Raw genomic sequence first — 72,089 nt, 5'->3', positions numbered from 1 at the left:
CACGTGTTCATGTCCTGCTGATCAGAGGGTGAGGTGTGCTCTGAACCTTTTGAGGCTCGGGGCGAAGGATTGGTGGAGGTTGACCACGGGATCGTATTCTGATGCGCAGCGAGCTGCGGTTTCTTGGGAGCAGTTCAGGGAGATGTTTAGTACTCGCTATGTTCCGTGAGTTAAGAGGGAGAGGATGGCTCAGGAGTTCCTGAAGCTGAAGCAGGATTCAGATTCGGTGACGGAGATCACCAGGATGTTCATAGAGAGGGCGATGTTTTGCCTGGAGTTTGCTTCGGAGCAGGCTCAAATGTCCCGATATATGAGTATGCTCAAGAGGGATATCAGGCAGTTTGTGTCTACTCAGAGGTGCGAGACCTTGCTGGAGTTGCAGGAGGCCGCTCGGCGGCGTGAGTTGGAGATTAAGTTACAGTTGAGAGAACAGAGGCAGGCCCCAACACAGTCTCAGCCGGCGCCGAAACGATCCAAGACCATTGATTCAAGGCTGGGAGATCAGAGCAGCCGCACTTGTGGGAAGTTCGGGAAGGGTCACATTGGAGTTTGTAGGTCCGGTGGGGCATGCCGCAAGTGCGGAAAGGAAGGGCACTATGCGAGGGATTGTCGGCAGACAGCCCCAGTTCTAGATTTGAGGATTTGCTATCATTGCCATTAGGTGGGGCACATGAGGGTCAACTGTCCACAGCTTACTGCAGGTCCGGTGTAGGCTCTAGCACCGGCCACTTTGAGGATTACGGGTAGAGGTCAGGGTGGAGCGGAGCCCCCGAGGGCTCAGAGTCGTGCTTTTCAGCTTATGGCAGAGGAGGTCAGGGCAGTGCCGGATGCAGCTGCGGGTATGTTTCCTTCTTGATATTTTGTTATCTTGTGATTATTATGGAGTATTGTATATCTGCTAGTCTCGTTGGGTGATTTGGGTAATGTATTCATTTTTTCCTTGAGGGTTATGGTTCGGATAAGGGTTTTGGTATTGGGAGTTTCGTTGGTTATCATCCATGGGGATTATTAGTGGGAAATCAGGCTTTTGGCCTAAATGTCGGGTAGCATCAGCAGTCTGAGGAGTGGTTAGCTGAAGGTCGGGCTTCTTCCGAGTCCGAGATGATCAGTGTTAATATTTGATTTGGTGAAGGGTGCTCGTTCTAGTGTGAATCAGTTCGCGTGTAAGGGAATGTGTTGTGAAGGGTTGTTAAAGGAGGTCGGTTATGGCGACCGGTGGTGGATAGTCAGTGCTCTAAGTGAGGAGAATTGGAAAATTCTCAGGAGGATCGATAAGCGTTAGAGTTCGATTAACTGTTTGGGATCCAACAGTGTTTCAGTCAGCCAAGAGTGTGGGCTGGTATGAGTAAGTGTCAGATTGATGGGGCGGAATGTAGACCAAGGATTTCGGATAGGGTGATTAGTGGTTGTAATGCCTAGGATCATGCCGGGGTCTGAGTATATGGAATGGAGTTAGAGTTCGGAACCCCTAGAGGGCTAGAATAGTATGTATGGGCAGAATTTCCAGGAGGAATAGTACGGGATGATGCATGATAGATTGAGTGGTCCAGGGAGACTAAAGGCCGGAAGGCGTACCAGTCAGGCCGAAGGCTCGGAGGACGGTCCAGATAGGCTGAAGGCCCTGGAGGGCGGTCCAGACATGCTGAAGGTTCTGAGAGTGGTCCAGATTGGCTGAAGGCCTGGTAAGGCGGTCCAGTCGTGCTGAAGACTCTGCATGTGTTGATAGATCTGTGTGAGGAGATGGAATGAGTATGTTGCAATGTGATAGCATCAGAAGGTCTGGCCCCAGGTTTTGGTCATGATTAGTGGAAGGTAGTGCATGGACTCGAGAGTCCTTACGAGCAAATTCAGAGCATGTGTGGTGCATGGGATAGCGGTTATGCTATAAGGGAATTGTGTAGACTGGAGTGTGTACACCATGACACTTGTTGTAGTGACAAGGCGGACAAGTAGATTTCCTTGGATAAGGAAAGGGAAAGATATGTAGTTCCGAGAGGGAGCGTAAGTTCACGGAAGTGAAAGCAGTAGCGTGGGGATATGATTCAGGTGTTCCAATTATGCTTTTGAGCAAGAGTGTTTGCGCCGGTAGCATGGAGCACATCCGGGTTGGATGTCTGCTGAGGTCACGGAAGGAATTCCGAGGCTGTAAAGCCAAAGAGGCTCGGAAGGGATGCAAGGATGGAGCCTTGGATTCCCAATTTGATGTGAACACGAGATTATGTATGTAGTGGTAATTCATCCTGGGGGATGTTTGGAGGTGTCGTCAAGGTGTCAGGTTTTCCCAACCCGAGGATGCTAGAGCCAGTTCAGCATGTGTATGTAATTGTAGAGGAGAGCTCAGGAGAGTTGCTCAGGAGCTGAAGGATGGGTCATCCTGTCAGCACGAAAGGAAAAGAGTTGGATTTGGATTGAAAGTGGGATGAGTCCCAAAAGTGAATTCGATAGAAGTTATGCTAGTCAAGGAAACGGATAGCAGTTTGGTACCGGGTCAGGACCCGGAGGTCTGGGGGATGTCTAGTTGTGTAAGAGTTAAGCGATCGTTGTGATTTGAGGCGAGTGAAGTATCTTGGAATGGTACTCGGTTGATAAGTGTGGTTATCAGAGGATGAGGTGGTGGTCAGGACACCGCAGTGGAAGAGTTAGGTTTTGGGTTCTTCTGATTGTGTTTTGAGGAACCTGGTCTGGTTAATGCCAGGTGGTGCATTGCGAGAGTAGTTTCTGGAGATGTGTTGCCGCAGGCTTCGAGGACGAAGCCTAATTTAAGTGGGGGAGAATTGTAACATCCCGAGTTCAGGAGTGCAAGTTCAGGGTTCAAAGTGAAATTATGAATGGTCAACTTGGCGAGTCCATGGGCGGACTCGGTGAATAGGGTCGCAATTCGGGTCGCGTGTTAAGTGGCTAACTCGGCGAGTCGGCGGGTGGACTCGGTTTTTGGGTGTGGGCGGGGCCTGTTTTGTGATAAGTCATGTATGGTATGTGGTATCTTGGGTAACAAACTAAGCTTTGTATTTACGGTTTTCATTTTATGTTTCAGGTACTTTAGTTTTCAAATGGAAATGCTCGAGATGGATGCAGGGCACACACCACATGTTTCCGCCTTCTGTGATTTACTCTGATTCGATAATGTTTTAGTAAATCTTGATAAACATGGTTTTATGGAACGATATGTGTTAACGACTTATTAATTTAAAAACGAAATTTTATGTCATTATTTTTGGGACGTTACATTTAGACTTCAAGCATGAGTCTTGATCTCATTTTCCCTCTTATTGACCTAATTGGTGCTCAAGTCATGCATTGGACATGCATGACTATAAAGCTTTGATTTTTATGGTCCTTAGGGTTGGGAGAGACCCTCTGGAAATTCTTAAGGAATGGCTTAATAGATTAAGAGCTTAATGCTTAGAGCTGGCCAAAGCAGATCTCACAACATGAGAAATAGACTATCACGTCCTAAGATGCGGTGTTCGTGGCTATTTTGTCCTTTTCCAGTCACGACGTGACCATTGGCTGATGTTGACTTTTTTACCATGGTTGATTTTTGGTCAAACTTAGGGTTTTGGATTTTAGACAAAGAGGGTACTCTTTATTGCTATTAGGTGCCATGTAGGATCAGTATTTGCTGAGTAAGAGCTATGGAATTTAGTTGCTACTTGCGAGGTGAGTTCTCTTACTATACTTGCCTTTGTGGTAGTATATTTTACCAATTGGGTCTTATTTATTGATTATTGTTGCATGTGAATTGAGTTGTTGGTAAATCCTAGACTGTTGTAAGTCCACATGACTGTTGATAGTCCCTAGGGTTTCTAAACCCCTAACATGTGTTGTTAATCCACAAAGGTTGCTAATAGCCACTGGGATTGCTGATAGTCCCAAGGGTTGCTAAAAACACATAGCTATTATATTGCATGATATATGTGATATTTGGAATTTCTAATAGTTCCAATGTTGTTGTTATATGTTGTCTTGTATGAGATATTTGGGGAACTCACTAAGCTTTGTGCTTACAATTGTTGATTAATATTTTAGCAGGTACTCATTTGGTTTGCGAAGGCGGGACTGTACACACACATTAGCAACTTTATGATTCGAGATTTTGTGTTGTCTTCATTATAACTTTGATTTCTAAATAATGGTTTTTGAACAAGTGATTTATTTGAATGTATCATTATTAAAAATGAATTTTGGCCTGGGTTTTCTGGATGTTGCAATTTTCTTATGTATCTAATGGCTTTTTGGACATAACCTTCGTAATAGTTGTAACGTTTAAGCTTATCCTTGACAATAAGGTTAAGGATATGGGTCATGAATCTAATGTGAATAAGTTTTCCACTATCATACAAGTTAGGTTGTAACAGCAAGTTCTAGATATAATTACTTTTGTGGTTTTGGGCATTTAAGAATAAAAATATAAGGTTTTGGTGGGCACGACGTGGTGGTGATAACACCACGATGTGGCGACAACCGATGGAAAGACGTCATCATTTAGGATGCCACGACGTGGGAAGGTATTGGCCACAATGTGGTGGTTGCCCGCATGCAAAACCCTAACATTTCAGGTTGTAATCCCTATTTATAGGATATGATGGCTAGGGTTTGCACACCCTCAACCTTCAGCACCTCCTTTTCTTAGTCTAGAGAAACCTTAGCCTTCATTGTTGACATTAGCTTTTGGTGGTGTTTTTGGTGTCTTGAAGAAGAAGAAGGTGTCCTTAGTGCATAGATCCAACAAGCAAATCTCCCAAACATCTTCTCGCACACATTTTGGAATCTTGTAGGTCCTTTAGATCTAATATTTATGTGTCGTGCTTCTAGATCTAGGCTTGTATGGACTTTTCTCTTTGTTTGTGAGAGTTTGAGTGAATGGATTCCATAAAGTTGGCAACTTCATGGATTCTTGGGGCCCCTTTATATCTCTTTGTTCCAGATCTGAAGTATTATTGAGTTTTGAGTGCATGCATGAGGTTTTGACCTTATTCTCATAATTTCTGACCTAACTAGAGTTCAAGACATTCATTGGACATGCATGTCCATAAAGCAATGATTTTTATCACTCGTGGTGTGTAAGAAAGTCTTCTGTAAAGTATGAATGAGTAGCTTGAATGATTAAGAGCTTAATGTATTAAGTTAGCCAGAACCGGTTCCACGACATGGTGGGTTAGCCACCACGACGTCACGATCGACAATCTACGTGACTGTTTTTTCGTGAGGTCACCATGACGTAGAAAATGCTATGCGGCGATGTGGTGTCTGGTTGATGGACTTTTGACCGTTAACTTTTTAACCAAGTTGACTTTTGGCCAACTTGAGGGTTTTGGGGCTCTAGATTAAGGATTGGTCCATGTTTGTTGTATAGGTGACTCATAGTACCAGTTCTTGGATTCATGTGAGTTGTATTATTTATAGGCTAGACTGCGATGTGATTTTTCTCATTATACTCTGCACTGCAGTATGTATCCTTATGTGTAGGATGTTGGTATGTTGTAGTGATCTGTTAGATTGATATATCTATTATGATTACCTGTGTTTGTTGGTTATTGCTTATCTGTTTTCATATGTCTACATATTGTGGTTGGGGTGAGGCGGTCCTACTTTGTGCTATAGATCAAGATACCCTGGTGGTCTAGGTATACTGTAGGCCTTGCGAGGCGGTCCAGTTAGAGTGTAGGCCCAAGGAAAGCAGTCCAGGTGTATTGTGGGCCTTGTGAGGCTATCTAGTCAAAATGTAATCCCATGAGTGTATGCATTGTATGTGTACTGTTGTGTGGGGTATTTTAGGGAAGTCACTAAGATTTGACTTACAGTTGTGGATTTGAATGTTTCAGGTATTTTAGAGAATCAAGGAAAGCAAAGGTGTAATTTTACACATCATCATGTTGATTTATGTTTTAGAGATGTTATTGATACTCTGATTATTATGGTTTTATTTTGAAACAATGAATTGGATACCTTATGATTTTATGGAAATGTATTTTGAAAAAGAAAAATTTTTATTATGGTTTTTGGGAAGTTACAAAAGCAATTTTTTAATCAAAAAATCTATGGTCTTATCACTTGAAGTTGCATTGTAAACAATCATGCTCATAACTTTATTTATGTCCTACTCATGTATACACTCCAATAACAGACGACATACATCTCCTCTTTGTGACTATGTGTGAGCCTAAAATTTAGGATTCTTTTATGCATAACCCAGTTTTCCTCAATAAATTAAGTAACTTGTTACAACGATATACTTGACTCTTTGACATGAGGACATCCAAGTGTCCATTGGTGTTATTTGGATCACTCAAGTACACAAGCAATTTTTTTCTTTCTTCGGTATTATATGTGCTTTCCGCCATCCCGATGAAGTTTAAGCCTAGATGGAAAAAATAAACCTCCGATTATATGCATTTTTATACTTAATAAAAGCTTTGTTTTCAACATATTTAAAGTGTAGTTTGTGTAAAACAAAGAGATTTAATAAATCTTTTATAATCTTAAGGTCACCAGGCCTCCAAGTTTTGATACTAACATCCCCACAAGGTTCTTTCTTACATGGCAAAGTATTTTGGTTTTCCATGTTTTCTAGATTCTTTTAGCATCTAGCCACATGTTTAAGTAAACTGGAGGTGTCGTTGTAAGACGTATCAACTTTAATAATGGTTGAGAGAAACGTATATTTAACATTCTTCTTTTTCTATCAATCATCATCTTCTACCAAAACGACCTCAAAATTTTTCCAAAAACTTAGCCCAATCTCTTTTTGCCTACTTTTGGTTCCCATTTTCTTTTGTTAGACTTTGGCACCTTTTTTTTATCAGGATCAACATCAACATTAACATGGAGGCAACAAATACATACTCATCCTAAATTTTTAAAAAAAATGCAGTTACATGAATAACATTAAAATTAATATTACGATAGCAAATTACAAGACTTAATTAAATTGCTTGAAATCATGAGTAGAATAATTGACTTATGGTGTGTATGACAAAAGTAGTTGTTAGCTGGAAGGGGGTAGCTGGTAGCGGGAAGCTGTAACTTTTATTTGTTATATGAGTGTTTGGTAAAAGTAGCTGGAAGCTTTTGAAATGTACAAAATTACATAAAAGGACAATTGATTAAAAATAAATAAATATATGAATATTTTTAAGGGTAATTATGGAAATTGATTTCAAAAGCTCGGTAGCGTTTTGTTAAACGCTATATGAAGTAACTTTTAGATTTGGAACGTTTTGTTTAAACTAAAAGCTAAACGCTAGTACTACCAAACGAAACTTTTTGTTTAAACTAGAGCGTTTTGTCAAAAGCTAAAAGATAGAAGCTCCCAAACACTTATAAAAGCTCCATGTCAAACACGCCCTTAAAGAAACAAATAAAACATTACAACATCCATAACACATGAAAGAGGGAACCCAATGTTTCATCAATAACATTGAATGGATTGTAGAGACTTGAAAAAATTTGATCTTTTCTACAATTCTTTATTGATTTTAGAGATTATCAAACAAATTTTGGGGTTTGGATTGGTGTTTGGAATGTTGAACAAAAGGGGTGGCAGGGTGTTTCAAGATTTATTTTTAAAAATTTTTAAATTAGAGGATCACAAATCTTGATTTAAAATTTAAGTGCCTTTTGAAATTTTTGTTCGGTTCAAGGTAAAAATCGAACATGGTGGAGCCGATACCTGAAAGGACAAATATAGAACCGAGAAACGACCCTAATATGAATAATTCCATCTAGTTCGGTATTGGTATAGGTTTAGGTTTGGATCTAGGTCCGTTTGGTCCATATTGTTGCTCATTCTTAGCATTAGGGGCGACACTCACACATCCAATCGGATGTCGCCCCCTAATACCCATGTCACCGCTATTGCTCAAATATTTTGTAGTTTCCTATTGCTCAAATTTCTTGTAGCTTGTTGACTCGATTTGGATTATACCTCCTCGCCCTTTCACGTTTTTTTTTTTTTTTTTTTTTTTTTTGGGGGGGGGGGGGAGGGGGGGGTTGCTATTTGCCATCCTTTTGTGATTATCCGTAATTATGACATAGATATGTTGGTTATTAAACTAATGTTTGTACGTATCATTCCTTAGGTGAATAGAATCAACGGCTTCGCAGCCCAAGCCACTTTCAGTTCTTGTTATCCAGTCAAATTGTTCATCATATAGGAATCGTAACAGACCGGCCGGGTCCGTAGCTAAATCAGTGACAGATACTTAAAATTCTAATAGTGACTGGATGCCCTACCATACAATCCCTACAGTATTCTAATAGCGACAGGACGATCCATACAATTGTTTCACAAGCCTGTTTGTTCGAGAAACCACTTGATAAAGACTTAGATAAAGATTTTGGATTCCTCTCGGTCCAAAACTTTCCCTCCCCCACACATTAACACGTGGGTAGGTGATGCCTAAACACAAAGGGTGTATCCCTCACCCCATTATGGGTCCAAAGTCCAAACGCACCTTCGTAGAGATCAGATATGCATATACGCGTATGTACATGTACATGTTCTCAACCTAGTCAGCTAGAAACCCTTATATAAACCTCCACTCCCTTCTTGAAACATTTATAGTTGTGTTCTCTGAACATCATATAATTAACCTCAATCTTGAAACCCTAGATAGGTAGCTAATCAAGAATTAAAGCTATGTCTGGTGTTTGGGTGTTCAAGAATGGTGTGGTTCGACTGGTGGACAGCACCGGAAGTGATTCCTGTCAGGGTTCTGGTCGACGTAAGGTGCTGGTTCATGTGGCTACGAACGAAGTGGTGACTTCGTATGAGGTGCTGGAAAGAATCTTATTGTCATTCGGATGGGAGAGGTACTACGATGATCCTGATCTTTTTCAGTTTCATAAAAGGTCAAATGTGCACCTAATTTCTCTCCCTAAAGACTTCAACAAGCTCAAGTCCATGCATATGTACGATATAGTCGTCAAGAATCGTAATGTGTTTGAAGTGAGAGATATATAATATCCTATATATAGCTAACGAACCAGCCATATTGCTGAGCAGTGGCAGGCTAGTTAGCTCGCTTTATTAGTTAGTATCAGTATGTGTTCTTGGTGAATTACGATCTTATCTTCAAGTTTCTTGGTTTGGTTGTTTGTTTCCGGTGATGGGTATGAGTGAAAGTACTCTGAAGACCAAGTAATTAAGCCGAAGTTTGGTTCTGGATCTCCTCGAGAATGTTGGAGTACATGATGCAGTTGAAGTTTGATTTTTATTTTTGTTTTTTGGTTTTAAGAAAGTAATTGCGTACAGTTGATGGGTTGCATGTGTCTATGTATCTTTAAATTTAATTTCTATAATGGAAAACCAAGTTTCTGTGTGACTATGTGTACATATATCCTTCTTCTTCTTTCGATCTTTTCTACTTGTATATATAGATCAGATGTCGATATATAACACAAAGGCTCTTATATTTCGTGTAAATTAGCTGCGGAAGCAAGTCTATTGATGCAACATTTTCCTTGTATTCATGCAAATAATTTTATAGTACGGACTTGAACCCGGTAATTAATAATAATTTTCTTCCATATGTATGATATATAGAAGATACGTACACAGACCTCGTTTTCGTGGTCCCAGCTTAATTATGCATAGGGTATCTTTTATTATTTAATCGTATATTTAATTAAACTATATAAAGCTCAATAAAACTTATTTAAAAATATTTAAAAAATTGTTTGTTCCATTGAATGCCTATATAGTATTGTTGGGTTAATACATTGAAAGTCAACAAGATATTTTAATTCATTCAACCATTCCATTCAACCATATATTATAGATGCTGTCAGATGATATAAATTCATTTTTAATACTAATAACCTAAGATTCTCAGTTTGACATTCATATAATAATAGGTTATCGTGCTTCAAACATTTGGGCAACAAACACAAATTTTATCCGGATTCTTGAAACTAATTAATTAATATTTTTCTTGAACAGCTTAACCAACGTAATCAAATAGTTATATATTAAAGACTCATCAAAGTGTTTTTAACTTAAGGCTATCAAAATGTGTTCTTTCTAAAGGATTGAGGGTTCAATGTCATTCTGTGTGACTCATGCCTATCAATTTGCTAGTTAATTAGGAGTTTAGGATGTCATTGGAACAGTAGGCATGCAAAATATATTATAACATAAAATATCTTATTTACATGGTCTTATCCATGAAAAAGAATTTAAAAGCCTCAAATATACAATTGATCAAGATTCAAGCACGTCAACCTAAACAACCAAAATATCAATTCCGAACCCAAAATATCAATATATACATATATTTTTTTTTGAACAGCAGGCAGCTATATTAAAAAAAAAAAACAAGCCAGAGACTAGAACAAGTTTTGGAATTCCATTTTTATTTAGTTGTAAGAAGACTGAAAAAACTACGAATAACTTTTTTCTTTAATGCAACCCATCAATGCATCATTGATAGTTTAGGATCTATAAAAGTATCCCATATATACAATACATTAAAGTTTCCGAATCCCGATATAAGCACCCATACCGTTGCAATTTAGTCCAAAATGCATGAGGTCGAGTAAAATACATAGGCCATAGCTGTCCTATTCGTCCTTATAGCACTGCAAAAATTTCATCGTCAAAACTGGCTCCTGCAGATAAGGAGCAGTCATTCATTCAAATTGGCATAGAGTTCTCTCGTTTTCAATGCCAGTGCCACCCATTACTGTTATGGGCTGCATGCATGCTACTCAGATATATTGGTACACAAAAGCAAAACCGAAATCATTGGAAGCCATATCCTATCATTGGTCCAATGTCTATCCATTCAGGATGAGGGAAAAAGATGATATTATCACCACTGGCCATTGCTTTTGAATCTGATATATATTTATATAAAAGAAAAAAGTTATTCGGGTTTTTGGTATTCTTAGATAGCATGTTCAGCAAGCCTTAGGAGCCGAAATCCGTTTCTATTTGTCAACCCATAATATTCTATATACATTTGGGCAACAAGATAGATAGGTAGATAAAGTTTGGTGACTTTCGTTGAGTTTCCATAATGTGTTATATATACTTTTATGATATTAAATAGTAAAGATGTTTGTATTTATTTTACAACACAAAAGTTAACTATTATTATTATTATTATTATTATTATTATTATTATTATTATTATTATTATTATTATTTGGGCTGCTATTAGAAAGTGAGCATCATAATTCAAAAGAGATATATCAACTCTCAAGTTCAAGGATGTGTGTTATTATTACTTTTCTTGCTTTTTGGACGTTGTAGTTCTTGTTGTGGACCGGACAAGTAGAGATGGCGTATACCTCTAGTTATTCGTCCTTACTTTTTGAACGCCGAAAGATTTTATTAGAAAAACGTTAGAATGACTAATGAAAAAGAAATAATTTACAAGGGAATTGATACAATTGGGTTTTGCAACAATAACAACCAACTAACTGTGAGTTTTCAATTCCTATTACAAACCAATATTGAAAAAATCTCGGACTAAATCCTGCAACAAGTTCCTTCTGATATTTTTAGTGCCAAAGGCTTAGATTGATCCTATACTTCCAAATCACCCACCATTAGGTAGCCACCCAACTAATAACTCCGTCCTTGGTGATAAAAGTTGGAATGGTCAAATCACACTAAATATTTGGATTTGATAATTTCAATTTTTATCATCAAAGGGTTTTTAGTCAAGCGGTATCATGTGTTGTTCTTTCTCTTTGAAGTTGAGGATTCAAATTTCATTAGGAACATAAGTGACTTTAAGAAAATAGTTTATAGGAATAGAATAATTTTTTCATTTAAAAAACAAATAAATAAATAAATAAAACTAAGATAAATGAAAGGAAAAACATTTGAGCTACAACTAATAAGCTATGCTAACTCATTAATTGTGGCCAAAGAAACCCCAATACCATATAACTTAACTTGGAAGCTAGGTAAAAAACCCAAAGAAGAGAAATAGTCCTTTATTATTATTATTATTATTATTATTATTATTATTATTTTGAAACAACAAATATATTAAATCAAGACCCCAACCTAGCAAGAAGCTAGATGGTACGAATAAAGATTACAAATTACAAAACAATTAAATAAATTAAAGAGAGAGAAAGGGGTAGTGCAGCCACTCTTTCCACTTACAGTTTCCCAATTTACCCTTGTGTTTTAACCAAAAGAATACTATTGATTTGACATATTCCGCCCCTTTAGCTGGATTAGTAAACACATGTTTGAACAACCTTTCATTTCTATACTTCCATCCACTCCAAAGAAGACCGTAGCATATTGCTGTGAACCTCTTACTCATCTTCAGACTTCCACCCCATGTAGCTGCAAATCTTATAAGGTCTTCCACATTGTTGAGGGATGTTTGTTGCACTCCACACCAAGTGAAAATTTGATCTCTGATCATGCACGCATACAGACAACCGACTCGTAAATAATCAGTGCATTCAATACTATCAATGCAGGAACTGCACAAAATTGTATCAATCACAACTCCTCTCCTCCTTAAAGCTACCACAGATGGGATTTTCTTATGCATAGATCTCTATATGAAGCATAAAACTTTTGACGGAATTTGCTTACACCAATTCACCTATGTGGATTCGAGGTTTGTTGGGGGATGGAGATATATCAATTTCCATAAGGAATTAACCATGTAGCATCCATTGGAATCTAATTTACATTTCCAAATATCCGACCCCGAAGCTAGTTGCACACTATCAAGTTCACGTTGTATGTTTATTATGTCATGAGTCAAGTCATTTGTGTTGGGACACCTCACCCTCCACAATTTGTTGTTGCTGCTACACCACCAGTTGACACAGACTCGGTTGGAAACATGCCACCATCTACATTGGATCCCAAGGTTTTTGAGAGTTTCAGACAGTATTTGCAGTCTAATCCCACTTCCATGTCTGCATCTATGTCTCATTCTGGTCCTACTTCATTCGGTACATCAGGTATTCCCTCATCTTTGTGGATTTCAGATTCTAGTGCAACTCATCACATGACTCCTCATTTCCTATCATTTACTTCTTTGTCACATGTGTCATCTATTTATGTTATGTCTACTAGTGATACAACTATGCTAGTCGAGGGTGTTAGGTCTGTCTCTATTTCTCATATCACTCTCCCTGATGTTGATTACATTCCCAAACTTACTTTGAATCTTGCCTCAGTCAATCAGTTGTGCAAGTCTCGTAATTGGATGTTTTTTTTATTTTGTCTGTGTTATACAGGATCAACACACCCAGAATGTGATTGGGATCGTGTAACGCCCGCAGATTCGGGCTAGTCAATTTATAGACAATAAGCGTTAAAAAACAACTTTTGATAGAATGTTATTTAGAATAAATAATCTTAACTAATTTATAGTATATTTTACAAGAATTTCATACATATAAAGAACGATGAAATCCAAGTTATAACGAAGTAGTTATGACCCGTCGGAGTTTTATGGCTAATCCGGCACGACACCGCGTAACGTAAAAAGTAATTTTTTGATAAATCACTTTTTAGCCTTAGAGATCTATATGAAATTCGTAGTATATGTTAAACCTAGAACGTACGTAAAAAGAACGTCCAAATCTGACTTCGTATGAGGAAGTTATGTTTTTTCTAAGATTTAGCATAGCAGTGCACAACCCGGAAACCGAATTTTAGATCAATCGATTTTTAGCCAAACAAACGTAAATGAGAATTGAATATCTCATTAATAGGAGCTTAACGATATAAAGACAGACGAAAACGGACGTCGGATGACAAAGTTATGAAATTTTAACGGACTTTATTTGTCTAAGCCTGTTAAAATATAACTTTAAAAATATATTCAAAATTAGGCGAAGTAATCTAAAAGAAAGTAGTAGATCACGTCGCTACCTACGCATATATATAAAGAACGTCGAAAAGGGAGCTCGTATGTGAAAGTTACAGAATTTAGAAGTTTATTAATTTATGATAGGATGTGAAGGTGACACGTGGCCGAATCCTTGCATTCACTTTCCCTCCACGGCTTCGCATAAGATTCAGACACCCGGCCCTAGTACGCGCAACATAGAGCCTCATACACGCAACATACTGAGTATGAACAACGTAATCCGAGGTTACGCCCAACATAGTCCGAGGAGGCAGGCTATAAATAGATGCGAGGAGCACCCCAAAAACTCACACATTTCCCATTCTTTCTCTCTCAAACATCCTTCTTAACCCCTCACATTCCCTAGTACATCCCAAATACTAGAGGCGAGTCCCGGAGCGCCAGAAGGCTCCGAGAAGAAGAGCTTTCGGCTCAGAAGTTCTGTCCGCGCAGAGCCCGGTTCTTCGCTAAACTCCATTGTAAGTGAGTTATGATTACCCTTCTTTAAGTATAACTTATATTTAAGTTCACTATCGTTCTTATGAACCTATAAAAAATATATGAGCTAAGTATTATAAATTATACAAATGTTATAATAATACCATTTAACTGCTCACAGTACGGAGAATTTAGTTTGAATGGCCGCATAGGGTTGTTGGATTTCAGAACAACTTAAATGCCAAAATGGTCCTGCCCTTCGGTGTTTCATTTCTGGCCCCTGTTTGTACATAGTAGTTGAAAACTATTGTTTAACACTTATAAAACAATATCTCTCAGAGATCTTGAGTTAATTAGTCGCAATAAATATTTGACTAAAATGTAGCAATAATAATGCTAGGTTTCGTCGATGGAAAAGACGATTGTTAGAAGCGAAACGTTGTACGCACTTCGAGTCATCACTTTAATAAGTGAGTGTATAGTTACTTTCATCTTACACATAGATATGAAATATTTAATATAAATTACGTGTATGTGTGCATATTATTTGTGTTCTTGATATTTATGTTGGATGAACAAAATATACACGTTTTACTTGATTATATATATATATATATATATATATATATATATATATATATATATATATATATATATATATATATATATATATATATATATATGTATGTATGTATGTATGTATGTATGTATGTATGTATGTATTTTATACCTATAATTATGATAGGTAAAGATGGATAGATGAATGATGAGAGATGAATTGTAACATCCCCCTCCGACACGTATCACAATATTCTCCGCTTTGGGCCACTCGACACGAGGACTTCCCAGGGGGTCACCCATCTCGATACTACTCTTGCCCGAGCAGGCTTAATTGCAGGGTTCTTATGGGATCTATTACCCTCACGGCTTTAAAACGCGTTGTGACAAGGAAGGTATCTACACCCCTTATAAGGAAATGCTTCGTTCTCTTACCAAGTCGATGTGGGAGCGGGTGCAGGTACCACCCACCTTAAACTATATATGTATTTTATACCTATAATTATGATGGGTAAAGATGGATAGATAAACGATGAGATGAATTGTAATACCCCCCTCAGGCACGTATCACAATATTGTCCACTTTGGGCCACTCGACATGAGGACTTTCCAGGGGGTCACCCATCCCGGTACTACTCTCTCCCGAGTACGCTTAACTAGATAGTTCTTATGGGATCTGCTGCCCTCACGAATTTAAAACGCGTTGTGAAAAAGAAAGTTATCCACACCCCATATAAGGAAATGTTTCGTTCTCCTTCCAAGCTGATGTGGGATTTGGTGCAGGTACCACCCACCTTCACACCCCCCCCCCCATTATACGGTTCGACGTCCCTGTCGAACACATCGACCCATGTCCCAGCTCTGATATCATTTGTAACATCCCCCCTCCGACACATATCACAATATTGTCCGCTTTGGGCCACTCGACACAAGGACTTCCCAGGGGGTCACCCATCCCAGTACTACTCTCACCTAGGCACGCTTAACTGCAGAGTTCTTATGGGATCTGTTGCTCTTACGGCTTTGAAACATGTTGTGACAAGGAAGGTATGCACACCCCATATAAGGAAATGTTTTGTTCTCTTTCCAAGCCGATATGGGATCAAGTACAGGTACCACCCACCTTCACCCCCCATTATAGGGTTCGACGTCCCTGTCGAACACATTGACCCGTGCCCCAGCTCATATATCATTTGTAACATCCCTATTCGGCACGTATCACAATATTTTCCACTTTAGGCCACTCAACACGAGGACTTCCCAAGGGGTCACCCATCCCGGTACCACTCACGCCCGAGCACGCTTAACTGCAAAGTTCTTATGGGATCTACTGCTCTCACGGCTTTAAAATGCATTGTGACAAGGAAGGTATCACAAACCCTTTATAAGGAAATGCTTCGTTCTCTTTCCAAGTTGATGTGGGATCTGGTGCAGGTACCACCCACCTTCACCCCCCATTATAGGGTTCGACGTCCCTGTTGAAGACATTGACCCGTGCCCCAGTTCTGATATCATTTGTAACATCCCCTTCCCGCATGTATCACAATATTGTCCGCTTTGGGCCACTCGGCCCAAGGACTTCCCAAGGACTCACCCATCTCGGTACTATTATCTCCCGAACATGCTTAACTGCAAAGTTCTTATGATCTGCTGCCCTCACTACATTAAAACATGTTGTGACAATGAAGGTATCCACACTGCTTATAAGGAAATGTTTCGTTCTCCTTCCAAGCTGATGTGGGATTGGAAAGAAGTGGGGGAGAGTTATAACACCCTAGTTTTCAAGTAATTTCAAATTCATCCCTTGGGTTTTAATTATGTCATTTTTGGTCCTTGGATTAGAAAGAAGTAGCCATTGGGAAGCCCTAGTGGCTAAATGGTAATTTTGGGAGCATAAGTAGTATGTTGGGCGTACGTGTGTCCGGGTGAAAACCCTATTTTTTAGGGTTTGTGGAGTATTTAAGCATCTTTATGGACCATTTACTCCCATCTCTCCAGCCTCCAAGTCCTTGAGTTGTTTTTGGCAAACCCTAACTCCATAACTGTTTGTTTTGAGCTAAGAGTGTGTTCCTTGTGGGTTTGAAAGAGAAGGAGTTGCATCAAGGTTATTAGAGATTGGAGCAGGCTAGTAGATCTTGGATCATCACTTCATTAAGAAGCTCCAGAAGGTAAAAAGTTTCCACCTTTATGCTTGGTTTGTTTAGATCTCATCTTGGTAGCTTTATGGTGTTATTTCGTCCCAAAAGTCCCATTCTTATGCATGCTTCGTTTTGGATGTTTTGGGTTGTCATTCCAGACCCTAGGATGGTTCTAAGACATAAAAATGAGGTCCCTTTAGCTAGTTTGGCTCCATGTTCCTTGTGGGAGGTCATAATGGGTTAAGACCATGTATTAAGGACTTTTTGGATGTCTAAAGTCTTAAACTTTGAGACTTTATGATTTGGGAATACTTTGAACCATGGATTTGAAGTTTGGGCTTAAGTGCTTAAGCCATTAAGCACCTAGCAAGGTTTTGGGCTCTACGAGGGTACGCCCCGCGTACTTGGTCAACGTCCCCGTATGCAGTCAATGCGAGGCTCGCGTATGTCCTGCGTACCTTCGGGGTATGCCCAACTTACGCCCTCTGTTGGTTTTTCACATTTGGGTTTCGTGTACTATCTAAGTAGGTATGTTTTAGGCTGATTAGATTACTGGACCTAAGGATAAGGCCCAATAAGGAGTTTGGGCCCAATTTGGAAAATTGTGCCAATTATGGAACTTGAGGTAATGTGGGCCTTTTGGATCAAGAATTGGGCTTGGGTTGTAACATCCCGACTCTTAGGTATAATATTTATGCATTTATTTATGAGTTTTCTGAGTTAACTCGACGAGCTGTGTGCCCAACTCGTCGAGTAGGGTCGAATTGGCCACGTGGGTTTAATGACCAACTCGACAAGTCAGAGAGACGACTCACCGAGTTGGCGCTATGTGAGGAAACTCTAAATTCTCGGGTTTGTGTCCTATTTAAAGGGCCTTAAGCCCTCATTTCTGCCTCACCAGCCACCCAACTCCCCTATGTGAAACCCTAATCTCCTAGGGTGAGCTAAGATAGAAAAGAGAGTTAATCTTGGGCATTTTGTGATCTTTTGGAGGATAAGTGGAGAGCATCAAGCTTGGATCAAAATGAGGCTTTTGGATCCATAGATTTGCTTTAGTTGGAGGTAAAAAGATGCTAACTTGATCATTTCCTTATGAGATCTTGGTTTAGGGAGTTTTTAGGGTTTTCTCCCATCCATCTTGTGTCATTAAGTCATTTGAGCGTGGCTTGAGGTTGAAACCTCATATCTGGACTGTAGGGAGCCTTGTGAGTCCAAATACCCGATCTTTATTGAGCTGGAGGCAAGCTCTTGTGTATCTAGCCCTTGTTGGAGCTTGTATTGGCATTATAAGCCTAATATGTCATGCATGCACGTAAAGCTTGCAGCTTTATGTGATATTCGATCCTTACGAAGATAGATCTGGAGTATGGGGTATCAGTTCTACCTTAAAACTTCTGAATAAGAATTCAACTTAAGATACTCGACGAGTCAATGAGCTAACTCGACGAGTCGGTTAAAGTTTGTCCCGATGATTCTGAACACACTGTAACTTGGCGAGTTGACGGGTTAACTCGGCGAGTTGAGTTGGACCTTCATGAGGGTTCTGAGGAACCGAAGGGACTCGACGAGTTGGGTCAACATGGACTGTTGACTCGAATGTTGACTTCTGTTGATTTTAGGGTTTGGTCAAACTTGAGGGATGGATGTCATGGAGGGGTAAAATGGTCTTTTAACCATCCTAAGAGTTAAAGAGGGACTAACGTGAGTTTATTTAGAGTTGTGATCTTTAAATGTTAATTAGAGATGTTTATTACATGTACGCAGGGTTTAGACTGTTCGAGGGGTATTCAGTTCCTTGCTTGCTTACGAGGTGCGTCTTCTCACTATACTTACCTGTAGTGGTAACCTTTGTGTGACCGGAGGGTCTTATGTTTTTATATTGAGTATTGTGATATCCTGCATAATGTCTTTGTGATTTATGTTGTGTATTATTCCGAGCTTACCGAGTTAGGACCGGAGGGTCCACCCAAGTTGTGGAACCGGAGGGTTCCACTGAGACATATTTACCGGAGGGTCTTATTCAAGTATAGCCATGGGAGGCTAATGAGATGTGTGTGGTATTTTGGGGAACTCACTAAGCTTCGTGCTTACCGTGTTATGTGTTATGTGTTTTAGGTACTTCTCAGGATCACAGGAAGGCACCGGCTTGATTGTATACACACGAGTTGGAGATATGTTTTGGAGGATCCTAGATTGTGTTTTAAACAATTTATAAACATGTGTTTTTGATAACTCGATATTTGGGAGTTTTATGGTTGTGATTAATGAAATTAATGTGATTTTAAAATGAAAAGTTTGTTTGGAAATTTACGATGTTACAAGTTGGTATCAGAGCCTTGGTTTGAGGGATTCGGATATACCTTCGTGTGTGTCTGGACTCAAACTGAGGATTTGAGAAAAAAAATTCAAAAGAAATGATTTTTATAAAATGAGAAAGATTTTAAGAGAAAAACGAGTTGGAGCAGTGTGTACAATCAGCCAGACCCCGAACGGTGATTTCCCAAAATACCTTTACTTATAAGTGTTATGAGATATTTATGGGATATTAGGGATGCATGCTAGAGGATAGGCTAGGTATTTCCTATTTAGGGCTAGAGTTTCCTGATTTGTGATGCCTTAGCCTAGGAGTTGCTGCTATCTGTTGTTGCCTTGAGTATGTGTTGAGTAGGAGTATCTAGCAGAAATCACTTAGAAAGGGTTCTAAGTCGAGGGATAATCTGGGAGTGGTACCTAGATGAGCATATGAGGGGTCTACTGAGAGAGTAGTCTAATATTCCTGAGTAATAGAATACTTGTGAATTGAAATCCCATAGGATGACTTGGGGTGACTACAGGTTGGTATGAAAGGTAGTATTGGGCCCGTACTACTAAAAGCACCGGATTTATATGCTTCCCAAGTAAGAATCCTTATGGTACTAAGGAGCATGTAGGGGCGGGAATCGAGTGTGAGTATGCTCGAGCGAGTCTCTTATGATTTTGTGTTGTGTTTCAAATAAATCATGGTGGGTACATGCCACAACCCTGAGAGCAGTAGTGCTGGTGACGAGGAGATCTGCAGGATCATCCATGAGGAGGTGGCCGAGGTCATTCAAGAGGCGATACCGGATATGTTTGGGTCTATTAAGACCACCCTGATCGAGATATTTGATGAGTGGTACGCCACTGTTACTGAGGCCACTGTTGTTGTAATTACCGCAATTGTTGCCGCTACTAGACCACAGGGATGTGACTCGTTGTTGTACCGGGAATTCTGTTGGGTTTTGGTCATAAGAACATCCTATGTGCTCATACAAACCCTAATGCTTGGATCTAGGTTTCTCTATTGTACATGCAAGTTATCCAAGACTATAAACCCTAATTCTAGCATACAAGTAATCATATTAACATAAGAATGGGTTTAAGATATTACCTTGATTGTTATGTAGCAATAACAATCCCAATTCCTCCTTGTATTGACTTTAGAAAGCTTAGAGTCACAAATTTCACTCCTCTAATGGTTCACAAACACCAAGAGCAAGAGGATGAAGAGCAGAGAGGATGGAGGCTGCCCTAAAACGTGTGAAACCCTAGAAGGAGTCATGTCATCGTTTTTGATGCATAAGGACTCTATATATAGTGAGGCTATTAGGGTTATCTAACAAGGAAACCCTAATTTGGATGCTTAAGCCCTAAGCAACCCATGGACTCCTTTCCTTAAAGGCCTTGGACGATTTCTAATGGGTTTCCCATAGAATTCATCCACTCCTTAATATAAGGCAATCCATAGCCCAAATTGCAATTATCTTATAATTACAATTCCAGTCCCTTAAGTTTAATTAATCTCTTTTAGTCACAAAACTAATTACTAATTAATTATTGACTAATATTAATTAAACAATATGATTTCTCCTTTAATATATTATTCTTATAATATATTAATAAATCATATTTAATTCTTTTCTCTCCATAATTCATCCTATCAAGTTGCTTTGGTGAAGGCAACCCAAAAGGACCATGCACCATCGGGTCAAGTACATACCAAAATAGTTATGGACTTAGACACTAATCCAACAGTCTCCCACTTGGATAAGTCTAATAACTATTCTGCGTATGACTTCAGATCCTGATCTGCAATCGTAGCTTTCCAAAGCCGCTGTCAACTCTGATCTTATCAGATACGCGTGTCCTATAGATAAGGGATCATATATTCCTCCATTCTAGATATCTTATGAGACATGATTTCTAATCATTCTAGATAAGGGATCATATATTCCTGATCTGCAATCGTAACTTGCAATACGTGCCTTAATAATCATACAATCATAACATTTATGCTCTCACTATCATGATGATTATTATAAAACATAACACTTATGCTCCCACTAGCTTTGACATGTATTCATAAACATCTTAACTTTCAGAAAAACAATACTTATTGAATTTCTTAAGTTCATGTTTCTAGTACTTAGTGCTTTGATAATCTTTTATCAAGGATTCTTATACACTTTTGCCATAGATAGTTCATATGTGTGTCTAAACAATTAAGACTAATTGCCAAACCTCACAATTCAAATTATGGAAAGGAATACCGTAACCATAATCGAATTCGAGAATGCAGTTTTACAATCACTATCTTTTTAAAATCTTTCTTAGTGAAAGAATTTCCTCACAATCATTTTCATGAAGGAGGAAATCTTATGACACTTATATTTAAACGGTGTATGTGTTCCTATCCATGTGAATTTTTTAAAACCAAAGTTTACGACAAATTCAAACTCATATGGACCGAACTTTCTTAATCTTGATTTCTTGCCTTATGGTAGCACAACTGCCCACCATGTCTTCCAAGTAGTTAAGTAGCTCACCCTTTCCTATCAATGTACCTTTCATTGATTAAGGTGCCTTGCCTTTTATGCGTTCAAAATGAGAACTCATAGAACTCACATGCATAATTAACTCAATTGGAACCGCACAGAAACAAAATAACGTCAACACGATAGGTTGTAAACCTCAACTCGTGTGCTAGTGATGATTGATAAGGTTTATTTGATTTGTTCTTGAAACCTTTCAAGGCCATTAAGACTCCCACTGACTCCTTGACATATAAGATTCTCTTGTCAATAACCATTTCTTGACAAACAAATATTCAAGAGTTAGTGTAGTTTTTATCAAAACACTTCATAAATTGGTCCTAGTTGGTCTTTGTCTCATCCAAGACATCACAACTTTCCACATTTGATGAATTTTATAAACCTTCTTAATACTTATCACTCAATTTCACAATCTTAACTCTAAGACTTGTTTTTGGAACGAAGTATGATTGACTTCTTGATTTAACCATTTCTTCAATTCTTGATTCCTCTTCTTAGACATACAATTGTACTAAGACTCACTTAGAGGATCAATTGAGATATGGCTCTTAATCATTAAGACTTATCATAAAGCATAAAAGGTATTCTTCTTATTCGTTCTGCTGTTGATTTAAACATTTTCAATCAATTCAGAATTGCACTTAATCTTATAAGTATAATCATATTTACTAAACCTTTAGTAAATCATGATGAATATCTTGGTTACTCTAATGGTGGACTTGATTAATATGCAACTTTGTGTACTTGATCTCCTAGTCCTTCACTTGACACTTTGTCAATGAATTAGTCTAATTTCCAAATATGAAATTTCTCATTCATCGTGCAACCAAGTTGCAGGATTCCAAGTTTCTGTCCAACTGAAACTTGGGCGATGAGAAACTCTCCCTATTTGGTAAATTCTCGACATTTCCACAAACAACATAATTAAGAATCAAATCCATTATTGCTAATATTAGAAACCTTCAAACATCAACTTTCGTGCATGCCATTGCAAGGATAAATAAATAATATAAAATCAAAATTTTTTTTATTGTGGAAAATTTTGTCCTTACAATGCAATTCATTGAAAAACTATGCTAATACATCTTTCTTAGCAATCCAATTCTAACTCTTAGTAGTAGCTCAAGAATCTAATCTTCAAGTAATGCGATCGAAATCCATTCCTTCACGGTTAGATTTTGCTCACTTCTTCCCTTAAGCTTCCTTTCTTTTATTCGATCCTACAAAACATCAATTGTAATCTTATCACATTATGTATTAAGAATCTAGAATAGGAGCTTAAAAGAGCTAGTCAATGGATTTTACCTAAAGCAAAGCCATACGTTTTGACTCTCCCATCTCTTAGATCTCTTAGGTAAATAGGGCAGCTTCGTCTCCAATGCCCCTTCTCTTGGCAATAAAAGCAAATCGACTCTTTTGGAACAGCACATGGAACTACTTCAGATATTGCCTTTCTCTTATGATCAAACTCTTCGATCATGGCATGTCTTTCGTTGCCATTGCCTATATCCATAGAGGTCTTGAAGGAAGATTCACCAATCAACTTTTCATTTCTATTGCGCCAAACCATTGTTGATTTAGCAGCAATAAGCATATAGGTGAGATCTATAAGGGTCACGTCGCAGTTCATCATATAGTACTCTCTTACGAACTCACTATATGAGTTAGGAAGTGACTGAAGAACCCAATCAACAGCCATCTCCTCACAGACAAGGGATCCCAACATTCTTAACCTATCAATGTGTGACTTCATCCCTAGGACGTGTGCACACACTGACTTTCCTTCTTTATGTTTACTTTCCAAAAGGGCTTGAGTGAGCTTGAACTTTTCAAGCCTTCAAACTTGTGGGTTAGGGAGAATGATTGGAGGAGGTGGAGGAAGTGAAGCATGATCTCTTGTTCCTCGATCGAATCGTGGAATATCATCTTCATGTGGAATGCTTGTTCCATAGGATTTGGGAAGACCATAGTTGTCGAACTTTGACATCTACAAAACGGGAGAAAACGAATTCAAGTTAGTTGATGAATTGAGTCCTTAGTAAATCACTCAAATGAGATACTAAGGATAGGACCCAACACAATACGCTACAACCTAGAAAAGGGATGCCGTAATCTAGTTGCAGAATTTTTGAAGGTAAGTGAATGACGATTCACTAATTTCCACCATGAAAAACGAAAAAGAAATTTAAGTTTTAAATCTATGAAAACTCCTAGATTCTTTGAGATTCATTGAACATTTCAATGGCATGTTTAAATTCGATATGCCCCTCTAGTTTGTGACTGGGATGCCGAGGATCACAAAGCGGGTGTGAATAACCATGCAAACTTACATGGTGCCCTCACATGTTACAGTCACCTATTCGATGTGCCCGTAAACCACACACGCTCCACTGAACTATGACAAACATTGAGTCACCCTTTGCTACCTTTGCTTAGAACCATTTAGTGTGCCGGTAAACCACACATGCTCCACTAACGTCTTTGCAAGGGTACAAAGTGTAATTTCATGGAATTGCATCAATTCACTTTTGCCTAAGTAACTAAGATTGGGAATTTGTAAAACATTTAGTTACTTTTGTATATCATTATACTTATAATGGAAGGTTTTTCTCCTATCCTACCCATTCGGCTAACGACCCTCCATTAGTCAAGAGTGCGGTGGGTAAGAGTGCATACCCATTCAATCGTCATTTTATAGGCAATTTCCTTAAACACCCCTTATAGACCAGCTTCGTGAATGAGGCCTACTAACGGTAAGACTGACTTTTACTCATACATATATATAATGTTAGACTTTTAATGTTATATATAATATAGGGTGTATTTTAGACTTTTAAAATACTAGGTGGTCTAATTTAACAATTATACTTTTAATTCAATTAAATTGTAAACCAAAACTTTTATGGATTTATTAAACCTCTTTTAATTATACACCTTAATTAATTAATAAAACCATAAGGGTGTGATTTGAACTTTTCAAAACATTACTATGGTTTTAGAATTTAACATTCCTAATTAAACCTTTAATCAACTTTTAAATTCCAAAACTTGAGGGCAAGTTTTGAAACATTTCAAAACATTTGGGTTTAGAATTTAAATATACATGAAAATTAAACTTTTAATCAAAATTTAAATTCCAAAACTTGAGGGCAAGTTTTGAAACCTTTTTCAAAACATTGGGGTTTTAACTATTTAAATTTCAAAACAACAAAACTTTTGGGTTCAAATTTAAACTATAAAACCTAAAGGGGAATATATGAAAACTTTTCAAAGCACAAGAATCAAATAACAAATAATATAAATTAACATTTAATCACATAATTATCCATATTTGATTTATTTAATGATTTCTTGCAAAACAATTTACCAATTTAATCAAAATAATTAATCAATTATCACATAAGGAAACAAATATTTTATTAATTGATAAATATCTTCAATTAGATAAAGAATATAGTCAAATATATCATAAAATCGGATTTATATTGATCTAATATGATAAGGCAACTATCCTTAAGCAAAAACAACAAGAAATCCCGGTTTTCCCTCCGTCTGACCTGCCGACTCGCCGAGTCAGGAATGGACTCGTCGAGTCAGCATGGACTCGGCGAGTTCATTTATGGACTCGGCGAGTTCATCTATGGACTCGGCGAGTCCAACCTCCAGAAACACAAAAATCAAAATTTTCAATCATACAATGCATCAATACAATAGAAACCAGTCTAGGCTCTGATACGACTGATGGGTTTTGGTCATAAGAACATCCTATGTGCTCATACAAACCCTAATGCTTGGATCTAGGTTTCTCTATTGTACATGCAAGTTATCCAAGACTATAAACCCTAATTCTAGCATACAAGTAATCATATTAACATAAGAATGGGTTTAAGATATTAACTTGATTGTTATGTAGCAATAACAATCACAATTCCTCCTTGTATTGACTTTAGAAAGCTTAGAGTCACAAATGTCACTCCTCTAATGGTTCACAAACACCAAGAGCAAGAGGATAAAGAGGAGACAGGATGGAGGCTGCCCTAAAACGTGTGAAAACCTAGAAGGAGTCATGTCATCATTTTTGAGGCATAAGGACTCTATATATAGTGAGGCTATTAGGGTTATCTAACAAGGAAACCCTAATTTGGATGCTTAAGCCCTAAGCAACCCATGGACTCCTTTCCTTAAAGGCCTTGGACGATTTCTAATGGGTTTCCCATAGAATTCGTCCACTCCTTAATATAAGGCAATCCATAGCCCAAATTCCAATTATCTTTAAATTACAATTCCAGTCCCTTAAGTTTAATTAATCTCTTTTAGTCACACAACTAATTACTAATTAATTATTGACTAATATTAATTAAACAATATGATTTCTCCTTTAATATATTATTCTTATAATATATTAATAAATCATATTTAATCTTTTCTCTCCATAATTCACCCTATCAAGTTGCTTTGGTGAAGGCAACCCAAAAGGACCATGCACCATCGGGTCAAGTACATACCAAAATAGTTATGGACTTAGACACTAATCCAACAAATTCAGCAACACAAAACCACCAAAGTTTGACGGGTGTCAGGATCCGATTGTTGCTATGTGATGGATCTCCTACATCGAGGGATGTTTTTACATGTGTTCATGCTTAGAGCATTTGAGAGTTCGGTTTGCATTGAACCAGCTTCGCTTAGGAGCGAAGGACTGGTGGAAGTTTGTGACAGCCAGCTTTACCCCTGCAGATCATGCTATAGTGACATGGGAGAGGTTTACGCAGTTGTTCTGAGACGAGTATGTTCCCCAGGTGGAGAGAGAATGGTTGGCCTAGGAGTTTTGTCTCTCAAGCAGAAGACAAAAATTGTGGCTGAGATTTCGAGGATGTTCCATGAGAGGGCGCTATTTTGCCCTGAGCACGTGTTTACCGAGCAGGCACATGTGAGCCGATATCTGATCATACTGAGGAGCGATATACGGGAGTTTGTGGCGAACTTGTCATACCGGACATTGCTTGAGCTTCAGACCAATGCCAGGCGGAGGGAGATCAAGCTTGAGTTGCAGGCCAGGGATTGGGGAGAGTCCTCGGGGAGGGACCAGAGACCAGTTCAGTCGCAGTCAGCGACGAAGCGGGCTAAGCCCATTGATTCGAGATTTGGGGGCCAGAAGGGCCGCACTTGTGGTAAGTGCGGCAAGAGTCACAAGGGATCATGTTGAGCAGGGGTTTGCTACAAATGTGGCAAAGAGGGGCACATGGCGAAGGATTGCCCCAAGGGGTTTGCAGTTTGCTTTCACTGCATCCAGACCAGCCATGGGAAGGTCGGGTTCCTTCAGTTTGTTCAGGGATCAGCCCAAGGTTCCACTCCTGCTTCTTTGCGTGCTACTGATTGTCAGCCGGTGAAGGCGGAGGCTCTGAGGGCTCGTGGTAGAGCTTTTCAGCTGATAGCGGAAGAGGTCCGCACAACACTTGATGCCGTGGCCAGTACATATTTCCTTACTTATTCTATTTTGAGATTTATTGTGCTTATTCTGTGCTGTATTTAGGTACTTTTCTTGTGAGTTTTGTATCTGATTTGGTGTTATTTGACTTGGGTGCGAGTCGATCCTTCGTGTCTTTGGCTTTTAGTCATCACATCAGTACCCGACGTGAGGCATTGAGTCGACCTCTGAGGGTTTCTATAGCCGACGAGCATGCGGTGTTCGCTACTGATGTATTTCGAGGATGTGTACTAGAGATTTTTGGTGTCAAGTTCCCGATAGACCTAGTACCTATCGCAATAGGTGATGTCTGTGTCATAGTGGGCATTGACTGGTTGAGTTGGTTTGGAGCTATCATCGACTGTGAGCGTCAGATGGTAACTATCTGAGACCCTAATGGGGGAGTGCTTACGGTGTATGGCAAGGGTACTAGATTTGGATCAGCTTTCTGCTCTGCTACCAGAGCGAGATAGAGTCTACAGTAGGGTTGTATGGGCTTTTTGGCGTATGTGATGGATACGCGGGTTGCTACAGGGAGACCGAGTTCTATCTCCGAGGTTCCGAGAGTATGCGAGTTTTCGGATGTTTTTCCCGAGGAGTTGTCGAGAGTGCCTCCCGAGAGGCAGGTGGAGTTCCGGATTGATTTGGTTCCGGGTGCGGTGCCTACTGCCAAGGTACCTTATCGCCTCGCGCCACCAGAGATGCAGGAGTTATCCTCACAGCTCAAGGAGCTGCTGGAGAAGGGGTTCATCAGACCGAGTAGCTCACCGTGGGGAGCTCCGATCCTTTTTGTCAAGAAAAAGGATGGTTCACACCGGATGTGCATTGATTACTGGGATTTGAACAAGCTAACGGTTAAGAACCGTTATCCACTTCTGAGGATTGACGATTTATTCGATCAGTTGCAGGGGGCATCTTGGTTCTCCAAGATTGATTTGAGATCGGGATATCATCAGATGAGAGTTTGCAAGGAGGATATTCAGAAGACAGAATTTAGGACTCGTTATGGGCACTACGAGTTTGTGGTGATGCCTTTCGGGCTCACCAATACAACGACAACATTCATGGACCTCATGAACCGGGTGTGCATGCCTATGTTTGATCGCTTGGTGATCATGTTCATCGACGATATTTTGGTGTATTCGAGAACCATAAAGCTTCATGAGGAGCACCTTAGAGAGATTCTTGGAGTATTGAGGTCGGAGAGGCTTTATGCGAAATTCTCCAAGTGTGATTTCCAGTTACGAGAGGTCCAATTCCTGGGGCATCTCCTTAATCAGAATGGGATATTGTTCCGATCCGGCCAAGATTGATGCAGTTATGAGATGGGAGGTGTCGAGATCCCCGTCCGAGATCAAGAGTTTTTTGGATTTGGCCAACTACTATCGGAGATTTATTAGAGATTTCTCCAAGATTGCTATTCCTCTTACCAGATTGACCCGGAAGGGTGTTACTTTTGCCTGGGGGCCCGAGCAGCAGGCCTCATTTGAGACTCTTCACCAGAGATTGTGCGAAGTCCCAGTGTTACCCCTTCCCGAGGGAGTGGAGGACTTTGTAGTCTACTGTAATGCATCAATATCATGATTGCATGTGGTGTTGATGCAGAGGGGGTATGTGATAGCTTATGCATCGAGCAATTTGAAGCCTCATGAGACGAGGTATCCCACCCACGATTGCAGCTAGGGGCGATGGTGGTCGCCCTCAAGATCTGGTGCCACTATCTGTATGGAGTCCGGTGCACCATATACACGGACCATAAGAGTCTGAAGTACCTCATGGATCAGACCAACCTGAATATGAGACAGAGGAGTTGATTGGATGTAGTGAAGGTCTACAGCTGCGAGATCTTATATCACCTAGGCAAGGCTAATGTGATAGCTGATGACTTGATCCATAGATAATATAGTGCACCGATCCGAGACATGTGTATGAGGATGACGGTGATGAATCTAGTCCTATATACCATTCGAGAGGCTCAGGTGGAGGCTGTGAGGCCAGAAAACCTCAAGAGTGAGCGGGTGATCGGACATGTTACCGAGTTTGAGACGGATAAATGGAGGCTTATGACTTTCCGTGTGCGGATTTGGATGCCCTATATAGGAGGAGCTCGGCGTATACTGATGGAGGAGGCACATAGATCGAGATTCTCAATCCATCCATGAGCCACTAAGATATATCTGGATCTGAAGAGAGACTATTGGTGTCCCTGTATAAAGAGGGATGTGGTATGGGTAGTTGAGAAGTGCTTGACATGTCGTCAGGTTAAAGTGGAGCACCAGCGTCCACATGGCAGACGAACAGAGTGAGCGAACGATTCAAACGATGGAAGACATGTTACATGCTTGTGTTATGGACTTCGGAGGAATTTGGGATACTTATTTTCCCTTGGCTGAGTTTTCGTAGAACAACAACCATCATTCCAGTATTGGCATGCCTCCCTTTGAGATTTTATATGGGAGGAGGTGTCGGACTCCCATCTATTGGGGAGAGGTAGGGCAGAGGGTGATCAGTAGCACTGAGATTGTGCTCAACACGACTGAGCAGATTTAGCAGGTCAGACAGAGGTTATTGACAGCCTAGAGTCGCCAGAAGAGTTACGTAGACCGGCGACGATCCGAGCTAGAGTTATAGGTTGGAGATTTTGTCTTCCAAAAGGTATCCCCGTGGAAAGGGGTGATCCGATTCAGGAAGCGGGGCAAGTTGGTCCCCAGATATATCGGTCCTTTCAGAGTGTCTGCCAGAGTGAGGAAGGTAGCTTACCGGTTGGAGCTACCTGCAGAGTTGAGCCAGATTCATAACACCTTCCATGTTTATCAGTTGAGGAAGTGTGTAGTCGATGAGATGGTAGTGGTACCCTTATAGGACATTCATGTATATGCTATCTTGAATTACATTGAGAAACCGAAAGCAATTTTGGACATGAAGGTTAAGACCCTAAGGAACAAAGAGGTGCGACTAGTTAAGGTGGAGTGCGAGCACTGTAGGGGATTCGGTTGGACATGGGAGCCGGAATCCAAGATGTGCGAGTAGTACCTAGAGTTATTTCCGGAGCAGGACTTCGAGGGCGAAGTCTAATTCTAGTGGGGGAGAATTGTAACATCCCGACTCCCAGGTATAATATTTATGCATTTATTTATGAGTTGTCTGAGTTAACTCGACGAGTCAAAGAGTCGACTCACCGAGTTGGCGTTGTGAGAGAAACCCTAAATCCTCGGGTATGTGTCCTATTTAAAGGGCCTTAAGCCCTCATTTCCACCTCACCAGCCACCCAGCTCCCCTATGTGAAGCCCTAATTGCCTAGAGTGTAACACTGTAATTTTTCAAACAAAATTTTCATTTAAAATCACATAAGTCTCATAACACATTTCACAAAATCTCATTTATTTAATTTACAAATCGCAACTCCATAATTTTTTGCTTAAAATCCAAGATCCTCAAAACATAACTCTTTCACTGGTTTGTACAATCAAGCCGGTGCCTTCCCATGATCCTGAGAAAAAACCTGAAACACATAAAACATAACACGATAAGCACGAAGCTTAGTGAGTTCTCCAAAATACCACACACAGCTCATTAGCCACTCGAGGCTATAACACAGTACGACCCTCCGGTAGGGGTGACAATTGTTGACACGACACGACAAAAATACACGACACGAAACGAAATTGGGACAAAACAGAAATTTGAATTCATGTTCATGTCGTGTTCGTGTTAATTGTAAAAAACGTGATGTCGTGTCGTGTCGTGTTCGTGTTTAAAATTTGACACGAAACTGACACGATTTAGCATTCATTTGTCGTGTTTTTTGTGTTACGTATGATTAAATATTAATTAAATAAACTAATTATTTTATATGTTATCTTTGTCGTGTCGTGTCGTGTTTGTCGTTTTTTAATTGGTTCGTTTTTGTGTTAGATAAAAAAACACGACATCAGGCCGGCGCCTTCCTGCGATCCTCACTAGTACCTGAAACAAATAACACCAAACACTGTAAGCAAAAAGCTTAGTGAGTTCCCCAAAATACCACACATAGCACATATTAGCCACTCGAGGCTATAAATCTGTGGGTCCATGGACCCTACTCTGTGAACCCTCTGGTTCTAACTGTGTGAACCTTCAGGTTCCAACTCTATAATCATGCACAGTATAAATCACATAGAAATAATGCAGTACAACACCTAACATACATATAGCATACAAATACTCTGTCACATAACTCTGATTACCTACTCAAGGTAAAGTATAGTGAGAAGACTCACCTCGCGTATCTCAATAACTCGTAAATCCCTGAAATCACTAGTGCTCGATCTCCCGAGCTATAGTCATCCTATAACACAATACATCTCTAATTAACACTTTCCCAACTAAGGTTGACTAACCCTATCAAGTCAACACCGGTCGACTCTGGTCAATGGTCAACAGTCAACTCAACTCGCCGAGTCTGGCGTGGACTTGCCGAGTCTCTACGGGGACCCGATTCCTCTGAGTCCCTTCTGACTCACCGAGTCACTCACCCGACTCGGTTACTCAACCCCTGGTTCGAAATCACTGAACAACCCGCACCAACTCGTCGAGTCTGGCAATGGACTCGGCGAGTGCATTCCATGCACAACCCCAAACGACCTTATGAGGTCAGATCTGTTCCACTAACTCATAGATCCAGTCCTTCCAAGCTTATTTATCATGTAAAGTTCATGTCTTGGCGCTCATAACACACCTAATGACTCATAAATGGTGTTTTGACCTCAAGCACAAAGATCCCAAACCAAAACTTCCATGGATTCATAAAAAGCTTGGACAAAGGGACACTCTAGACCTCGAAGGGTCCAGATCCAGAACCTAACTCGCTTAAGGGACCAAGGAAGCACTAGATCTAGCCACAAAAGGGCTCAATAAGCCCTAAATCAACATGAACATCACCTTAACAGAAAATGTTTCGAAAATAATACCTCAAACGTGATGTTCTGGACCTCAGATATTCAGGAAGTTGATCCTCTTGTTTCCCCTTGGCTATAGCTTCCTTTCCCTTGCTAGATAACACCTCCAAGGTCAACAATGGCTCCTTCTCTCACTCCAAACGCTCAAGCTCACTAGGGTTTCGCTCTGGGGACTGGTGAGCACAAATGATGGCCATAAGGCCCTTTAAATAGGCCCCAAACCCGAGAAATTAGGGTTTCATTAAACAGCACAGACTCGCCGAGTCCACCAATGCGACTCGTCGAGTCCGGTCATTAATCCGGGTGAGAAATCACGTCTCTACTCGGCGAGTCTACGCACCAACTCGCTGAGTTCTTCCACAAAACTCAAAATAAAAAGAATAAATATAATACCTGAAATTCCGGATGTTACAATGGGCGAGGTCCCATATCTCATCACTAGCTGAGTATGGATGGGGTTCCATAACTCAATATTAGCAGAGTAGGGGTGACGCCTGTGATAGGAGAGAAGTGAGTCTAGGTGGGTGCCCATATCTCACTATCAGCAGTATTGTAGATGGGGTTCCATAACTCATCAGTAGAAGACCAGGGGCAGGGCCCAAGTTAGGCGAGGCCTAGATCAGGAGTACAATAGAGTATGTTTCTTTATGTATTAGCTTGTTTACATGATTGTATGTGTATAGCGGGCGAGGCCTGGAGACAGAGGGGCCTAAGAGAGACGGATATGTATACTGAGCGGGGCGTGATGCTGGAGCAAGTCCCGATGCAGCGGGCGGGGGCCCAGTACGTTATTATGTGTATGGTATGTGGTAGATTAGAGAACTCACTAAGCTTCATGCTTTCAGTTTTCAGTTTTGGTTTCAGGTACTTCCGGTAGTGGAGGGAAGAGCTCGGGATGACTGTATCGCACAGACCAAGAAGTTTAGCCTGGGATATTTTACTCTTATAAAATAAACATTTTTTGAATTAATACTCTGTTTTGAGAAAACAACTTATGTTTTTGAAAGAAATGATTTGATAACTATGGTTTGTTTAATGATTTAAAAATGAAATTTTTGGACCGTATTTTTAGGATGTTTCAATTATATTATTGTGGGTTGAAACCCCTATGTACTCACCAGGTTTCCCAACCCGACCCACTCAATTTATTTGTATCACAAGTTTCCATACGAAGACACATTACACTGAGAGATTAAAGGAGATGTAAATCATTAGTGTAAATGAATGTACGGTCCGTTTATGCTTATGTTTCTCTTTTGACAATGACATCCCAAAGTTTTAATATAAACAAAATACATTTCTTTGGAAATGCTTTGATAATATATTTATCATGTTTTCTGGGAACAAATTCCGCAATATTATTCTTTAAAATGGATACTCTGATTTTCAAATAGGCATAAATAATTTTTTGAAAATGACCGTGAATTTGGGGATGTCACAGTTGGTATTATAGCATTATTTTAAGTGAACTAGGAATTTTAGGAAATTTCTAGACTTAAACTTAGAATGTTAAGCGGTGATTGTGAGATGAGTGTCTGCTATATTTAGGATGTATGCCTGAATAGACACGAACAATAACTTATTTAAGGGGAGAAGCCTAAATTGTTTTTATGTGCTAAATGATTTATGTTATAATATGCTTTATGATTTTATCGTTTGATCGAATCTATGGTCTGTTGCCGACCGGATCCGAAAACTTTATGTGTTCATATTTCTAAACGTTTAATTAAGATATCAGAACTGACATGTAACTTTTCGAAATGATAAGGAGTTTATACGTCTATCGCAAATAAAGCTTTCCCTATCTTAATTCTCGTCACTGCACACCATGTCACACCTTCAGTTCTTCCCAACTCATGGCGTTAGCGACAGTGAGCGTCACTGAGTTCACATGGCTTTTCCACCAAGTGAGGGCTCGATCTATGAAGGTGCAAGCAGCGAACTTAACCTTGCTTGCTTCTTGGCACGAGCAGATCTCGAAGACAGTTTCGGTCTTTTCGAACCATTGCATTAGTGCAATGACCCCGCCACTGCCATTAAAAGTCTTTGGCTTCGAGTTGGAGAACTCCTTGTAGGTACACTCTCTAACATGGCCCTGGCCGGTGCCACTATTGGGATGATTCGTGCTGCTTCCTGTACCTCCATTGGCATTGGAGTTTATTTGAGAGAGGGCTGCTGCTACTGCTGCTGTGATAGCAGCCTGGACCATTGCCGGATCATAAGTTAGTGGTGGAGGTGGTGGTGGGGTTGCGTTGGTACGTGCTGATCTACGAGGAGGCATCGCTCTGTCAAAAGGAAAAATGAGATATTATGAGTTTTGGTGGTTGTGAGTTGAATGATATTGAGTCAACTGCCTTAAATAGATTTAGAATTTGGTTTGATCAACAATGGGTTTTGAGCTTGATTTATTAATAACGTTTGAATGGATGCACTTATGAGTTGAACGGAATACACATATTTAAAACCAGAAAAGGGGGGGGGGGTATGCCCTATATATATAAAACATATAGTTGTGTTACATCCGAGTTTAGACAAAACTTTTTGACCTTTCTAAAGGTCTCCGATTACAGAAAGTTTTAACGAAAAGAAAATTCTTATCCGAAGTCCTAATTTATAACAAAATTTGAAATCCTGGCAGGCACTACTTGCGACGTAGGTTGCGCTTGGAGCTTGACTCCGCATCTGATTGCTTCGATTCCATTAGGCGTCGATCAAAAGCGGCTTGTTGCTCCCTTAACTCGGCTAGGGCTGCAATTATCTGTGCCTGAAATGCCTCAGACTGGAGTTGGACATTATCTTGTATCTTGTCCAGCCTACGGATATCGGAAGTGTGAACCTGCACTTCCACGTTGATATCCCGGAGTCGGCTTGCTTGTACTCCGGACTGATAGGACTGATTGGCTAACTTACCCACCATTACCGGGAGTGCTCGATCAGCCGAACTGCCACCGCGGACATCGTAGAAGTCCCGACACATGCCGTAGGGAGGGCGTATGCCTTGTTGTTGGCTCCAATGATGTAGGTGACTTCCCCAGACGGGAGTGGGTCCTTGGAAGTTCCTCACATGGACAGGAGGTTGAATGGGTGGTGGATCGATCACTTCAGGTTCTGAATCAGTACCGGAGTCATCACCCAATTCTATGGGTTCCTCATCCTCTTCTGGATCATCTTCGATCCATCCTCCGTTGCCTTGGTTGGGAAAGTAGGGGTCATTGGGGTGGTGAAATCCAGCCATTTGACTGTACGAGAAATAGGGTCATAAGAATTGAATAAAGTCGGAACATGCAAAACATGTAAGTTAGTTTAAATAGCAATTACTCCTATAGCATTTAAATTATTGTGTTTGATTCTAATAACGGTTTGGTAAGTTTTTAAAATTTGTTGTCCACTGCAGACACCCCTCGGCACACGTTAGTCGGCTCTCGGACAAATATAGTTGATCAGGCTATATCCTTCCCAGTTCCGATTACGTGTCCCAAGGCGTACCTGTACTGTACAACTCATTAATAATACTTCTAATATGGTACGATGTGGAACTGTTATTTATTACTAAATGAATGCATGCTTACTTACAAAAACTAAATAGATTTAATTTCAAAAGTATGACTCTTCTCAGAGTGTTTTTGCCCAGTTGAGTTTATAGTTGTATAAAAAAAATGGTTTTGATATACTTAATTCACTATAAACCTGGCTCTGATACCAATCTGTCACACCCCCAAACCAGAACGGCGGAATCGTTCGGGGGCGGAGGACATCATATTCAGTATCATAACAGTTCATAGAAAGGAAAGTACACACCACCATAATATAAATATGTTTGAAAAGTTTACATGATTGTAGGTGTTACATGTTTGCAAAAGAAATCAAATATAAAATGGTGATCCAAAATATGTTACTAACGCCAGTGCGTTAGTCTTCAGAAGTAGTTGCTACCTGGCTAGCGGTTTCCTGTGAATATAAGTTATTTCAAAGAAAAAGTGTCAACATTTAAGTTGGTGAGTTCATAAGTAGTGTTTTGAGAAGATGTATGCCATTCGAAAGTGTTTGCATGTTTTCCAGAAAAACCCTTATTTTCCTATAAAAGTATGAAATGCATATGAATGCTTGTGATGTGAATTACAACTAATTGTACCGAGAAAATCCCTTATTTTCCTATTAGTTGTTTGGTTTGTATACAGGAAAAACCCTTATTTTCCTGACGTAACTGGCAGTCTTTAAGACCGAAAATCGCAAGCAAGCGACGTGCTTGTAAGTCGTGTCATAGTTTTACATAGTAAAGCTATACGAAAATCGCCCTTATTAAATGAAGAATAGTTTTAATGACTACTTGTTCATAAAAGCATAATACCATAATAATTGTATATCCGATGAGTTTTATAACCATACTAAACATAATATTCCTGTAGCGACGTTCTTCAGGCGTCGTAGCGTTATGACAACTGTCACCCCAAAAGACGGACTGTAGCTAACAGTCAGGGCGCGGGATCATGACTTCCCGTATAGATCTATACACATTTGACACGTTCTCCGAACGGGAGACTCTGGTTATAGACAGGACTTGTAGCATTATTTTCTAATAAAGAAAGTAACGTTTGAAGATATACACGACTCATGGATTCTCAACTAAGTCCGTAATAAGGTAGTAGTTTGTATGCAAAATTTAACCTCTTTCACAATGTTTGACAAAGCATAAATCATAAGTTCTTTTAAATGCATAAAATGACTTAGTAAAGAATGTTACCCTTGATATGATGTTTTTGTATGTAAACGTATAAATAAAACATATTTCTATTTATAAACATATTATATCCCAAGAGGGTAAAGCTGTGTTGTGAGGGGTTTTGTATCATAATAACTTCACAAGATAGTTAAAACAACAGTATGAAAAGTATATCAAAAGGTTAATGTTTCACACGATTTTAGCCATGTGTTTACTTGTATTCCTCCCCAAAAAGAGTATAAAACATTTAAAATGTATTTAAAGAGTGTTCGAAGGGGATATGAACTCACTTGATAGTTTGAAGATTGTGAGGTGGAAAACCGGGCAGAGTTTCGTCTCGGGAAACTGATTTTTCTTGGGATTCTCGGGAATCTCGGGAGTAGAATCGGCCTTCGGGACTTGAGCCAAAAAGACCAGGGCTTCGGGTTTGAACGGACACGGAAAACGAGGAAATGCTGAGAGAGAGAGAAGAGAAATGAACCCTTTCTTTGGAAACCCTCGCATTCTATTTATAGGAAGGCTGGTCTGCCTCGGTACGCGGGGCGTACGCTCGTACGCGCTGCGTACGCGTACGTCATGCATGACCGAAGCCTCGACTGCCTCGGTTCGGATGGGACGGGTTCTTGGGTTCTCGGGTCGGATGGGACGGGTTGCTGGGGAGGTGGGTCGGATGGGACGCCGGGTCGGATGGGACGTCGGGTCGGACGGGTCGGACGGGTCGGCTTCCTCGGATAAGGCGACGTGGACGATCCGAGGCCAATCCTCTCGGTTACGCGGGGCGTACAGGAGTACGCAGCGCGTACTTCGGAGAAGGACGCTGACTCCTCTTCGGATAATATCCGAATTTTGATTTAAATAAATAATTAATTTATTTAATAAACTTCAAAAATCCATATCTTCTTCATACGAACTCCGTTTTCGATGGTCTTTATATCCACGCGTAGGTGAGACTACGATCTACAACTTTCGTTTAGACTCCGTTGGCAAATTCCAAAATTATTTTTTTTTTTATTTATTTTATAACTAATCGTTTTTAAGGAATTTCTTTGAAAAATCATAACTTCCTCATGCGAAGTCAGATTTGGACGTTCTTTATATATTTGGAACCTTTAAGATGATATCTACCACATAGCGTATTCCAAATCAGAGCTTTTGAATAATTCATTTATCGATGATATTCCCATTACATTCAAAAGGGGTTACAAGACTCGGTTTATAATGCCTGGAAATAACGGGTTGTTACATCATCCCCCCGTTAGAGGGAATTTCGTCCCGAAATTTAATACAAGGTAAGAGTTTTAGGGGCTGAGGAAGAGATGCGGATACTTCTGTAGCATTTGGTCTTCCCGTTCCCATGTGAATTCGGGTCCTCTCTTAGCATTCCATCGAACTTTTACTATTGGAATGCGACTCTGCTTGGTCCTTTTAACCTCCCTATCCATGATCTCGACAGGTTCTTCCACAAAGTTAAGATTTTCGTTTAACGCGATTTCATCGAGTGGAATTACAAGTGTTTCGTCGGATAAACACTTTTTCAGGTTCGACACGTGGAATACTGGATGCACTTTGTTAAGCTCGATTGGAAGTTGGAGTTTGTAGGCCACTGGACCAACTCTCGAAATGATTTCGAAGGGTCCAATGTACCTGGGATTTAGCTTTCCACGCTTCCCAAAGCGTATCATGCCTTTCCAGGGTGAGACCTTCAGTAGCACACGGTCGCCAATCTGGAATTCCAAGGGTTTACGTCTCCTGTCGGCATAGCTCTTTTGCCTATCCCTTGAGGACTTCAGTCGTTCTCGTATTTGCACGATCTTTTCGGTAGTTTCTCTGATGATCTCTGGACCAGTAAGGGTGCTTTTAGTGACTAGACCTTTTGCCAATTGGGTGTCGCCCACTTCCGTCCAGCACAGGGGTGATCTGCACTTACGGCCGTAAAGGGCTTCGAACGGAGCGGTCTTGATACTAGTATGATAACTATTGTTATAAGAGAACTCGACCAAAGGCAAGTGAATATCCCATGCCTTGCCAAAGTCGATTACACATGCTCGCAACATGTCTTCCAAGGTTTGGATCGTCCTCTCACTCTGTCCGTCAGTCTGAGGGTGGTATGCTGTACTCATGTCCAACCTTGTTCCCATGGATTTTTGCAGTGATTGCCAAAATCTGGAAGTGAACCTGCTGTCTCTATCTGAGATGATGGACATTGGTACTCCATGAAGTCGTACGATCTCCCGGATGTAGGTTCTTGATAGTTTTTCCATCCTATCGGTTTCCTTGATAGGTAAGAAATGGGCTGACTTGGTTAATATGTCGACGATTACCCAAATAGTATCTTGGCCACTCTGAGTTTTGGGCAGTTTGGTTATGAAGTCCATGGAAATCTGCTCCCATTTCCACTCAGGTATTTCAGGTTGTTGGAGTAGGCCTGAGGGTTTTTGGTGTTCTATTTTTATTTTGGCGCAAGTTAAACACTTGCCCACGTACGTAGCGATCTCCGCTTTCATGTTTGGCCACCAGTAGAGTTGCTTGAGATCTAGATACATCTTGTCTGACCCTGGGTGTACGGAGTATGGGGTCCTGTGTGCCTCGCTCATAACTACCTCTCTGAATCCCCCAAACTTTGGTGTCCAGATCCGGTTCATGAGGTAGCGTGCTCCGTCACTCTTGATTTCTAAGTTCTTGTCCATTCCCCTAAGGGCCTCACCTGCCACGTTTTCGGGTTTCAAGGCCTCTAATTGAGCTTCCTTGATTTGCGTTGATAGGTGCGAATGGATCGACATAGCTAATGACTTCACTCTCCGGCCTGAGTACTCCTTTCGACTAAGGGCATCGGCTACGACGTTTGCCTTTCCCGGATGATAGCGAATATCGCATTCGTAATCACTGAGTAGCTCGACCCATCGTCGTTGTCTCATGTTGAGCTCCTTCTGATCGAAAATGTGTTGTAAGCTCTTGTGGTCGGTAAAGATAGTGCTCTTCGTTCCATACAAGTAATGTCTCCAGATCTTCAGAGCAAACACTACTGCTCCTAGTTCAAGATCGTGGGTCGTGTAGTTAACCTCATGTGTTTTCAACTGTCTCGAGGCGTAGGCGATGACCTTACCTCGCTGCATCAGAACACATCCGAGTCCTTGGTTTGATGCATCGCAATAAACTACGAAGTCTTCTATTCCTTCGGGAAGGGATAGTATTGGTGCGGTGCACAAGGCTCGTTTGAGCGTTTGGAACGCTCTTTCTTGTTTCTCTTCCCAGTCAAAGGCTACACCTTTCTGGGTTAGGGTTGTAAGAGGCTTTGCTATTCGTGAGAAGTTCTGAATGAACCTGCGGTAGTAGCCAGCGAGACCTAGAAATTGGCGAATTTCTGTAGGAGTCTTCGGTGCTGACCAGTTCTCAATGGCCTTAATTTTGGCTGGGTCCACGTGGATTCCCTCTTCGCTTACCACGTGTCCTAAGAATTCGACTCTTCGGATCCAAAATTCACATTTCGAGAACTTCGCATAAAGTTTCTCTTTTCGTAATATCCCTAGAACTTGTCGCAGATGATCGCCATGCTCTTTCTTACTTCGGGAGTAGATCAGGATGTCGTCAATGAAAACGATGACGAACTGATCCAAGTAAGGTCGGCATACTCTATTCATCAGATCCATGAAGACTGCGGGCGCATTGGTCAATCCGAATGGCATCACCACGAACTCGTAATGTCCGTAACGAGTTCGGAAGGCGGTCTTCGGCACATCCTCCTCTAGCACTCGTAACTGGTGATACCCGGATCTCAGATCAATCTTAGAAAAATAGTTCGCCCCTTGCAGTTGGTCGAATAGATCATCTATGCGCGGTAGAGGATAACGATTCTTTACCGTCAGTTTGTTGAGTTCTCTGTAGTCGATGCACATTCTGAACGATCCATCCTTCTTTTTCACAAACAACACGGGTGCTCCCCATGGTGAGAAGCTCGGTCTGATGAATCCTTTTTCCAGTAGTTCATTCAGTTGACTGGATAGCTCCTGCATCTCTGCCGGGGCTAATCGATAGGGTGCTTTGGCTACTGGGGTAGCTCCGGGAATCAGGTCGATTCTGAATTCGACTTGTCTTACGGGTGGTATCCCTGGAAGGTCCTCGGGAAATACATCGGGAAAATCGCATACGTCGGGCACATCCTTGATGTCCCGGACTTCGCGTTTCACGTCTACAACATGTGCAAGAAATGCGTGACACTCCTTTCGTAAGTGCTTCTGAGCTTGGATACTTGAGATGATTCTAAGAGTGGTACTAGGTTTGTCGCCCAAGACAAGGAAGGTTTCGCCGGTTGGCAGATTAAGGCGAACGGCCTTATCGTAACATAGAATGTCCGCACGATGTGAACTCAGCCAATCCATGCCAATGATGACATCGAAACTCTTAATCGAGACTGGCATGAGGTTGATTTGAAAGGGATTATCGTTCAGAGTTAGGGTGCAGTTTAAGTATATCTCTTTAGTGCCTTCGGTTTTCCCGTTGGCCATTTCTACTATGAACGGTTCACTTAATGATTGTGGTATTGGTTTTAGCATGCTTTTAAAGTCGTGACTCACAAAACTCCTTTCCGCTCCACTATCAAACAAAATGCATGCATACGAGTTATCGAGAAGAAACGTACCCGTAACAACAGTAGGGTCCGCAATGGCTTCATCTTGTCCCATTGCGAAAACTCGGCCTCTTCCGCCGGTATTCCTGTTGTTTGCCTTCGGGCAGTCCTTGCGGTAGTGCCCTGTGCTCCCGCACTCAAAGCAAGCGCGGCTTACTCCGGTATTAGCAGTGGGGGCGGATTGTTGGGTTGGCTCCTTGCAATAGCGGGCTGTATGACCCTTCTTATTGCACCTGGTGCATTGAAGGCCATGACAGAGACCGTGATGGTGGAAGTTGCACTGGTTACATTTCGGTAGCTTTCCATTGTATGAACTTGTGGGGGCAGAGTTGGTAGGTACAGTAATAGCGTGGGTTGCTATCACTTGTTGTTTCTTGGGGTTCTCCTGGAGGATTTGTCCCCTCCTCTTGTTCCAAGGCCTAATCTGTCCCTGAGCCTCCCTAGGTGGATTTGCGGCTGTTGTGATGGTACTCTGTTTCGCTCCGTGATCGATGAGTCGTTGCGCCAGGCGTTTAGCGCTGTTGTAGGTGATAGGGTTGGAGGCTAGGACATGCCCTTGAATCTGGGGTGACAACCCCCAAATGTACCTTTCGACCTTCTTTGATTCTGGGTTGACCATGGTAGGGCACAAAGCAGCGAGATCGTTGAACCTAGCTGTGTAAGCGACTAGGTCAGGCCCGACCATTTTCAAATTCCAGAGTTCCTGCTCAAGCTTTTGCACTTCACCCCTTGGGCAGTATTCTTCCAGTAGTAGTACCTTCAGTTCTTCCCAACTCATGGCGTTAGCGACAGTGAGCGTCACTGAGTTCACATGGCTTTTCCACCAAGTGAGGGCTCGATCTATGAAGGTGCAAGCAGCGAACTTAACCTTGCTTGCTTCTTGGCACGAGCAGATCTCGAAGACAGTTTCGGTCTTTTCGAACCATTGCATTAGTGCAATGACTCCGCCACTGCCATTAAAAGTCTTTGGCTTCGAGTTGGAGAACTCCTTGTAGGTACACTCTCTAACATGGCCCTGGCCGGTGCCACTATTGGGATGATTCGTGCTGCTTCCTGTACCTCCATTGGCATTGGAGTTTATTTGAGAGAGGGCTGCTGCTACTGCTGCTGTGATAGCAGCCTGGACCATTGCCGGATCATAAGTTAGTGGTGGAGGTGGTGGTGGGGTTGCGTTGGTACGTGCTGATCTACGAGGAGGCATCGCTCTGTCAAAAGGAAAAATGAGATATTATGAGTTTTGGTGGTTGTGAGTTGAATGATATTGAGTCAACTGCCTTAAATAGATTTAGAATTTGGTTTGATCAACAATGGGTTTTGAGCTTGATTTATTAATAACGTTTGAATGGATGCACTTATGAGTTGAACGGAATACACATATTTAAAACCAGAAAAGGGGGGGGTATGCCCTATATATATAAAACATATAGTTGTGTTACATCCGAGTTTAGACAAAACTTTTTGACCTTTCTAAAGGTCTCCGATTACAGAAAGTTTTAACGAAAAGAAAATTCTTATCCGAAGTCCTAATTTATAACAAAATTTGAAATCCTGGCAGGCACTACTTGCGACGTAGGTTGCGCTTGGAGCTTGACTCCGCATCTGATTGCTTCGATTCCATTAGGCGTCGATCAAAAGCGGCTTGTTGCTCCCTTAACTCGGCTAGGGCTGCAATTATCTGTGCCTGAAATGCCTCAGACTGGAGTTGGACATTATCTTGTATCTTGTCCAGCCTACGGATATCGGAAGTGTGAACCTGCACTTCCACGTTGATATCCCGGAGTCGGCTTGCTTGTACTCCGGACTGATAGGACTGATTGGCTAACTTACCCACCATTACCGGGAGTGCTCGATCAGCCGAACTGCCACCGCGGACATCGTAGAAGTCCCGACACATGCCGTAGGGAGGGCGTATGCCTTGTTGTTGGCTCCAATGATGTAGGTGACTTCCCCAGACGGGAGTGGGTCCTTGGAAGTTCCTCACATGGACAGGAGGTTGAATGGGTGGTGGATCGATCACTTCAGGTTCTGAATCAGTACCGGAGTCATCACCCAATTCTATGGGTTCCTCATCCTCTTCTGGATCATCTTCGATCCATCCTCCGTTGCCTTGGTTGGGAAAGTAGGGGTCATTGGGGTGGTGAAATCCAGCCATTTGACTGTACGAGAAATAGGGTCATAAGAATTGAATAAAGTCGGAACATGCAAAACATGTAAGTTAGTTTAAATAGCAATTACTCCTATAGCATTTAAATTATTGTGTTTGATTCTAATAACGGTTTGGTAAGTTTTTAAAATTTGTTGTCCACTGCAGACACCCCTCGGCACACGTTAGTCGGCTCTCGGACAAATATAGTTGATCAGGCTATATCCTTCCCAGTTCCGATTACGTGTCCCAAGGCGTACCTGTACTGTACAACTCATTAATAATACTTCTAATATGGTACGATGTGGAACTGTTATTTATTACTAAATGAATGCATGCTTACTTACAAAAACTAAATAGATTTAATTTCAAAAGTATGACTCTTCTCAGAGTGTTTTTGCCCAGTTGAGTTTATAGTTGTATAAAAAAAATGGTTTTGATATACTTAATTCACTATAAACCTGGCTCTGATACCAATCTGTCACACCCCCAAACCAGAACGGCGGAATCGTTCGGGGGCGGAGGACATCATATTCAGTATCATAACAGTTCATAGAAAGGAAAGTACACACCACCATAATATAAATATGTTTGAAAAGTTTACATGATTGTAGGTGTTACATGTTTGCAAAAGAAATCAAATATAAAATGGTGATCCAAAATATGTTACTAACGCCAGTGCGTTAGTCTTCAGAAGTAGTTGCTACCTGGCTAGCGGTTTCCTGTGAATATAAGTTATTTCAAAGAAAAAGTGTCAACATTTAAGTTGGTGAGTTCATAAGTAGTGTTTTGAGAAGATGTATGCCATTCGAAAGTGTTTGCATGTTTTCCAGAAAAACCCTTATTTTCCTATAAAAGTATGAAATGCATATGAATGCTTGTGATGTGAATTACAACTAATTGTACCGAGAAAATCCCTTATTTTCCTATTAGTTGTTTGGTTTGTATACAGGAAAAACCCTTATTTTCCTGACGTAACTGGCAGTCTTTAAGACCGAAAATCGCAAGCAAGCGACGTGCTTGTAAGTCGTGTCATAGTTTTACATAGTAAAGCTATACGAAAATCGCCCTTATTAAATGAAGAATAGTTTTAATGACTACTTGTTCATAAAAGCATAATACCATAATAATTGTATATCCGATGAGTTTTATAACCATACTAAACATAATATTCCTGTAGCGACGTTCTTCAGGCGTCGTAGCGTTATGACAACTGTCACCCCAAAAGACGGACTGTAGCTAACAGTCAGGGCGCGGGATCATGACTTCCCGTATAGATCTATACACATTTGACACGTTCTCCGAACGGGAGACTCTGGTTATAGACAGGACTTGTAGCATTATTTTCTAATAAAGAAAGTAACGTTTGAAGATATACACGACTCATGGATTCTCAACTAAGTCCGTAATAAGGTAGTAGTTTGTATGCAAAATTTAACCTCTTTCACAATGTTTGACAAAGCATAAATCATAAGTTCTTTTAAATGCATAAAATGACTTAGTAAAGAATGTTACCCTTGATATGATGTTTTTGTATGTAAACGTATAAATAAAACATATTTCTATTTATAAACATATTATATCCCAAGAGGGTAAAGCTGTGTTGTGAGGGGTTTTGTATCATAATAACTTCACAAGATAGTTAAAACAACAGTATGAAAAGTATATCAAAAGGTTAATGTTTCACACGATTTTAGCCATGTGTTTACTTGTATTCCTCCCCAAAAAGAGTATAAAACATTTAAAATGTATTTAAAGAGTGTTCGAAGGGGATATGAACTCACTTGATAGTTTGAAGATTGTGAGGTGGAAAACCGGGCAGAGTTTCGTCTCGGGAAACTGATTTTTCTTGGGATTCTCGGGAATCTCGGGAGTAGAATCGGCCTTCGGGACTTGAGCCAAAAAGACCAGGGCTTCGGGTTTGAACGGACACGGAAAACGAGGAAATGCTGAGAGAGAGAGAAGAGAAATGAACCCTTTCTTTGGAAACCCTCGCATTCTATTTATAGGAAGGCTGGTCTGCCTCGGTACGCGGGGCGTACGCTCGTACGCGCTGCGTACGCGTACGTCATGCATGACCGAAGCCTCGACTGCCTCGGTTCGGATGGGACGGGTTCTTGGGTTCTCGGGTCGGATGGGACGGGTTGCTGGGCAGGTGGGTCGGATGGGACGCCGGGTCGGATGGGACGTCGGGTCGGACGGGTCGGACGGGTCGGCTTCCTCGGATAAGGCGACGTGGACGATCCGAGGCCAATCCTCTCGGTTACGCGGGGCGTACAGGAGTACGCAGCGCGTACTTCGGAGAAGGACGCTGACTCCTCTTCGGATAATATCCGAATTTTGATTTAAATAAATAATTAATTTATTTAATAAACTTCAAAAATCCATATCTTCTTCATACGAACTCCGTTTTCGATGGTCTTTATATCCACGCGTAGGTGAGACTACGATCTACAACTTTCGTTTAGACTCCGTTGGCAAATTCCAAAATTATTTTTTTTTTTATTTATTTTATAACTAATCGTTTTTAAGGAATTTCTTTGAAAAATCATAACTTCCTCATGCGAAGTCAGATTTGGACGTTCTTTATATATTTGGAACCTTTAAGATGATATCTACCACATAGCGTATTCCAAATCAGAGCTTTTGAATAATTCATTTATCGATGATATTCCCATTACATTCAAAAGGGGTTACAAGACTCGGTTTATAATGCCTGGAAATAACGGGTTGTTACACACCAAGCGTCTGATTTGGTGTATATATTGACATGGTGAGAACTCGAAGTGGATTCAAAAATGCTAATGTTAATCCGTGGTCTGTGATTGAGCGTGCACCAGAGGTATCAGTTGCACTCAAGCCCATCACGATGGTAGGAGTACAAACAATGATTCGGGCTATGATGGCCAAACAAAGGGAGGAGATGAGGAAAATTTTGCTTAATAGGGATGAACCTACTGTGCCAATGGTGCAACCTGAACTGAATAAGGGACAATCAGAAGAAGGAAACTATAGTAGAACCGTTAGCCAAGCTAAACCGCCAGTGGTTAGAAGAAATAACCAAGATGAAGGAATTGAAAGAAATGGATGCAAGTATAAATACTTCACGACTTGAAAACCATCAACATTCACTGTGAAAAAAGATACAATCGGAGTTATGGACTGGATCTCGGAGATGGAGCTAGCTTTCATAACATGTGCTTGTAAGGGCAAGCTACAAACCATATATGATGTGCATCAGTTTAGGGGTAGGCTGTTCTTTGGTGGAACACTTTGGGAAAGATCATAAGCCCCAATGAGCCGCTATAACTGACATAGGCAAAATTCTTGGTACACTTTAAACGCAAGTTCTGATAAGCCCAAAACATGATAGAGCTGGAGAATCAGTTTCGGACATTGAGAAGGGGAAACATGTCAATTGATGAGTATACAAATGCCTTCATAGACATGATGGAGTTTGCTTTGCGCATCGTCCCTGATGAGCAAAAAAATCAGTAAGTATATAAAGGGACTACCATGGGAGTACACTGTGCCAATACGCCAGGAACCAACTCTTAAGGCAGCCATCTGTGGTTCTAAGTTTGTCGAAGAGATGATCAAAGGCAAAACCGCCAAAAAGGTTGAAGTTGGCGAGAAGAGGAAATTTGAGGAGTCTTCAAGATTTGACAAGAAAAATAGGTTCCCGAAGTATGGCCCCAACAACAAGAGGCATTAGGATAGCAATGAAGAAAAGTGGTGTGAGAGGTGCAAAAAGAAGCATTATGGGAGATGCTACGGAGAAGTGACTTGTTATAAGTGTGGGAGGATTGGTCACTATTCTAGAGATTGTATGCTTAATGATAAGGTATGATACAGATGTGGAGACAAGGGGGAAATATCAAAAGATTTCCTAAAGAAAAATGAAGCATTAAGGCCAAATGCAGCGCCAAAGCCAAAGGCAAGAGCATTCCAGATGATCCTTGATGAAGCAGGTGACAATGCAAGGGATTAGGAGTAAGGATCTATAAAGTATCCATATAAATAGTATCATGTGGTGTAGCCTAATATAAGAGACATAGTATAAGGTGAACTTGAACATCTATGTAATCGTTTCAAGAAGTAATATACACCTTAGTTATGTTATCCGATGTGTTAAATGACTATGTGAAATTCTTGTATGGTGACTTGGAGAACCGCGAGACAATACTTGGGATGAGTATAAGTAGGTGTGAAAGGTAGTATAGGCCTATACTACCAGAAGCACATGACTCACACTTGGATTAGGGAAAGTCACAAGGATACCAAGGCGCTAGTAATTGATTTCGTTCTGTTCATGTCTGTCGTTACCATTGTTTCGGTAATGACTAAGAAGATGATTATTATTCCAACTGTAACGCCGTGAAAATCTAAAACAATTTTTCATTTTTCAAACAACATAAAACTCATATAATATTCTCAAATATTATGTTCATCAAATGTCATTATAATAAAACATATCCCAATATCACAAAATACAATCCTCTGTTAGTGTGTACATATCATGTCGGCACCTTCCTGCGATCCTCGCTAGTACCTGAAACACATAACACATAACACTGTAAGCATAAACGCTTAGTGAGTTCCCCAAAATACCACATACAACATATATTAGCCACTCGAGGCTATAACTCTATATGACCCTCTGGTCAGTGTGTCTCAGTGGGACCCTCCAGTCCCATAACTTTGTGGACCCTTTGGTCCTAACTCTATGGACCTTCCGGTCCTAACTCTGTAAAATCTGAATCATACATAGCACAAATCACATAGAAATAATGTAGTGTATCACATCATATAAATAACATACAAGATATTCTGTCACATAACTCTAATTACCACTCTTAGTACAGTATAGTGAGAAGACTCACCTCGGGTAACTCGGATAAATCTCGAACTTGGTATACAGATCTAGCCTCCACCTAATCACCTAAAATAAATACTCATAATCAATACGGCTCTCAAAGGCTAGACTAACCCGTTTCTAAATTCTCTCAGAAGAGTAAAAGACCATTTTACCCCTCTAATGGTTCAACAGTCCAACTATTGACAAAATCCTAAAAGTCAACGAAATTCAACCCTCCGGAGTACGCGGCGCGTAACAACCCTGTACGCTGGGTGTACTCTGATACTTCACAGAATCGGGGAGCTCAACCCCCTATGATGCGCATACTGGGATTACGCCCAGCATCAGTCCCAGTCTTATACTCTTTTTAATTTTTGGTCGTAAACGGTTAAGACATAAGCTCAAATTCCAGATCTGACTATTCTAAGGCCACTTAATCCATAAATTCGAAACCTTTAAGCATTTGCATGGTTGTAAAGGTCACCAACCACTCCATACACCTTTCCTCTTTCCTCATTAAACCCTCATCTCATGCATGACTTAATATTCACGTCCAAGATTGGATTTTTATGAACCTACAACACCTATTACGCTGGAATAGGGCAGATCTAAGCTTATGGAGACCCTTTGCTCATAAAGTCTCCACCTTGGAACCAAAAACCCTAAAAATGGGTCCATAAAGCCCAAATCAAAGATGACAAGGAAAGCTTTGAGGTTTTTACCTCCAAGTGAAGCTCCAACCTCTGTAGAACTCGGATCTAAGCTTGTCATCCAACTTATAGCTTCCACAATGGCCTCCTCTTCTTCTTCACCACCACAAAATGGCACTTTCAAGCTTAAGAGCACACACACAAGCTTATAACGGGGTTTTGCTCTCTTAGGGTTTCACTCTCTGTAATATGGTGGCTGGGGTAAGGACCATATCATTCCTTTTATAGTCCTCAAGTCTCATTTAAGGTTTTGCATCTGAGCCAGTTACGCCTAACGTACCTAATTGAGTCCGCGTCCATAATAAGCGCATGAGTACGCGCAGCGTACTCCTTCGCAACATTTTTCACTTAGGGGCTAAACTTGACAATTTGGTAAAGAAGAAGGGTAAAATAGATGTACCTAATTTCGGGATGTTACACCGACCCTAATGGTCATATCAAATCGAGTCTGACTAAGATGAGTATATTATGTGGTTCAGAGAACCAAGATCAATGTAGCATCTGACTTAAGCCAAAAGATTGAAGTAAAAGATAATCGAAGCGATCAATAGAAGCATCAACCGTTGTTAAGGTAAGAAGCTTGTAGCTAGAAGTGCTACATGCTAGAATGTGATTATATCACATTAGAATATGAAGGAAGGTATATTCCATTCTGGAAATTGAATCTAAAAGACCCGAGTGTCACCATGACTATTTTGTCCTGATCTCCGTGATGTGACGACATACACTCACCATGACTATTGTGTCCTGATCTCAGCATGATGTGGCAGAAATTTGGCCATGGCATGGTGGCTAGGGATGTTAAAAACTTCTGTGGGAACCCGATACTGTACGTGATTAAGTTTTTAAAAAATTCGGTGGCGGGGCGGGATTAAACCCCATTTTAATTTCGGGATCAGGGTCAACAATGGTTATTTCTGTCTCATACTCCCGGGGGGAGGGGGGTTGTATCTTTATATAAAAATATTATATATATATATATATTATATATATATATATATATATATATATATATATATATATATTATATATATATATATATATATATATATATATATATATATATATATATTATATATATATATATATATATATTCGGTTTGTAATGTTGGATTTTTAATTTTTTTTTATTTGCTAAAAAAAACTTTAAGCTTTTAAACTTATGTAAAATAGTTTTTAGCCTAAAATATAACAACTTTTTTCGCAAAAAAAGTCAATTTTAAGCCTATAAAACGGGGAACGAGGGGGGGGGGGGGGGGATCGGGTGTGATGAATGTTTTGATGGGTTTTGAGCATTCTAACACTCCTAAGGTGTACATGCAACCCGAAATAGCTTGGATCTATGTTTTCTCTATTATACATGCAAACTTGAACTTTCCAAGGTATTACCCTAACTAGCATACAAAACTTTGATTCCCTGGGCAATAAAACAAGTTAGATAACATACCTTTTCTTGTAGCTTGGAACTTTGGAGCTTTAAGAACTTAGCACCAATAATATGAATGCCTCAAATGGAATCACAACACACCTAGAACAAATGATAACTTGAGAAGAGATTCCTTGCACACACAAATTGGCTATCCCTATAGTATTCCACTTTTAGTGTCGATTTCATGAGCTAGAGGGGTTCTATATAGTGTGGCAAACTAAGGTTACACCATGTAAACGCTAATGACTTTCCATATCCCTCATGCTCCATGGGTTAAAACCTCCATGGAGTATCCATGGGTTACCATATGGGTTTAGCCCAACATGAAGAAGTATGGATCATAAGTCCACTTTATGAATGAACGATTTACCAAATCAACCACTTATATTTAATTAATCACTTTTTGATCACATAATTAATTCCAAATTAATTATTGATCAATACTAATTAAACAATATGATTTCATATTAATATATTAGAGCTTATAATATATTAATAAACCATAAATAACTTCTTCTCAAAAGCCCATCCTATCAAATTGTCCTGATGATATGCAACCCAAATGTACCATGCTACTCTCGGGTCAAGTACATACCAATTATAGTTATGGACTTAGACACTAATCCAACAGTCTCCCACTTGGATAAGTCTAATAACTATTATTGCAAGCATGACTCCAACCCGACTAGCAATCGTACCTCTTAAAAGCCGATGTCGAACTCTGACCTAGTCAATGACGTGTCCATCAGATAAGGGATCATATATTCCTCCATTCTAGATATCATATGGACTGAGACATGGATTATAATCATTCTCTCTATCCATCTGTTGTTTCCCGATTTCCGATTTATGACGACCGACTAATTGAACAAATCAAATCAGTACAGGCTTGATGTCATTACTAAATCATAGAGGAGCCCACATATATCGCTTTTATCCACATGGGGTAAAAGCAATGTTTTGAAAACCGGACCGGACATCGAACCGGTTGTCTTACCGGTTCGGTGGTTCAATTGGTCCAACCGGTTGGACCGGTCCAAAAAACCGGAAAAACCGGATATATATATATATATATATATATATATATATATATATATATATATATATATATATATATATATATATATATATATATATATATCAAACGTGTGGTGTGTGTAAAAAACTAAATAAGTAAGTAAATATATATAATATGTTTGTGAGTTGTGTTTTTATATATGTATATTACAAATATGAAGTGCATATATTAAATACGTAGGTACGTAAACAAATAAATAGTCTAAATAAGTAAATACATATAATATGTTTGTGAGTTGCGTAAAAAAGAGACGATGCAAATATATTTAATATGCATGCAAATTTACTTGTAAAGTATAAACAACAAAGGAACATGGAAGTAATCCCACATCGATGGGTGAAGAGAAGTACAGGGCAAAGTCACTTTATAAAATGGAGTATCCCCACAGCTTAGAAGACCAAATCAAAGACTCGTTCAATAGGCTGGCTCCTTTGAGCCGGCTTGCTCCTTTGAGCTTGAAGTGAGTAAGTCAAGCTGGTTCCATAAACTGGTTTAATTGCGGTTGAACCAGACCGGTTTTTTACGGTTTATAATAAAACCGGCGGTTTTTACCGGTTTGGCATATAAGCGGTTTTTGGGTGTTAGAAAACCGGTAGCCTTGTCGGTTCTCGGTTAAACCGGTTGAACCGGCCGGTCCGGTCCGGTTTTCAAAACACTGGGTAAAAGGAACGGATAAACTTCGACCCAAATGTTTGCTTTTAGTTACTCATCAAATTATACACAATGATATGTTTTATAACATCCAAGTTACTGGTGCGTTTACATATGTCAATATGCAACTGACTTGCAACTACAACTCACATGTCTCCGTTTCAGGAATATAAGATATTATCGTCTCACAAGTAATAAAATCCATGAAGTGATTCAGATACTTCCAAAGTATGATCGACGGTGGATGATTTGAATAACCTAGTTATTCAGGAAGTCAAAACATGCAAAGTGAAACACAATAATAATACTAATCCTATATGGCCCCAAAACTTTTGATCCATATTGATTACTCATCATTCATTGTATAATGTTTCGAATAATCAACTTAATACTTGAATTAAAACAATAGTTATGCCATGCTCCAAGCATGCATACTATGTTTGTCTAAACGATAGTTATGCCATGCACTAAGCATGCACACTATGTTTGTCTATGGTCCTTAATTTGTGAAATAGATCAATTGAAAAACATTTCAATGATGCTCATTTCAAAATTTCAAATCCTTATTGCAAGTGTAAGAATTCCAAATTCTTGTCACTGCTAAAAAGTGTTAGATTGGTAAGATGACGATCATGTCCTTAATGAATTACTTTTGATCCAACGCTCCACTTTTAGTTCTCGGTTTCTCGGAAAGCTATGTGTTCTCAACCGATCTCACCCCTATATATATATATATATATATATATATATATATATATATATATATATATATATATATATATATATATAGAGAGAGAGAGAGAGAGAGAGAGAGAGAGAGAGAGAGAGATCTAGGTTCAGATATCTAAAGTAATTATTGTGTTATTGTATGAATCAATATAGGCCAATCATTTCAAAAGGGTAAATATGTAATCATACATTTTAATTAATTATGGTAAAGATATAAATCAATTAATATCTCTTTAATTTAGGAATATCAGTTTTAAAACCCAATTTCTAGTAGATATCCTCACGTCCGCCTCTTCCCTCTTCTCTTCTATTCATCGTCGCCCCAACCTTTTCCCTCTCATCCCCCTCTCGTACACACTCCACTTCCGGCTGACCAAGCACACACACAACAACATATTCTGGAATACACATCCAAACCCAAGAAGAAACACTCGTACTCACGTGAAACACAACGCGACAACCAATATCTTTTTTCTTTTGATCGCTCATTTCCACAGTTACAATCGGAGGCCTTCGTCTTCGATGCTCGTTGAAGCGGCGACGGTGGTTGGGCACCGGTAGTTCACAATAGCCATATAAACATGGCAGTGACTGAGCGATTCACGACACTTAGCCACCACGAAAGGGATGGTGGCGTGACAACCCCAGACTTCTTGCATCCAACTAGATCGCTCTCTTTCAGACGTAGGAGGGGGGTGGCTCCGGCGATTTTTGGCTCCAATGGCGGGTAGGAGGTGGCGAGTGAAGGATGAAGTATAAGCGGCGACTATAGCACCCTCCTAGGGTTAGGGTTCTTATTGCGACGGTTGTAGCACCCTCTCATCCGAACTCGAAAGTTGTTTTGATGCACACCAAGCACTTGATAAAATGCTTCAACTGAATGGTATTTCTTCGTTTATAGTATTCTATCAGAAAAGAATGTTTTTTTTTATGATAATCATGAACATATTCTGTTAGAATTCCCCGAATTAATATATTTATTGATAAATGAATTCCAATTCTATCAGAATGGAATCACGAATTCCAATTATATTGGAATGAAATATGAATATTTTCTCACTAATTTATTATTGGATTTGTTTCTACAGAAGCTGATGCTTGAAGAACAGACCACGAAATTTGAACGACGTCTCTTAGCAGCATTATTCTTTTAGAATGTAGTAGTGTCTTTGTTAGATTTTGATTTTTTTTTTTCAGATTTGAAAGTTTTTTTAGTTTTATTCTTTAACAATAAATGTAATTCTTAGCAATTGTTAAATGTATTCTATAAAATTAATGTAATTTTTGTTTTAATTCTTCAATTGATGGTTCGAAAATTTTGTTATGTTACAAGAAATTTTTAAAGTCATGATCAAGAAATATGTTCAAGAATATATTTTTATTATTTTATGGTTCAAGAATATTTTTATTTTTGAACATACTTAAACATTTTCTGTCAGAATTTCCGAATTAAAAACTTCATAATTCGTAAAATCAGATTTTTAAAATTAAAAGAATATATGATCCCTTAAAATATACAAATTTTCTCTAACAAATCTATGTTAAATAAATTAGATGATATTTTTCAATTATATTTAACTCAATAATATGTATTAATCATTTTCTTAAAATAAGTAAAATGATTGGTCCATATTTATGTATAGAATAATACAATAATTACTTTGTACATAATAACCTAAGCCTATATATATATATATATATATATATATATATATATATATATATATATATATATATATATATATATATATATATATGCACGTGACGTGGCAACCTAAATCAACGCCATGTCAACAACTTTTCCAACATGGTCTGCTACTTAAGCAGTTTACCTCCGTAACTGGTATGCACGTGATGTGGCAGCCCAAATCAACGGTTTTTTTTTTCAACATGGTTTGTCACTTAAACAGTTTATCTGTTTAGCATGTAACAATGATCGAAATGATTACATTTCTGTCCTTTCTTATTAATAAAAATTAATTTGAAACTAAACCGAATCAAAACTTTGAAACTTTTTGGAAGATTGTTTTTTTCTATTGAAAATCGTAATTTATATTTTTATGTAATCAAAATTCAAAAGGGACTAAAATTGACAATTGTACAAATGATGGGTCTTATTGTAAACACATAAAAGTTCTAATGCTGAAGTAGTACAATTCTCGCTAGTCGACATTAGTTGATTCTCCCGCAAGCTTCGATTTAGGTTTCCTTCCACTTGAGGTAAACTGTAAAGTATTGTGCGAACTGACAACATTTTTGATTTGATATCCTGCAACATTTTGTTAGATGGACTGATGATGTAGATTAGGGTTGACTGATTCAGAATCTATGTTGACTAGAAGCTACTTTCATCTGATAATTGTTCCGTTTCCTTTTAGTTTACATCATAGAGGCGTTTAAGGTAGAAATTTGATCAAGCGATGGTGAAGAACAGGCGTGATGGGGAAACGGATGAGAATTGCAAGAAGTATGGAGTTCCTTTCTTTGGCGCTTCTTTCGTACCACACAGTGCACTCAGATTAACCGACACAGAAACGAATCACGAAGACGAAGATTCCGATAATGGATCAAGCTATGTGATATTTTCCGGTGGCGGTGGTGAAGGTCGGAATGGGATCCCTAACGCCCTAGTCATCTCACTCTTCGATCCCGCTTCCAATTCGCTTTCTGATCAGCCTGTGAGTCAGTTCCGGTTTTGCTTATAATCCTTTTAAAAATACCTTTTAACAATTAGACTCTGTTCATCAGGTGGAAAAACTCGACTCTGGTGATGATCTGCCTTACAGAATGGCTGTTCACCCTGGAGGAGACGGTGTAATATGTTCATTACCAAAAAGTTGCAGGTAATTCTGATTTCTGATCTATGGTGTCACACTGTCACAGTGTCACTAGCTTATTCTGTTGCGACACTTCTATATTTCAATTTTTGATCTGTAGATGGTATCAATGGGATCCAATCAAGAATGAAGATATCATCAAATTGAAACTAAAACCATCTGAGAAAGTTCTTGATGAATTAGAAGATATCGGACAACAATTAGCAGTTACTTTTAGCCATGATGGTTCTTTACTTGCAGTTGGTGGTGAGGTAGAAGAACCAATCTTGAATCTTCCACATTTTTTTTCCCAAATTTTCACTATAAAATCCTCTTTTAATTATATGGATTGTGACTCTATCCAATATATGATGCAGAACAGGATGGTAAATTAAAGGTGTTAAAGTGGCCAACCATGGAATTGATACTTGAAGCACCCAATGCTCATACATCTGTGAAGAATTTAGATTTCAGGTATTCTATATAAATATAAAGCTTAATTTCTTTTAAAAAAATTAAATTTCTATTGTTATTCGAATTTAATCATTTATTTGTTTTGCAGCATTGATGGGAAATTTCTTGTTTCAGTAGGAAGTGGCCCTGCTAGGGTTTGGGATATCTCATCATCAATAGCTAAAGCATCTTTGCCACAAGAAAATGTAACAAATGAATTTTATTTATTATTTTCCAATAAAAACCTATTTTCCTCACTTGTGATTCTAATTTCATTCAGGATGAAATTTTCGGATCTTGTAAGTTTTCACTAAATAGCAAGAATGATCAACTTCTCTATGTGACTACAATGCGAGGTGTAACATTCTTTTACTAATTTTACTCTTAATTTCTTTATATCATTTAATTCTTTGTATATCGAAAGTTTGACCAAAAATAGAACTGTGACATGGATTTTGACTTTGGTAGATCGAGGAGGAAGTATTGTTAAATGGAACACCACAACATGGAAGCGGATAAGCTCAAAGCATGTTGTGCGGGACCCGATTTCTGCCTTTAGTGTATCAAATGATGGAAAGTTACTTGCCATGTAAGCATCTTATATTATTATTATTATTATTATTTTTTAATATTTTATTAATGTGAACATGAGGAATATTTGGTTGCTAAATCATGTGAATTATAGTGGTACAAATAAAGGAGATGTTCGTATTTTGAATTCAAGTAATATGAAGGTGCATACTGTTGTTAAAAAAGCTCATCTTGGACCTGTAACATCACTCGCATTTTCAAATGATTCAAGGTTTGTTTATGTTCTCTATTTGTTTATTTATTTATTTATTATCAGTGTGTTTTAAAATTATATAATTGAGTTTTTCTTTTATAAAATATACAGGGCTTTGGCTTCTGTATCTATGGATTCAAGTGCAAGAGTTACAATGATAAATGAAACTACCAAAAATGGTATGCACCTTCTTAGTCAAATGTCTAAAATACCCTTGGTAATCTGATATTGGTTTGTTTTGCTTTTTTTTTAGGAGTGAGCATATGGGTCGTACTTCTCTTTTTGTTACTTGCTGCAGCTTTATATTATGCCAAAACCGAAGGTTTTCTTTTGTGAATTTGAAGAATTATAATGTTGTATTTTATTTTATTTTATTTATGAACGTAAGTTAATATGTTTTATTGCCAAAAAAGAAAAAAGAACAACTGTAGTGTCTTAACCCAATATGACCTTTTTTATTAACAAAGTATTGTCTTTTTATTTATAAATGGCTTTACAAGTTACAACAATGAGGAACATTCATATTAATTTTTGAAAAGCTAGACTAAGTTTGGTGCCAACCATAACAATCAAAATGTAATTTACTCGTTTTTAAAAGTTTAAAACAAGATTAATCATGATAACTAAATTTTATGTGTGCCATGTTACAAACTATATATAGATGGTTGGTGGTTCTTCAGATTTCTATAAATTCATTAGGTACTAGTCATGGTCATTGAATACAAATAATATAATGGAAATAGTAAATTACAAATTTAGCATTTTTGTTTTACTAAATTGCAAGTTCAACCCAAAGTTTAAACTATGCTACTGTCTCTCCTTAAAGTTGCATACTCAACATTGAAATTTAAGTCCAAAATTTTGAAATCATATCTGCAATAAAAGAAAAACTTAAAGATTATATTGTGACAAATTCAAAAAGATATGGAGATGCGGGGTATCGATCCCCGTACCTCTCGCATGCTAAGCGAGCGCTCTACCATCTGAGCTACATCCCCATTTTGCAATATTACTTATTTTCCGATCTAAAATTCATGAACGTTTCAGTTTTATTAATACACACAAAATCTAATATTTTTAGAAGAAACATAATAACTAAAATCAAAGCATAATATTCTCAACAAAACAATTTTTTATTCGATAATCTTTTTCTGGTTGTACAGCTAAGTGTTTTTTTTTTGGGTAACGAAATCTGTTTTAGCAACTGAAATATACATAACAATTAAACATAATAATTTGAGCCGGTTTTCTAGTTTATTGCACAATTTTTCGTTACTGAAAAATTACTCTACAATCGACATTGAAAAATCAAGATGATTTCGTTTAAAATCTTCCAATTGCAACCCACAATATAATCTCCATACAACATAAACAAATAGATAAACATTCAAACAACACTTTTCTCAAATCCATTAACACAACTAATGACATTACGCCTTTTCTATAACAAATTCTAGTCCTCCTCTTCCATGAGTGATTGAAGAAGTGTGGTGCAACCAGACAAGATCTCATCCTTCATGAACCCCATGGCATTTGCAAAACGAGTATCGGAGACAATCCCATTGTAGCTAGTGAGCACAACACGAGCACGATCACGCCCAGGGTCAGCAGTCCTGCAGTGGCCCAATGGACTGCTCACAAGAACCACATCACAGGTCTCATCTCCATGATCTTCATGAACAAGAATATGATATGTTCCAGTAGCATCAGTTGTTCCTTCAATGCTGTAAAGAAGTTTCTGTTCCTTGTCCTTGCATTCAACCCTAACCTTAGCACCTATTAATCAACAGAAAATACCAAATTAAGATCGATAATTGATTAACAAAGTTAACTTTTTGGGGTTTAAATGAATTAGGGTTGAGAAATCCGAAACTGGAAAAAGGGATTAGATCTTAGAAACCACCGGATCATACAATAGTTAAGTAAAAAATAGTAAACTACTACTCAGAGTTCAGATCTACTAAAATTATGACATAATACAGTTTCATTTTACCTAGATCTACTAAATTTGTTGTTGAATAACCAAAAAATCTGTAGTAATCAATTAATCATACTGTTTCGTTATTGAATAACATAAGAACAAAAGTGAAGAGGGAGTGAAGCAGATGAATGAACATACGGGGAATGTAAGTGGTGGCGGAGGTCTCGAAACCGGCACGGCAAGTATCGCAGTACACTCTGCCTTGTAAACGGAACGGACGGGACATCGGACGGGAAGCGCTGATTAGCACTGGTAGTAGCACGCATAGTGCCAAAATCAATACAACTCTCGCCATTGTTGTGTGTTTTGCGTGTAACTGTGTGAGAGAGAAAGGGAGAGGTTAAAGAGAAAGGAGGGGATAGCCGAATGGGAGCAGCAGTGATGAAGGTGAAGAGGAAGAAAAAGTGATGGGAGAATGGTTATGTGTATCGCGGTACACGATAAACGTTTTAATCTACAATAAGGCCGACATAGTTTTAGTTTATGCAGATTTGGTCCCTATATTCTGTAATCTGTATTGTGGTGGTTTTTATAAATGTATGCTTTGCGTTTATAAATCAAAATAGGATTCATGAAAAAATTTGCATAAAATCATATTATAACTTTACAAAAATCATATTAAACGTAAAAAACAATATAACGCAGACCACTAGTCTAAAATTTAGGAATATTACTAAATAAGAATACATAGTTGTTTATTCCTTGTTTGCATTTTTATAAAAAGGTAAGAGCTATTAATTGTTTTGCAAAAAAAAAAAAAAAAAAAAAAAAAAAAAAAAAAAAAAACAATTTAACAATTAGAGAAGTTTTAGCTGAGGAGTGAGGAGTATAGAAACTTTGATAAGTTATAAAATTAATCAAAACAAAATTGTCTCTGGTCCATCACTAATCTGTCAGTAATCAGTAAATCAGTAATCTATCACTAATATTAATATACATAAAAGAATTATGAGTTTTCTAAACGACATGAGCTTTGTACAGTTGCATACTTTACACATGTCTAAGACCCACCCTATAAATATTAGAAGTGTGATATGGACACAAAGGATCTATAAGCTCTTCATGGATGTTTTAAACTGAAAAACGTTTTATTATCATTTATTTGCACTTAATCCTATTTTCTTTTAAATGGTCTACCAAATCTATAGATCAATTGTTGGATCCAAACACCACAGCATTTAAGGATGAACACCATTATTGGACATCTCCATTAAATACTTAATCAAATTTATAATTATTATGAGAAAAATACATCACGAATTAAAACAAGATATAATGTCTAAATTTTAAATTAGACCCTCGCAATTTTTTTTTTTTTTTTTTTTTTTGTATATTTACTAGTACCATATGTTTTATTTTCTACGGCTCTAAAACCTATAAAGAAGTGTTCAGATATTATGCAAATATCCATCTAAATTTTTTTATGGGTATATATATATATATATATATATATATATATATATATATATATATATATATATATATATATTCGATTGAAACTACAAGTGACGTACTTGTGACATTTTATTTAAAGAGGGGCGAAACTGTTGCAAAATAAAGTGCGAGGACCAATCGTTCGTTTATGGTACTTTAAGTTGGCAAAACACAAGATTCTTGTCGTGGAAAAGAACATGCAGCTGGCGGTGTCGGTGGCAGCTGGTGGTGGATAATAATTCATTGAACAGCGACGCGAATCTAGCGCGTGTTGGTGACGGTGATAGTAATCAAGGTCACGTGTTAGTTTAGAAGCATGTGAAGTTAACGCCAATAGAAGAAGAGTATAAAAGTTTGAAAAAACTGAAAAATCTGTAAAAATAAAGAAATAACTACTCCTCAACTTTACGTTTAGGTTTTAAACTGTAAAAAAAAAAAAAAAAAATTAAAAAAAAAATATTTTTTTATTTTTGTGAATTTACTCCTCAACTTTGCGTTTAGGTTTTAAACTGGGAAAATGTTTAGGTTTTAAACTGTAAAAAAATAAAAAATTAAAAAAAAAATTATTTTTTTATTTTTGTGAATTTACTCCTCAACTTTGCGTTTAGGTTTTAAACTGGGAAAATGTTTCTATATATTTCGATTTTGTCTTTTTGGTAATTAAAGTATTTTTTCATGTTATTTAAGAAAAAAAGTTAATAGTGACCTGCTTTTTTAACCCTCTATCTTTAGTAGCCGGTTTCATGTAGCTAGGTGGATTTTTAGTTAATTAAAAAAAAATTAAATTCATCTCTCTCTCCAAATTCTTCGTCCGTCTTGCAAACCACTAAGCAACTGTGAAACTTGCTTGACATCGCCAACTATGAACAATCATCGTCGCTAAAGTTTTGAAAACAAGAATGCAAAACAAATAACCAAAATAACTCTTTGATTAATTGGAAAATCACTCAAAACCAATGTTTTTACAATCTGTTCTCATAATCATAAACTCAATTATAGATAGGTATATATAGCCTAACAAACCAACTTGTATTAGACTAGGAAACTTATGACCAACTTGCCATAAACTAAACTTTCTATAAATTAGATTGCTTGGTCTCCAAGTCCTCATCGACTTAGGATTCCAACAACCACCCCCGAATCTCTAAGTCCTTCTAGAGAATTCTTCAACCCGATCCGTATTTAAAAAACGGATTCGTCACTGTCGTCACGTTCCGAAAAATCACCGTCTTGTAATTTTTGGAGTCGTTCCGGACATTCAGAAGCAAAGTGACCTGGTTTGTCACACCGAAAACAAATCACCTTAGGTCGATCATTTTCCCTATTTTTCCGATTCTTGCCACAACAACAATTACAAATTTTTGCAATCAGAATTAGAATTGGACAGTTTATTGGGCCGATTGCTTTGAGAAACCCTATTATTCCCTTTGGGCCCCGCCTGACCCATGTGACCCTCCAGACCCAGATCCACTCGACCCATTAGTCCCATTAAACTCATTCGCTTTATTAGACCCATTCGATCCTTTCCAGTTTCCCTTCGTTCCCGATGAGTTACCCCTACCAGTCGACGACCCACCTCCATCTCCGGTCGATTTTTCGGCAAATAGAACCCTCGATCGTCCTTCTCCAGCATCGACTTCCCTTATTCTTTCTTCATATGCCTTCAATCGGCCCACTACGTCTTCAAACCCTACCGATTTTAAATCTAGTACCTGTTCAAGAGATGCAACGATGTGAATGAAGTTTCTGGGTAATGATTTGAGGAATTTCTTCACCAATTTTGATTCCTCAATCGTTTCTCCTAATGCCGACGATGTAGACGCAATTCTGGATAGCTTTCCGTCAAAGCTGTCGATTGTTTCTAACTCGAGCATCTTCAGGCGATCGAATTCCGACATCAAGGTTTGTAATCTCGCTTCTTTGACTCTATCTGCGCCCACATTACGTGCTCTAATCGCATCCCACAATTTCTTGGCCGAATCCTGATCTCCAATCTGTATTATGAGGTTTTCTGGTAGGTCTTGATATAGCAAACCCATGGCAAGGCAGTCCTTTTCTTCATTGACATCGGTTCCTGGATCAATCACAGTCCAAGCTTTGTGGATGTGTAAGACAACCTTTATACGTATTGCCCACACGGTGTAGTTAGTGGATGTGAGCATCGGACACGAAACTGAGGTTGTCCCAACCTCCTTCACTCTCACCGGAGCTTCTTCTTCTCCCCTGTATCTGTCATGTTGACCTGACTCATCAACAGGTACAAATCGATCTCACAGCTTCTCAACCTAAGCTCTAATACCAATTAAAGTTTTGAAAACAAGAATGCAAAACAAATAACCAAAATAACTCTTTAATTAATTGGAAAATCACTCAAAACCAATGTTTTTACAATCTGTTCTCATAATCATAAACTCGATTATAGATAGGTATATATAGCCTAACAAACCAACTTGTATTAGACTAGGAAACTTATGACCAACTTGCCATAAACTAAACTTTCCATAAATTAGATTGCTTGGTCTCCAAGTCCTCATCGACTTAGGATTCCAACAGTCGCCTATTGTTACCGGTGTTTGTTGTGTTTCTAAACCTAAAATGTTGACCACCCATCTTTTTCTTTCTTTCATCTTCATCACCTTCATCGACTAAAATCAGTTGTATTCATAACAAGATTAAAACTTTGAAGAAAACTTTACGAATCAACCTAGTACTGTTCTTGATGAGGATTAAAGCTCAATGACCTCACCATCTGTAGACAAATTACCCAATCATGACAGTGATGGAAAGGGATGACAACGAACCGGACATAGTTAACCAACAAATGAACACCTCATTCATTAATCCATATCTTCTTCAAATCCACACACATTTCACAGTTTCTGTTGAGAACGAAGTTACATAACCCAAAATAAGATACTTTCTTCCTAATTTATTCTTTTTTGGCCATGAACTTGTCTTAGAGGTGAAAATCTGTAAGCAAAAGTGATGGTCCACATTCTTATACAAAATATCGGAATCGTCTCTATTGCTTTCCCTACATCGTCTCTCGAGTCAGTAACGAATGCAATATCAAAACTGAAATTGTGAATCATGAATTGTAACTTACTTGGAATAATATGAAAGGTATTTGAAGAGTTTGTTCGATTTCGTTATGAACCTGTTGTAATCCTCGTAGCATAAACCCTAGTTGAATCAACGAACAATTTCTGTTTAAGAACGAAGTTAAAAGCCCAAATTCGATTTTCGTTATGAAGCTGTATGAATCAACAAATAGTTGTGTTTCAATCGATGATCTCAAAACATCCAGTTGTATAAAGGACCGACATTAGATGAAGAAGATGGTGGTTGAAGATGTTGGTGAATTCCCTTTTAAAGAACCCTAATTTTGTGTAATTGGACGACGATGGATTCAATTAGAGAGGAAGCAGAAACAGTAATGGATTCTATCAAAAGTTTTTTTTTATGTGTGAGAGAGATGCATATGAACCAAAAGTAAAAGGTCAATGTCTATGTGGCGAAGGGGTAACCGGGTTACCCCTTCATTTTGTCAAAAGTAACCAAATCGACTCGAAAAAACTATTTGTTCCCTTAAAAGGCACGAAAAAAGTTTTAAGGACTGAATGGGTAAAGTCAAAATGTATAATAGGGTCGTTGCGTCATTTTCCCGTTAAACTAAACATAAGCAATGTTTATATACGTTGGTTTATTTAAATTTAACAAAACTTAGAGCACCCGATATGGGCACGTACGACGTCGGTATTGCCTATGTGGCTCGGCCATAACGCAACCATAACGAGATGAACACCCCCTTTCTCGTTGTCATTCGTTGCGTTGCTTCTCGTGGGCATCTTGACTGGATGAAACGAGCCAAAAAATGGACCGTTTGGACATTAGACCGTTGTCAAATGGTCAAATTCAAATGAAAAAAAAAATACTTTTTTAATTTTAACTATAAATACAACACATTAACCCATTTTTTACACCTTTCTCTTTTTCTCTCTATAATTTTATAAAATTTCATACTTTCTACAACAAAAAATGGATCGAAACCTAAACACCCCTCCATCAAACCCAAAAACACAACCAAACACAACCTCACCTCACAGATTTTCCGGTTACGAAAATTATTTTAACATTTTATCGTCTCAAGGATCACCACAAATCTCATACCAATGAGCCTCTTTCAATCCCGCTTCACCACCGCTACAATTTCCTAACTCACATTACCTTCAACAAAATCTTTTTGACCAAAACCCAAATTTGCAACAAAATCTTTTCCCGACTTTCTCTTCGATGCAAAAACCAACCACCCAACCACCACCACCTCCAACACAACCATCGGTCGAAACACAAACGGGGGGTAGTAGGAGAGGGAAGAGGGAATGGGAAAGCTATAGCGATTAAAACGAAAAGTGAGGAAGTTCCATAATGGTGGACACAAGACGAGGAATATGCTTTGAAGGCGGCATAATGTAGTACTTCAAAAGACGAATTATGCGGTAATGGTATGAAGAAAGGTGCTTATTGGGGGCGGTACTCGAAAAATTTCGCGTTATGTTGAAGAAAAAACTGTATCGCAACACGGATATGCTAAGCAGTAAATGGAGTCAAATAACTAAGCGGTGCACAAAATTCAATGGTATTTACACCAGGCTTCAGGCGCAACAATAGAGCAGAGCAAAACGACTTTGATTTGTTCAAATCCGCAAAATAACAATATCGGGTCGAAATTGGACATGTGTTGAAGTTTGAGAAATCATGGGAGTTGCTGCGAGTAGATTCACGGTGGAATAAAACTCCTACATCGTCGGAAGTTCAATCCAAGAGGTCTCGAAATTCGAGCTCGGTAGACGTGTCAGATGCACAGACTCACATTGACCTAAACATCGATACCTATGAGATCCCGAATGATATCGAGGAGATCTCCTCATCATGATGACCGCCTGGACGCGACAAAGCGAGGCGCGTTGCAAGACATGCAGATAAGGTTGAGGCGAAAGCAAAAGATTCGGCGAACATGAAAACAAAATTCGATGACTACAATTTATTACAAAAAGAAAAAATGAGTTCAAACGTTGCCACTTGGAGTTCCTAGAAAGACATGCATTGGAGAAACATTAGCAAAAAGAGAGAGAACTAATGACACAACAATTGTCAATTCTTCAGACTAGCGAGGAGAGTTTAGCGCCTCAAGATCTAGCGGTGCTACAAGCGATAAATGATCAAATTAAGAAGAAGTATTTGGGGTAATTATGATTAGTAGTAAAATATTATGGTTTTAGGTTTAATTTAAATGATATTTGGGTTAATTAGGACTAGGAAAAAATGTTATCTTTTGAAATTAATGTTTTTTTTATTGTAACCTTAGTTTTAGTTTTTAAAAATTATGTCTTTTTTTAAATATTGTGTTTTATAAAAAATATATTTGTATTATTAATTAAAAAACACGAAAAAGGAAAAAAAAACTCCAAAAAAAAAAATTCAAAAAAAATGACATGGAAAAGATTGATGTTATAACATTGTTATAACATGAAAATCATTTCTTTGTTTGGTGTTATAACACCATTGTTTATGTGACATGTGAGGTGACACTAAATTGGTGTTACATCTAGTTGTAGTTGCACACACCTAATGCTCTAACTAATCAATATGAAATAGAAATTTTTTTATTTTTATCAGTGCGAGCTTTCTAAAAAATATATTTTGTTTATATTTATTCGTAAAGATAACAAGCACAAACAAATATAAAATTATAAATACAAGATAAACATTAAAACGAGTAGGCATCAATGTTTTAAAAATCGGTTTTTTAGTTGAACCGGTATGGTGACCGGTTCCCAGTTCAACCGTTTTAACTGGTTCGACCGCCGAGTGAACCGGTTTCTATATTTTTTATGTTTTTTTTTCTATTTTCCTACACATACATACATATATAAATTATGAATTTGATGTTTACAAGTTCAAACATTAAAAATACACATAAAAATAAGTTGTAAATGAATCAAAATACATTAAAATAACACATAACCATAAGTTTTAGTGTTTTATATCAATCCATATACGCTAAAAAGAAAATAAAATATAATATCAAAACGAAATATAGTTTTAGATGAATATAACCACATCAAAAAACTTTATAACATTTACCATATGTTTTTATTTAGAGAAAACTAAATATATTTGAAAAAAAAATACCAAAGTTTATTATGTAAATAATTATTTTTCATGTGTTTTTATTCGGATTATCAACCGGTTTATTTTGATCGGTTCAATCGGGTTTTTCTAAAATCCGTCTGGCTTAATCCGGTTCAGAAATCAATGTAAAACCAGTGATAGTTGAACCGTTCCCTCCCCCGGTTCCCAGTCCAACCGATTCGACCGACCGGTTCAAACCGGTTTTTAAAACATTGGTAGGCATACATTTAAAAAAAAACTATACAAAAGTCTTTGAATATATAATGTTTGTGAGTATTTATTTATATATTTTATTTAGCTTATATTTTCAACCCTTTTGGTATGACTCAATCTTGTATTTGTCTAGTATATTATCTATATATAATCAATGATCATGAGAAAAGGGGAATTTATATGGAAAACAACTAGCTTTTATGGTATAAGAGCAAGATATATGATAGTTCTTTCCTTATCTTCATCCTTTTTTCTCTCTTTTTATTTCTTGCATCTCAAGCCTCCGTCTTAGCAGCTAACAACCTAATTGTTACTGAAATTCTTCTCTTTTCTTTCCTTTTCATCTCTATCCCATCTTTTAACAGCCCTATACTATTACAAACATTAAAACATACATTGCCTTAATTTTGAATCTTTGATTGTTTAAATTGTGATTCACAGAGAGAATTATTTGAAATCTAGAGTAATGGTTTCAAAGTTTCATATCACATCTAAATTATGATTCATAGAGAGAATTATTCAAAACCCAATGTAATGAGTTTCAATTTTACTATTGGCTATTTTAAATCGCTGACTATAAAAATGGATTAAGATGAAAGATGACTTGCTTGAAAACATTAACATTGCAGCCTCGAAAAAGAACCTTGTCACATGCACCATCGATGGATTGTCTCGAAAGTATGGTTATATTGCCAGCCTAAATCCCATCGTGCGCCTCTTCCCACTTTCATAGAGACACGATCTATGTTCTATATATGCATACCTATTTTGTTGCTCAGTCCAACATTTCTCCTCCATGGACATGACTCGATTTTGAAGCCTAATTCCTACAAACTAAGCAACACTGTTACCACAAATGTTCAACACCTTATCGTTGAATGATCATGTCACCAATGTTGCAAAACTTGTTAGGCGTTTCCAAGGCGGTCGACTAGCGCCTAGCGAGTACTCGGTCTAGACGGGGAGTATTCGGGAGTACTCGAATTGGCTAAATTATATGAAATTAATTTTAAGAAATTTTTTATATATAAGATAGATAACAAGTTTATTAAAAATTATAGCAAAGTAGATGAATATTAATAACAATTATGGATATTTTTCTAAAAAAAAGTCAAAATTTCCGAGCTTATCCGATTTTTAGCGATTTTGACCGATTCCAAATTTTTTTGATTTTGACCGATTTTAACCGAATTCGACCGATTTTGACTAATTTTTGACCAATTTTGATCCATTCCAAGTTTTTGGCGGATTCCTAATTAGGCGCCTCAACCTATAGCCGATTCGATTAATAGGCAACCTAGACCGACTTTTGCAACATTGCCTGAACAAATGATTGGTATATGGATTCATGTGCAACTTCTCATCTTCAAAATATTGTAGGTATACTTCACTCTGTTATTGATAAATGTCTTTCTTCTTTTGTATTAGTTGGAGACAAATCAAATATACATGTAAGTAACAAGAGTTACACCAACCTTCCTCAAACTAAACCATATCACTCTCATCCTTAATAATATTTTAATTACTCAATTTGTTCTAAAAAATCTAATTTATGTATGTCAGTTTTGTTGTGATAATAAATGTTCCATATAAGTTAATGAATTTGGTTTTTCTATGAAGGAATATCAGACCCGTCAAACTTTTTTACAATGTGACAGCTCGGGTGACCTCTAAATAGTCACACACATGTCTCCTTAAATTTTTGGCTCCTTTGCTCAATCTCTTTGGTATCAAGGTCTTGGTCATCATGGATTAAAATTCATAAATGGATTCAAATGTTTTCCAAACTGACAATTTTAACATAGACTAGAAGATTTAAAATCCATAAATGGATTCAAATGTTAGACTAGAAGATTTAAAATTCACGGATTACTTGGTGGTTTTAAATTTGGCGATTTTCAACCTCTGTTGTTGACCTCGCCTCCGTTCACTCTCCGATGGGGTGAGGTGGGGGTGGGGGGGTTATAGTTTCCCTTGATTCTATTTTCTTCTCATCATTGATTTCTTGGTGTATGTTTATTCTTCTTCTTGTTCAATGGGAGGCAAAGTTAATGGAGATAGAGGTTCTGGTTATTCTTCTAATAGGGACGCATGGAGCATGGATAAGCTATCAGTGCCGTTTTATTTCACCAATTTCCCAAATGTTGTAGATTCGAAGAAGCTCTGGGATATTTGTGATAGATATGGGGTGGTATCGGACGTGTACATGGATCTCAAACTTTCAAAGCTTGGTAAGAGATTTGCGTTTGTCCGGTTTATTAAAGTTGATAATGAAAGGGATCTTGAATCCGAATTATGGGATATTTGGATTGGTAATTATCACCTGTGTTGCTTCTCGTGCTCGGTTTGGGGAGGGGGGGGGGGGGGGGGGATAATATTACTCATTCCAAACAACAGGTGCAAAATCTGATAGGTAGAGATAAGGGTAAGGTGAATGGTGTAGGTTCTGGCTCGTATGTAAATGCAATTAAGTCTGGTTTTGCTATTGATTTTGATCAGGCCAAGACTTTGAAGTCCATTTTGTTACAGGGTCACACATTAATAATCCTCTTTCTTTAAGACCTTGGGTTTTTGGGAAAGTGTGTAATGTTAGAATCATTCAACAAATGGTGGTTTTACTTAGAGAGGAGGGGTTTCCAGACATAAAAGTATAATACGTGGGCGAAGATTGGGTTTATGTTTCATTTGAGTTGGGAAAGGATTGTTCTAGATTTAAAACCTCTAAAATTGTTCGTTTATATTTCTCAGTTCTTAGGCCTGTTGTTAATGGCTTTCTTGTCAAAGAAAGAGTTATTTGGACTGAGATTTTGGGTCTCCCTTGTTGTGCATGGAATGATGATGTCGTTTCAAAAGTGGCAAAACTATGGGGGGAGGTATGTTTTTTGGAGGAAGATAATGAAGCACCTTTGGCTGTGAAACGGGATTATATCAAGACCTTGAAACCATCCATTATCCATGATAAGATTAAAGTGATAATTCAAGGGATAAATTATGATATTGGGGCCCGTGAATTGTCTAATTGGGAACCAGAGATCATTGATAATGGTGAACCATTAGATCGTGATATTCCATAGCTCTCGGGTGATTCAGATGATGAAAACTGTTTTGGTGAGAATGATGTACATGAGCCATTTACTTTTCCTAATCAAGATGAAAAAGAAGATGGTGAATTAAGAGATGGTGGGTGATAATAATGATATGCAAAATTGAGAACAAGGTGATGAGTTTGTTGATAGAACCGGAAAATTTTATTCTGCTGTCGATGCAAAAAAGTTTGTAGTCCCTGATCAGAATTGTGCCCAGCCACCTCTGCCAGCCAATGTGGATCCCGAACCTGCTATTCCTGCCCCAGAGCAGCCTCCTGCTAATGGTTTAGCATCGGGTCAGATGCTTCCTAGTCCTATTGAAGTCTCGGTACAACAACAACAATTGGATTACCACTCGGTTGCTCAGAATAGCGAAGAGGGGGATTCGCAATCGCAACCTCCTGGCTTCAGGAGATCTTATCCAGTTGGAGCAGGTAAATTAATTAATTTGCATAAAGTAGCCTTTAAATCTAACTCTTCAAGTTCAAATAGATCATCTACTTTATTAAAGAAGAGATTTCATGTTGATGTTGTTGATATTTTTGATGTAATGTCTCAATATTTTGAATTGGGTACTCTTCTTGGCTATGATATGAATGGTAACAAGGAGAGGGTTCGACAAATTTTGTCTAGTGTTGGTGTTATACAGGTTGATCAACGAATTGTTTTTCTTTAAATTTTTGTACCACTCATACTTTTACAAAAAGGAGTTGGGTGAAATCTATATGTATTCAAAATGAGGTTTCTTTCTTGGGTCTTCAGGAAACTATAATAACTCAAGTGGACTTGTTTAAAACTCGTAGTATGTGGTGTAACTACAAGTTTGATTTTGCTTCTAATAGTGCTCGTGGTTATTCGGGTGGGATTCTTTCAATTTGGGATCTAAATTTTTTCGTTAAAAATTTGGTTGTGTGTACCAATAACATGGTAATTGTTGGTGGAGATTGGGTTCCATTTAATGTTCATTGCTACATGGTGAATGTTTACGCTCCGCAAGATCTAGAAGGGAAACAACTCTTATGGGATTATTTGAGGTCTTTTATTCGAAGACATAGAGGAAACTATATTATTTTTGGTGATTTTAATGTGGTCAGAGATGCTTTAGAGATATATGGCTCGAATTTTTGTCAAACTTCTGCAGATGCTTTTAATGATTTCATTGATGAGTTAGGTTTAGTTGATGTGTCAATGACACGAAAGAGGTTTACAAGGGTGGATTCAGTGGGTGCTAAACTTAGTAAACTCGATAGGTTTTTAGTTTCTGAAGATATGTATGACCGGTTTGAGCAAGAGTTCTTGACAATAAATGGTCTGATCATTGCCCTATTCTTTTGCACGATTCTTTAGTTGATTATGGTCTGACTTCTTTTAAATTCTTTAATTCTTGGCTTCAAATTGATGGGTTTGATGATATGTTACAACTCTCCCCCACTTAAACAAGATTTTGTCCTCAAAATCCTTTTTGGTTTGGATCTTTGAAACAACTCCAACATATTCCATAAGCTCCCTCTAACCCTTTCAAAATCTGGGCATCTTATAAAACAAAACTCGAGAGACCACTCGGAAACCCACAACTGCCAACAAACAGCCCAATAATTTTAAAATACTTAACAACAACAACTTTCTTTCTCTCCTTAACTGTATGACCCAAATTCTAGAGAAAACCGCTAAAACCGGGAACTATCATAACTACAACCACAAACCAAGTTCGTCACTATACTCCCTGAAACCGGGAAATCATCAATCTAAACTTCAGAAAACTTACCCTAAGACTGATGATCATCCAATCGTCGAACCTACCCCTAGTTCCATGACTATGAACACCATCAAACCATGCAAAAAGAATACTCAAACATCCTGATCGCGAATTTCACTCAATCCCAAATCCGGAAATTATGCCCAAAAACCTTAAATATACTATTAACTTCTTGGCAAGTCATCACCAACCCGCTG

General features: G+C 38.6%; 3 protein-coding genes and 1 non-coding gene across 4 annotated transcripts; 2 read left to right on the top strand and 2 right to left on the bottom strand.

Annotated features, from left to right (window-relative positions):
* Nucleotides 1-8,556: 8,556 nt before the first annotated feature.
* Nucleotides 8,557-9,323, top strand: LOC111921335 (flowering-promoting factor 1-like protein 3). Its single transcript, XM_023916897.3, has one exon. The coding sequence runs from the start codon at nucleotides 8,642-8,644 to the stop codon at nucleotides 8,963-8,965; it is 324 nt and encodes a 107-aa protein (XP_023772665.1). The 5' UTR covers nucleotides 8,557-8,641; the 3' UTR covers nucleotides 8,966-9,323.
* Nucleotides 9,324-55,300: 45,977 nt separating this feature from the next.
* Nucleotides 55,301-57,693, top strand: LOC111921272 (SEC12-like protein 2). Its single transcript, XM_023916848.3, has 11 exons — nucleotides 55,301-55,394; nucleotides 55,553-55,852; nucleotides 55,923-56,017; nucleotides 56,112-56,262; nucleotides 56,373-56,464; nucleotides 56,553-56,649; nucleotides 56,724-56,799; nucleotides 56,912-57,032; nucleotides 57,129-57,245; nucleotides 57,339-57,406; nucleotides 57,481-57,693. The coding sequence occupies exons 2-11, from the start codon at nucleotides 55,595-55,597 to the stop codon at nucleotides 57,561-57,563; spliced, it is 1,158 nt and encodes a 385-aa protein (XP_023772616.1). The 5' UTR covers nucleotides 55,301-55,394; nucleotides 55,553-55,594; the 3' UTR covers nucleotides 57,564-57,693.
* Nucleotides 57,694-58,152: 459 nt separating this feature from the next.
* Nucleotides 58,153-58,225, bottom strand: TRNAA-AGC (transfer RNA alanine (anticodon AGC)). The gene has a single exon. It is a non-coding gene; the product is annotated as a tRNA-Ala (tRNA).
* A 302-nt stretch (nucleotides 58,226-58,527) lies between these two features.
* LOC111921273 (protein DOWNSTREAM OF FLC) lies at nucleotides 58,528-59,630 on the bottom strand. Its single transcript, XM_023916849.3, has 2 exons — nucleotides 59,347-59,630; nucleotides 58,528-59,003 (listed from the first exon to the last, which is right to left on the bottom strand). Exons 1-2 carry the CDS (start codon nucleotides 59,501-59,503, stop codon nucleotides 58,681-58,683), a joined length of 480 nt encoding a protein of 159 aa, XP_023772617.1. The 5' UTR covers nucleotides 59,504-59,630; the 3' UTR covers nucleotides 58,528-58,680.
* Between the last annotated feature and the right edge of the window lie 12,459 nt (nucleotides 59,631-72,089).

The sequence above is a fragment of the Lactuca sativa genome, chromosome 9 (assembly GCF_002870075.4).
Source record: "Lactuca sativa cultivar Salinas chromosome 9, Lsat_Salinas_v11, whole genome shotgun sequence".
In the NCBI taxonomy this organism is placed as follows: Eukaryota; Viridiplantae; Streptophyta; class Magnoliopsida; order Asterales; family Asteraceae; genus Lactuca; species Lactuca sativa.
The sequence above is the reverse complement of the archived record's forward strand: the minus strand, read 5'-3'. Positions and strand labels throughout refer to the sequence as shown.

Bases quoted from the DNA above. Each gene is read 5' to 3' on its own strand.
- LOC111921335 (XM_023916897.3), top strand. From the start codon at position 8,642: ATGTCTGGTGTTTGGGTGTTCAAGAATGGTGTGGTTCGACTGGTGGAC.
- LOC111921272 (XM_023916848.3), top strand. From the start codon at position 55,595: ATGGTGAAGAACAGGCGTGATGGGGAAACGGATGAGAATTGCAAGAAG. The intron at 56,018-56,111 runs GTAATTCTGATT...TTTGATCTGTAG, and splicing joins TCATTACCAAAAAGTTGCAG to ATGGTATCAATGGGATCCAA. The intron at 56,800-56,911 runs GTGTAACATTCT...TGACTTTGGTAG, and splicing joins CTATGTGACTACAATGCGAG to ATCGAGGAGGAAGTATTGTT.
- LOC111921273 (XM_023916849.3), bottom strand. From the start codon at position 59,503: ATGGCGAGAGTTGTATTGATTTTGGCACTATGCGTGCTACTACCAGTG. The intron at 59,004-59,346 runs GTATGTTCATTC...GTTGATTAATAG, and splicing joins CGCCACCACTTACATTCCCC to GTGCTAAGGTTAGGGTTGAA.